General features: G+C 39.0%; 1 protein-coding gene across 1 annotated transcript; it reads right to left on the minus strand.

Moving 5' to 3' along the window:
• Window positions 1-3,163: 3,163 nt before the first annotated feature.
• On the minus strand, window positions 3,164-26,187 carry NCOA3 (nuclear receptor coactivator 3). The gene is made up of 22 exons (XM_010218453.2): window positions 26,070-26,187; window positions 21,345-21,452; window positions 19,657-19,829; window positions 18,741-18,841; window positions 17,905-18,079; window positions 17,188-17,376; window positions 16,820-16,921; window positions 16,320-16,460; window positions 14,978-15,125; window positions 13,816-14,204; window positions 12,700-13,580; window positions 11,042-11,177; window positions 10,776-10,964; window positions 10,034-10,273; window positions 9,466-9,592; window positions 8,766-8,937; window positions 7,746-8,042; window positions 6,400-6,504; window positions 5,720-5,945; window positions 5,332-5,506; window positions 4,782-4,923; window positions 3,164-4,139 (listed from the first exon to the last, which is right to left on the minus strand). The coding sequence occupies exons 2-22, from the start codon at window positions 21,431-21,433 to the stop codon at window positions 4,128-4,130; spliced, it is 4,209 nt and encodes a 1,402-aa protein (XP_010216755.2). The 5' UTR covers window positions 21,434-21,452; window positions 26,070-26,187; the 3' UTR covers window positions 3,164-4,127.
• Between the last annotated feature and the right edge of the window lie 45,902 nt (window positions 26,188-72,089).

The raw sequence follows: 72,089 nt of genomic DNA on the forward strand, positions 1-72,089 counted from the left end.
GAAACTCAAGTTGAATTACTTAACTGGGCATAGAGCTGTCCGATACCACATACCTATACATGAAAAATATAGCTGAATGTATGAACTGAGGAAAAAAAAAAACCTCTCAAAAAGTGGCAACTGGGTTCTTTTATTGTATGTGTTACAGTAAAACTAGGTTTGAGCTTGTATTTGTATCACACATAAATGCGTCAAATATACTTTCCAAAATTTTCCTGACAGTTATTTTTTTAATCACAGAAATAATATCTGACTGTGTTTCCGAATCTAACCATAGCTTCTGTTTATAACCTGTTACAGATTTAGTGGATGATCAGCAAAGAAATATCTGCTAGATGATGACAGCCTGGGTCAATATGAAGTAAAAAAATAAGTTATTCATATAGAAAACATACTTTTAGAAACACATTTTTAATGCTTTACAGAGAAAAGTATTAGCTGTCTACCACTACTTATCAGCATGCAGAAAGAATACCAGATTAGAGGTGTTTTGGTTTGGTTTGGTTTGGTTTTTTTTGACTTACCTTTCTCTATGTTCAGTCTAACGATTTTGCCAAGGGGAGGTGTGAATATTTGAATCCTGCAAGGCCACCACTGCTGCTCCTGTTGCACGACGACAAGTTCCTGTGCTCCTTGGTATGCAGGCCAAACACTGAGCTGCTGGGCTATTATGTTATACAGGGAGAAACTTATTTTCTGAAAGGTAGATGGTTATCAAGTGAAGATGGAAAAGCAACCACTCTTGCTGTTTAAGGTTGAAAAAAAAAGCCTATTAATTTGTTGTACACACAAATTTAGTTGTTAAATGTCTCACAGGCAGAAGGTTCAAGCCATTAAAACTTCCAGCTTTTACAGCCTGTCATAACTACAGCATTCTTTGTAATACAGGATTTTCTCCCAGCTTTCGAGATACTATTATCAGTATTAAAATACTAGATAGCTATTACACTATGTCACCAACTTCTGATTTTAAATAGAAACCTTTATTTACATTATTATTAACATCCAAACACAAAAATCAGAAGAGCAGTAATACCTTACAACCAGCTCTTAGAAAATCAGTCCCCATGGTTTTCTGTTTTGCAAAATAAAGATACAGATATTCCAAGCAAAATTTAATGTAAACTATGCTTAAATGCAGTTCTCAATACTGTATGCCTTCTCCTGAGATTTTTTTTTAAATATTGCTCTCAGAATTACATGATTTCATACTTGCTGTAGCATCTATCACCTGGTAGCCTGCACATAAAACTCTAAAATAAAATGTGTGCTAACTGGTAAAACATTCAAATAGTTTTGAATGAAACTATTATAACTGAAAAAATGTTCCCGATTGCCTAACTTTAAAAGCATAATTTTAGAACAAACATGGATAAAAACATTACATGTGGTTTTTTTTTTTTATAAAAAGATGTTTTCTGCCATAAAAAGAATAACAAAGATGTGTAGCAAAATCATGTTCTGTATGCAACCGTGATCAGAGGTGGTTGTAGTAACTAACTGGTCTTTGCTGAGAAACCCTGGAGCTGTTTTTTGTTGTTGTTTTTTTTCCTTTTTTTCTTTTTTAAAGAAACATTCAGAAAACTGTTGCTGTAGAATCAAAACAGAGTTTGTGGAGATACTAAATGCCAACAAATTTCAAGTAAAGTTTTATTTACTGCAATAGATAATCTTTTCAAACTAGATATAATAGAATCAGTGTTGCCAAGGAAAAATTCATCAATGCACTTTAAAAAGGCCTTTTGCTCCCCCTTAATCAAGTTTAAACTAAATTCTTTGGATTCAGCAAAAAAGTAGGTATTGGCAAGCTCAAACGTTCTAACCAGGGATGAGGCAGTGATGCTCCACTAGGACAGCAGCCAGCTGTACACAGATGTGTAAATAGAATCACTCCTGGAAAAAGGTTATAAGGGCACAATGGATAAGGTAGTATATAGGCAAAGAGGAAAGCACCTAAGGAAAGCAATCAGGATTTGCAGCTACCATCAACATAATGAACAGCTACAAACTAGATTGGTTGATTTAATGTAAAAAAACAAGGTATTGCTGCCTTTCAGCTTACTTGAGTAGACAGCACTCAACTACTAGGTGTGTTCTAAGACATAGAAAGGAGACGGAAGTTCCTTCTAAAAGTTCTGCATTTAAAAAAGTACACAGGCGTAGGACTGAAGGTCTCAAATAAATACTATCACCTAACCTATATACTCAGTATTAATTGCAAAGATGAGGTTGCATAAGGTAGATTGACTGAATCTATATTCCCTTTGGAACAAAATGGAAGATCATTGAATATGCTGAAAAGTGACGCCACCTCCTGCTTACAGTACTGGAAAAAGCAATAAAGAACAGAGGGTTTCTTTCTTTACTCAGTTGGGAGAGGTCAGTTTTTCATTACCCAGTGAAAAAGCAAACTAGAGCATTGCCCATCAGCACCATTTCTGGTCACCCCTCACAGAAGCACAACTTGCTGCAACTGCCTGAAACTGGAAAAAACTGCCATAGGATCTTCATTCAGGGAACCAAAACAGAGAAATAAAACATCTATCAGCAAGCAGTATGACTAATTTTGTAACCAAACTTAAATACTGATATGAGAGAAACCTGCTTAGAAAATACATTCATTACTTTAAGAACAATCCAATGAGGTGCAGACATTTGGTTGAAGTGTGACGTGATAACCTACATGATTTCTGCATGTCCTGTAACAACGAACACTTTGCAACAGACAGACCTCTTCTGCAGAACATTCAGAGTTCATTAACATTGACCAAAAAAGACATAATCCAGACGCATCAACTGGAAAGGCAACATATAGGCTATGACTGTCTTGACACGTCATAACATTTTACAATGCAGAGTCTTTTTGTAAAATTGCCTTATGTAAAAAGAAATGTAACAAAGTGCTCACAGGTGGAGAAAGCATTTAACAACTGGTCTTTTATAGTATGCTAAAGATGTAAAAATAAATGATGTGTCAAAGACCAAAGAAGAGGGAAAGATGTGGGCCAAAGTCACCCAGATTCAAAGACATTAAATTTAATTAAAAAAAAAAACTATTTAGACCTCAACTACACTTAGTTTACAGAAATCAACTTTGTTAAATATTTAGCTTCACAAACTCTGCAAAAATGAGTTAGTGATCTACAAAAGTCATAATATATAATACAATATCTTAAAGATCATATTTACAAAATTTATTCACAAAAAGACTGCAAAATTCTGATTCAGACAGCAGTGCCTGGCCTTGAGTTTTCTGAAGTTTATTTTTAAAAAGATGAAAGATTATTGCTCTAATTTCCAAACACAGAAAACATTACATTATGCAGTCTTTTCAAATAACTCTAAAGAGATTGTGTTCAAGAAGGAACATGAGTACACCCTACCTTCATATTAAGTCCTTATCAAAGATATTGCATTAATCCATTATATAGTCTTTTATAAAGTGCACTCAGCTGCACATCGATATGTAAATATTAGTCACAATTGTGTTTAAATAATTTAAATTTATTTTCCTCTCTTTTTTACCCCTTGACATCAATGAACAGGATTCTGGAATAGTATGTGCCAATTCATTTTGCACTGCTATTTTGCTAGGGAAATCCTGACTCTTGGGGATAAGAGATTAAAAGCAGCATTTATATTCAGGAATTCATATAAAAGAGTCAAGGCTAGGAACTACATTCTCTGTCAGATAGTCTTACTAGAGAAATCAGAAAATTTTTACTACCATGACTTCTCCAGGCACTTTTGTCTGCCTGTAGTTGAAGGGCTTTGGATAGCTACAGTAAATAGACATGGCATACAAGGAGTGCACCCATCATATTTACTAAAATGCTATTGCCAAATTCACATTTCTAGAGGCAGAGCGCCAAAAATATTTATGACTTTTTTTTGTACAACATAATATACAGTAATACAGAGACTGCGTCTATGAAAAAAGTTTTTTTTTTTTTTTTTTTTTCTTCTGAATGAAGTAACTTAGGACACATGGTGATTAGCTGGAAAAAAAAATCACTTATTTCCATAAGGCCAGTACTAGTTGCCATGGAGAATGCGCAGCTCTCCTTTGTAACACTAGTGCATCATTAATAGGGTGCATTCTTGTTTGGAGATCATGGGTTTAGGTGTCAGCAGTATTTCTGTTAAAGAAAAGAAGAAAGTGTCATCAGAGAAAATAAAAATCTTCGCTGAAAAGCTGTCCAATGTTGCTTTTTGAAGAGGAAAATACTGTCACGGTCTAATGAGGAAAAATAGCCGTCTAGTGCTCCTTCTTGAAGATGGATTTGTAGAAAAGAAATGCTACCCCAGAGCTGCTTAAAGAGGCTACTTGGTTTATCTTCACAGTATGAAATGTGCTCTTGGAAAAAATCTGACATTTCATCTTCCCTTATTCCCCTTTACAAGACTTGTATAATGTTTGCTTTCTTTGCACCCTCCATAACCTTGCTTGCCCCACCCCAGAGTGCCAAATTTGGTTTATCTGAATATTATTTTGCTCTTCTTTTGGTATTTTGTGGAAAAAATACATGTATAATCAGATTTTTAGCTTTCTTTGAAGTGGCTGTTAATAAATCACTTCCCCTTACACAGTAGGCCTAAACTTCCCATGGTTTCTAGCTATGCATCCACAGAGTAATTGAAAACAGGATTGCACCAGAACAGCCTGAAGCAAATTGCACAAAATGACTAAAGAGTCAACAGATGTTATTTTTTAAATCCAGACCTTGAAGGAACCTTTACAATTTTGTAAATGATGGAATTAATCATTATAGACAACTTACCTGGTCTGGACCCATAGGCATCCCTGACATGGGCATGGTATTCATGTTCATCTGTCCAATATGGCCACTGCTGCCGTTCATGTGCATCATACTGTAAGTTGCAGGATTACCTTGATGGCTAAACTGCTGCTGTGGAAAAGAACTGATGCACAAAAGGACACATAAAATTACCTCTAAGGCGGCTACTCAGTGATCAACTGCCTTCCCTGCACCAGCAGTGACAGACAGGAAAGAAAAATTACTTAATCCCCAGAAGCATAAAACTTATTTATTTCTATATAGTGTCTGTTCACTGCAAAAAAAAAAAAAAAAAAAATCCTCCAAAAGGGAATTTGGAACGCTCATCACACACATACAGAAATATGCATATGCATTTTCTATTGTAACCCTTTGGAGGCTTTGATTAATACTGTACTGCACATTGTAATATTTTTTTTTTCTTCTTCTTTGAAATACTTTTCTTTCTAGCGTGGCTTTTTCTTCTAGGCAAAATGAAAGAAAAATTTTCAGACACAGGTTATGTCAGACATATTTTCAGACATAGGTTTACCTGCTCCTGGCCATGCTTCCCGACGGCCAGCCTTTCATCTCAGGAGACTGGTACATTGCTGCTGTCTGAGGATGCTGCATCATAGGATTTTGGGAGGCTCCAATTCTTGATGACATCATTGGATTGGGAGGACTTGATACCCTACTAAAGGCAGGATCAGGTTGTTGGCTTAGTCCTTAAAGACAAAGACAGCAGTATACTTCGGTTAGCATCACCAAGCATTTTAAATTTACATTCTTGCAAAGAAAGGAGGTGGGAAAGGTTATCTTTTTCTACGCGTATCTTCCATGCTCACAATGATCAATATTTAGGTAGTTGGGATTGATAATAAACCAAGAAAGAGAAAAGAAGACAAAGGAGAAAAAAAGCTATGCGTTAGCACTAGTACCGTAATTAGGTGGATAGGGGAATTGCTGTGGAGGAACTTGAGCCATTGGAGGGCCTGTCAAAGCACCATCCATGCTTCCTGAGGCGGTCACATTTGGTGGCGGACTGAAAGCCTGAGGTTGCTGTTGCTGCTGCATCATCATTGCCATCCTCTGTTGTCTAAAATGATGACTTATTAGCTCCCTGTTACGCTGAGCCACCATTTGAGCATTAAGAAAACCTTGCTGCTATCCCCCAAAGGAAAAAAAAAATCGTATTAGAAGACATTTTTATAAATCAAGTCATGTCAGAATCAGGCAAATCTCAAATATTCCAACTCTTAGACCCACACAACCATTTCCAGAACAGAAAGTAAAGCCACGGGCAGTACAAAAACCATTAAACTATCAGACAAGGGTTTTCATTAAGTTGCCATAAGTGCTAATGATGTGCGGATGATGCAGCAGACTATCTAGCACAGCCTGCATGGAAAAGACCACTAGCACAAGAGCAGGACCTGACAAAGAGATTCCCTGGAAATCTCATGAATGGGAGAGATTTAAAATTTAGGAGGAGGAGGATGGGGGAAAAACATGGATATGCACTGTGGAAACTTAAAAGAAGGCCTAAATTCTAAGCAGACTTGCAAAACATGTCTCTATTTAGAAGTTACTGTTTCAGACAGGTGGTTATCCTACTTACCTGTGATCCCACCTGCTGCTGCATAACTGGTCTCATCACCGAGGTATTGCCACTGCCTGGATTCTCCATTTTCATTTCAAGCGCTTGACGGGTCTGATTCATAAACTTAGAAAAAGAGATTTTAGCATTGAAACTATCAGTATCTAAAAAAAGTAAAGGCAAGTCCTCAAAACCATTCTTTATAAACCTCTCAAATCTATTAAGTAAAATGACTCTTTTTCTTGTTTTGATGTATCTGAAGCACTCAACTATTTGTTAGCAAGCTCAAACTCATTCAAAAGAAAACTCCTCCAAATAGTCTAGTTCTAATTGGCTTTTTCTTGTCTCTTTTTTTTTCTAAACTTTTAATAGTAAACATATAGCAGACCAACTCTCATTCCAAATGATATTTGGAGCAGAGAGAAAACCACAAACAGCAGCTTTGTTTAAAATAATAAACTCCTGTCTCCTTCATTATCTGTCGTAATACCCCAAATCTACAGGTTGAATTAGTGTCCCTGAACAGCCAAGACAGAACGCACTATTTCTTAAGCATTAAACGTCACCATCCCATGTTACCCAGCATCATCCTAGTATTCTGAGTTCCACCTATGAATTTTCTATTATCAAAATCTTAGACATGTCCTAGGGTTTTTTAGAATGGCCATAGCACTTCCTTTCATTAGCTAGTATTTTCCATATTAAAATTGTATTCTGTATTCTCCACTGATATGATGACTCTTTTCTACTGGAACATACTTTCACCAAGGGCAATTAATTGAAATCATCCAGTAATACATAATTCTTTAATGTAGTGTTTTCAAGACAGTGTTAAAATCTTTATGGCTTTATGCACTGTATCCTTCCAATGAAAGTAAGTAGCTAAATATGCGATCAAATTAATACACTGAAAGCAAAGTAATATTTCAGTATATAAAAATGATTATTTAGCAAAGAAATATCAGAAGAATCAATTTGCAGGAAAAACACAACTGCATCATTAATGGTCCCATCTCAAGAGAGATTCAGAAAAAGGGCAAAATCTTAACAGAGATAACGAGACCTTCCAGAGCTGTATAGTACAGGATTATTTTAAAATGTCAGTAAAACCTTGTCCTGCAGGAACTAGTCCAGTTGGTAACTAAGGAGGCTGACAAAGGATCAACACTTGTTCTAATAAAGGTTCCTTCATTTCTACAGTAATAGACGGTCAATGTGAAAAGCACTATTAAAATGAATGGTCCATCCATCAGCTCATCAACTGTCATGTCTATTGCCATATTTGTCAACCAATAAAATTCACTGTGCACCGCTTTTTGTTCTGAAACTAGGCAAAAATGAGTGCAAAAGCAGGACCAAAAGATTACCTGCTGCCCCTGAAGCCTCTGCTGGAGCTGCATTCGGAGCTGCTTCGGTGTGTTGGTCCGAGGTCTCATCACATTTGCTCTAGGATGCATGCTCTGAAGTGGAAAATTGCTCTGTTGGCTCATCTGATTCATCACTGAATTAAAGGATGGCTGTTGTCCCTGAATGTTACTAAAACCTCCTGGCATTGCTGCCCCTTGCCCCTGATAGGGCTGCCCATACAGCGAAGACTTCTGGTCAATCATAACTGCAGATTCCTGACCTTGGAATGAATCTTGCTTCGGTTCCAGCGCCTGGCCCTTCAACAGACATAAAGAACATGCTGCTAGTGAAGACACAGGGTTTCACTACTGTGCAACAATAAAACTAACACACCACACCCAGACCAAGAGTTTCTCGAGCAGAAAATTGTACAGGTTAGCTACTAGCTTGCCTGTTCTGTCTCCAGAAAAAAAAAATGACAGGAGTGATGATAAAACACATTTAAGTCAGTTTTATTGCATCCTCCTTACATGAACAGATTAGTATCATTAAGTTCTTAGGCACTTTTAAACAGTTTTGAGTTTTCCAGAAAATTACAAATTATTGAAGGGAATTTCTTTTTCTTACTTGCTAGCCAAGCAAATTTGAGCTGGAATTGGAGGAGACAGTGGCGTCATCCTTGCTAACATATCACTGTCAGCAATAAATAAACTAGAGAAAAACAACTCATTCTCTGGTGATAAAACTACAATGATTTATGCTCCCCCTCCAAAAATTATAGACCAAGGCATTTTCTATAAATATAAGTAAGAAGATGTCATTTTATTTTTTCATAATGCACAAGAAGTTTAATCAGTACTGAACTTCTCTGATGAAAATGACTACTCAAAGCAGGTTCTTCCAAAGGCAGGTTTAGGAAAAAGGAAGCAACAAAGTGAGGAGATTCAAGTGCATGAGGAAGCTCTCTTCATTTTTCTTTCAAGTACCAAGATAATACAGGTCTCTGAAAAATAAAATGTCCAAAATCTCTAATTACTTACTTGGTTTACGAGGTCGGGAATTCCTAATGCTCTGTCAATTTCTTCCAGCCCGGTGACATCCGTGTTGCTCAGCAGAGTGTGCAGTTGATCTAAAAGTGCCCTTTCATCACTCTGCCCTTCCACATTCGGTCCTGGACATAAAAGGTCATCCAAAGAGCTTCTAACTAGTTGTCTATAAACAAAAACAAACAACAACAACAACAAAAAAACACCCATTACAAACTATAAAGACCGATATGTATTATGAAGTATATTGACGTGAAAGATTACAACACCCCAGGAGACCAAAGTAAGACTTCAAGACTTTAGATCCAAATTTAGGTCCTGAAATGTCCACTCAGCTACCTTGGGCAGTAGTTGACTCGACTTCAAGGCATCTAAAATTCTACTTTTCTCGTTTCTCATTAAACTTCTCCTGGCATCTAAAGTCCATTTTGTAGCCACATAAGAGAGAGATAATTTAAGGCTTTGCCACCTCCCCTTCCCTTCCAACTCAAGCACGGCTTGGTTTTGTTAGCAATGTGTTTTGTGGAGCTGGTTAAAAGATATGCAGTGTTCTCATGATGACAGAACAGCAACAGAAATGGAAACAGACTGACCCAATCCCTTGCAGCCGCTGTATACGCTATATTTATTTTTCCACATCTTAAACTGTGAACTTTTGTATTTAAAATTATCTTAACGCTACCCTCATTTCTACCTGTTTTGTGAACCCCGAGACGCTTGCTCCATGGACAGCATGTTATCAGGCCATGATCCTGGCTGGTTAGACGCTCCTGGCTGTCCATAAGGATTCCCACTCATACCAATGTTCATCTCGTTCGGCCCTGTGAAGTAAACACAAATTCACACTCAACTTACTTCAGAAATATTATAGATCCAGATTTTGAATACAATAGCAACCTAAAGTTGTTCCTTTACTATAACACAATTTCTATTGCTATTCTTTAAATCACTAAAGTAGAAACTTGACAACTGCAGTAACTTTACACCAACCAAAATGAGTTTTCTGGCCAATAAAATCTAGTTACTAGTGAATATGCATCATCATAGTGACGTTAACATTGTTTGGAATTTTATATTCTGAAGCAGAGTGAAAAATTAAAGGAAAGAAATTCTTAGGGGGTGTAACAGTCATTCCCTCTACGGACTAGTCTTTGGATGAAGAGCTGGAGTCCTACCAAAACAGAAGAGATTCTTGTACTGAATGCTCACTGAGGAGCAAACACGGCTGCATTAGGTGCTACCATCTGATATGGAGAACTTACTCATGTGAATCATCTGCTGTTGCAGCATGGGCCTCGTACCAGGGACACTACTGGAACGAATGGGCAACCCAGCCACAGAGCTGCCCATGGAGGCTCTGGGAAGGGAGGCATTGAACTCGGGTCCTGGTCTCAACATCGGAGCAGAGCTTGTTGCCTCCAGTCTGTTAAGCTTCGAGTTTGGCAGCCCCCAGTCTCCTGATGGATGCTGATTCATAGCTACATTTCTGTTGGGCCCACTGGCTATAATGAAGAGCAAAGAAGATAATGATTTCTCATATAGAATACAAAACAGATTTTGGTTTAAGAATTATTGTGGGGTTTTTTTTGTTTGTTTTGCCAACAACTGCAAATGACAGAGTAATTCACTGAATTCCCACAAAAGTAAGTAATGTCAAGTTTTATACCATCCAAAGAGTATATTAATCTAAATATATTTTAAAATATTAGTGAGAGCCACCTTTACGTGTTCTTATTCTTTGCAGGTTAAACTCAGAACTCACAACAGTCAAAGTTTAACTACTAAACAGAAGCAAAATCCTGGGAATACACACAGATGGCAAATGGCTCTTTTCTTATAATTTCAGTTGGTAATAATAATTAAAGTATTTAGGTTCTGATAACACTCTAAGATTTCTTCTGAGAAAAAATCACATTATAATCTTAAACATTTTTTTATGTCAAAGCATTTGATTTATGAGACCTGTTTCTACAAAAAAAAAAAAAGAAAAAAAAGAAAACTAACCCAGATTTGCTCCGAAATTTTCCTGGTTTTCGATCATTCTTGGACTTCCACCCATCAAGTTTTGCTTTTGTAACATGGAGAACGCATTGACATTCCTCACTGGAGGGCTTGAGCCCACAGGGCTGTCTAAAGACATGGCTCTGTTGACGGGCGGGTGAGCAGTCTGCACAGCCTGTGGACTTCTCATACCTGCTAAACAATTAAAAGATGCTCACAATTGCACACTTTAAACTTAAAAACAAGTGGTATTAAATGAAATTCCTTACTCAATGGGGCAGTTCCTTGAAATAATGCTTGTTTTGTTCCAAGGCTATTCCCATTTGCAGACATAGCATTATTGTAAAAATCTGAACTAGTCAAATCACCTAAAATTGCATCCAAATTATCCAAGTCTCCACTCATCTGAAAAAGAAATAATAAAATACCAAGGTTATTTATTATCATATTGCCATCTGTCAGCTTTCATTTAACTCCTCACTAATCTCACAGGATATAACCAAGAAATAAATTGATTAGTTCACTGGTATTATTTTAGGCTTTCTCCTGATTTCCAAAGAATTTTAGATACTATTTAGCTACCTTTAATAGAATATTTTGCCTGGCTGATTTTGAGAATGAAGAATTTAAGGAGAAATTGGAGGTACTATTCATAAATAAAGAAAATCTCCTTTCAATATTAACATTTCGGGCATCACAAATTACAAAGGTAAAACCATTAATGACAGCAAGCAACATCACAAATGTGTACTGTTTAGTAATAAACAGTATCTTAAATTGATCATTGCAAGACACTGCAACACAGGAAAAGTACTCACAGTCTTTCCTGGCCAACAAGATCCCTAGTTTTTGTTTAAAATTTGTCTTCAAATCAGATGCAGTTTTAACAAAATAAGACTTACATACATAATGGATTAATATTCTGCAAGCTAAGCTTCTCTGAATATGGTTCATAGTTCTCTGAAATAAGTAATGGAACGAGCACACCTGTACTACTGCCCCACTGTTAACAACTGATTTCCTCAATGGTATTTAAAAACTGCTGTGACATGTTTAGTTGTTAGATAATAAAAATATGTATATAGTAAACTCATTCATACAGAGCTATTAGCAATTTGGGAAATCCCAAATCTAAGCAATTAACATGTTCTCAGTACTCAGAATTCTGCTTGGTTCTACTGACCAGCATTATTTATGCTGAAGTTGCTCCAAATATGACATATTAGATATATTATCTACTCTTAGAAATATTATCTAACCATTACAATTTTAAGAACAGTTGTCCAAACAAGTGCGCCACTAGTAATTCATTTCCAGGGTCATGTAGTCTAATATCATGACATTTCTTGGAATTTCAACTCTAGAACCGATTTCAAATATTTTTCATATTTTTCTTATCATTCCAACTCATGGAATTGGAATCACCAGTTGAGTAATACATTTTTAACAAAGCACATAGGCCATATTTGGGACAACATCTTCCATCATTTAAAAAAACGCAGTACTAACACCAATGAATTTATAGCCATTTTAAATATTATACATACGGCTTTTATTTTTTTTTATGAAATTATGTAATCTCTGCCAGTTTTTTTTTGCTATTGCACTACCAATTAACTATGGAGGCAGCTAACAGCTCCATTTCCTAATAAGCCATAAAAGCAAACATGTGTGATGTGAAAAAATGTTAAAAGATTTGATTTTAAATAATAATATGTAACTCTACTTTAAACATTCCATATCTTAAAGCTAACATTACTCTGGGATTTCAGTACAGCACACTGGGTTATACATATCTTGTAGTCCTATTTGTTTGTGTTTTGTCATTTACAGTAAGACCTAAGCACATCGTTTCACACCATTTGAAGACTGCCCTAAAAAGAAAATACTGGCTTGTTCATTATCACCCTTTTACATTATACTCTACCTCTTCTGTTGGTTCTGCTTTTACTTTAACCTCTTTTTCTTGACTAGAAGTAGGAAGAGTAGAACTACTGCATTGTCCCATTTTATTATCCACACTTTCTACTTTAGGCTTTAACTCTTTGGAAAGCGGGTCCTTAACATCATCTTTATCTAGCAGGTATCTCAGTAAAGCGTTGTTTTCCTTCTTCTTTGGGCTCAGTTGTTCCTGTTTGACAGTGCCTTCTCCACAAGCAGCTGTATTACCAGCATCATGATATGTGTCTTTGCCAGTAGCTTCAGCTGTGATCTTGGCTACCTCTGCAGGAGAATTACCATTCTGCAATAATTTATGTAAAATCCTGTGCTTCTCTTGCAGGAGCGACCCATGCATGTTTGAGGAGGAAGACACCCCTCCAGACGTTGATGAGGAAACTCCAGAAGGGCTCGTAACATTGGTAGAAGATTCTTTACAGTTAGAGTCCAAAGGTGAGTTTGATGCTGTGGAATGTCCTCTTTCCTCTGAAGAGCATGTGAGTAGCTGAAGCAACTTTTTATGCCCTTTGCTTTCAGATGGTCCTCTCTGACTTTCAGAGGCCTCTAGATTTCCCTCTTTATTGTCCTTTTCACCAAGGAGCTCCCTGCTGTTTGACTGGCACACGGTACTTTCCACTTGGTTTTGCTCACAATACAAACCAGATGGGCTTTTTGAGTCCTGGGTGCTCATTTTACTTTGCTGAGCTATGCCCATGTTTGGAGAATTATCCAACTTTGGACCTGGTGAAGATAGCGTAGATAGAAGGGAAGTTCCAACCCCCTCACTAATGGCTTGAAGAGCACTAAGAGAACTGCTAGAGAAAGTGCTGCTGCTGGTGTTGCTGGCAGATCCCATTGGAGAGTGCATACCTGTAGAGAGATCAAAACTGAATTAGATTACTGTCTGTATCCACTTTTCCTTTTGGATTATGTATAACTGCAGCACTGAGTTAATTGCTTGTTAATTACTTTAAAATAAATTATTGCAATGAAATCACATATGCTATATTTAAGTAACACATACAAAGTCTTAGGGAAAAACAATGAAAAGAATCAGATAAAAGTGAGAAAGAGAACTTAAGAAAGCAAACATAAAATTAAATACCTGTAACTGGAGAATACTGGTGTGAACTCATTTTTGGACTCCCTCGATTTCTAGGGGATATCATTAGGTTCTGTTGGTTGGAAGTTAAGCCAGGACTCCCATGTGGTGGACTACTCATATTTAAACCATAATTGTTATTTTGGTAAGTGGAGGTCTGCATTCCTGGTCCAGAGTTTACTGGCCCCATACTACCAGGGCCTCCATATCTGGTGCTGCTCAGCTGCCCCACGGCACTGGGGTCTGCCATGCTGTAGTTCCTGGGCTGCATTGGCACACCTTGCCCGGGTGACATGCTCATCATCCCACTAACAGCATTCGTGCTCCCAGCCACGGGTGCTCTGATGTTCTGCCCAACTGAGCTAGGATTCGCTCGATATCCATTCTGTTCTCTGTAAATTCAACAGCATCCCCAGACACCCCAAGAAAATAAATTAAAATCTTTTTCAGGATCAAGTGTTACAAAGAGATAATAATATTATTAAATGATAATATAAAATGAGCTGTGAGATTTTGAGTATCTCCATAAAAGCAAAACTAAGCCATGCCACTCATTCATTCATTATAGAAGTGTTTAGTCCTTTAGGTCATTGGAGCTATAAGCACATACAGGATCATCCCTTTAAAATGCTTTTATCACCCGCCATTATTTAGATGTATCGGTTTAAATGTCTTCCTCCTTATACTCCCTACCTGAGCCAATGCATGACACTGTTCTACTGCACACACTACTGATGCCCTGAATCTCAGCTGATCCCCTGACCAGCATCTGGAGGCACTTTAATGCCAGAAGCAGGCAGATTCCCTCCGGAGTGGCATTTCAGATATTCTTGTAATCAACAAGAACAGGTCACAGGAAACACTATTTACAGTACATTCAGCTTTGGATCATCCATGATGCAGGTATAGAGGAAACATCTTACCTCTAACACTGACTAACATTCTGCTATATGGTTAAGTTGGGAGGGTACAGTGGGGACTGAAAACTCCTGGATTCATGCATTTATTTGCACATTAGGCAACTGTTTCCCAAGTTTTTCCTCTTCTATTCTAGTTTTAGCCAAATAAAATGCTTTGGTGTACTGTTTTGTCAGATTTTGCCAAAACCAGATCTATTTTTAGAAGCTGTGACACTTAAACAACAAACAGATGCTGCTCATTTCACCTTTGAAGAAAGTGGGTAGACACGAATCCATGGCGGTCGTTAGTTACGGGATTTCGAAATAGTTTGCTCTTTGTTTGCGCTGTCACGATGGTACCATCCGCCAACGAGAACCGATACAACGGTGTTTCAGCATGACCCTGTGTGTAAGCTGTAGAAGAAATACCAATATTTTTCATATTTGAAAGTCCAAAAAATGTTAATAAGTGCTGTATAGATTTTTACTAAATACCCATTTGCCCAAGATGAAAACTGAAAGACGTACCCAAGACAGATATTCTGAAAAAGGAAGTATCCCATATATTCTCCGTAATATAGGAGAGAGAGAAAAAAAGCAAGCATGATTAATTAGACATTGCAGTATTTTGTGCCAGTCATGCACACCTGGCAAAGCTCTAAGTTTGTTAATAGACTTGCTTGCTAGGTAAGTAGGTTTCCATGTCTTCTCCCTGAGGAGAACATGTAATCAACCCTTCAATTTCAACTGTACTAAAACATAGAGGTAATTAATATGGAATAGAAATGAAATTAGGAAGCCTTCAAATGTAGTATTTTTAATTTTAAAAATGTCTTTTTATCAAAAAAGTGGAAATTATTGCTTTTAGTCAAAATTTTCAGTGCAAATTAACTCATATAAATCATTTCAGTAAGGAGGAAATGGTTCATTTTAAAGTCAATGTTTTAAGTTTCATTGAAGTGTCTCAAAGTCAATACCAAATGATTTTGGAATGTATATCCTAAAAAATAATGAGCTCCAAATTCCTCATGCATTTAGGATTAAACAATCAGTTACATCCAAATGAATGGAAATTCCATTTGCCAGTACTAGTTTTCTTTTATTTAGTACTTTGAATTACTTTGAACCCTTGAAGACTGAAGTTAACACACACACAAAATTATATCTTTCTTAAGGGAAATTTGGCTCTACTTTATTTTACCTATCAGGGTGATCAAATTAATTAAAATAAAGTCAAGCTAAAGCTGAACAAGGGTAAGTGCTCACTGAAGAAATAATAGCGAAATTTGTCTCTGTCATTGCTATTTCCATTTGTGGAAAAATAAATTGCTTTGGACTCCTAGATCATTATTCTGGTATTTTCCATGAATATTATCAGAACAGACGTGCTACAGAACAAAATAAATTCTGTATCAGAATTACTGTTCCCCAAGAGATCATATCTGTTCAGCTTGTAAATATGAGTCACAGCATTAGCACTAACCAAAAGCACGAAAAAGAATGAACAGAGGTAGAGTTCAGCATTTTGAAATTCAAAAAAAAAAAAAAAAAAAAAAACAGTCTTAGAGAAGCTATATGACCAAATGCTGCAAACAGATTTATTTTTACCTTCATGATAGTGGCGTTTGTTTGACCATGACTGTCCATCATTATGGCATAAGAACCTCTGAATGCACCGACGAATTGTATCTTCAAAGCCAGGTCTCATGGAAGAGCGTAATGAGTTTGTATCGATGTTGACAAGCTTGCCTGTTATAAGAAACAAAATACATAAACTCATAATGATTACCCCAACACTTCTATACAATATATGAATACAGTGCAACACTTCAGAAGGCTAATCGCCATTTTAATCATCCAGCACCATAATGCCCAATTTTATGTATAAAAAAGTAACATTTATAAAGGATCTGTTATTGAATATGAAGCAGCTTGATAAAAGAGCAACACTCAAGTAGGTTTAGATGGTACACTGCAAAAGCACAGTTGGGAATTCTTGGTATCAGCTCCTCCAGTTACTACAGATAGGCAGTAGTCCTTCACTGATGCACATCAAAAGCACAAGGAAAAAAGAGATTTGAAATCTTAATCTCAGACACATTTCTCACCTGAAAGGTCATGTCTTGTAATAAAGCTCTCTGGATTTGTTGGAAATACTCTTTCTACAGTTGTGATACGACGTGCCACACAAATCATACAGGATTGCAAATCTGTATTTAAAAAAGAATGGTTTTGCTTTCAATTCTCTCCTATTGTATACTATAAAACCGTTTAAATAAAATAGCCTAATATCTTACAATATTAAAATGCAAGTATAAAGGATTTAAAGTTTGTGTATTGCGTTTCTACTCCACTCAAAAAATAGAGTTTCCATTTAGTTTCTATTCAGAAACTACTGATTTCATAATACATACCAAGTAATACAAAGTTTATTTCAACGTTTCTTTTCTGCACAGGATTGTACAGGATTTCCTACCTTCTCCCTCCTCCATCATAGCTCTTGGCTGAGATAAAGCAAAGCACTGCATTGTTTCATATCTCTGACGTGTATCCTGGTGGCTGCCAACATCTTCCAGAAGATCATGAGAGGCTTTCACCATCATTCGACAATTAAATGTATGACTCTTCTGTCTTGGTGTTTCATTGGTCCAAGCAACTCCATTAACTTAAAATAACAGAGTGAAAATTTATAAGGATTTTCAAACAAAAATCAATTCAGAAGCATCTTTTTCTTAAACTAGATGCCCTGTTACTTGATTACAGAGATTAAAGATCATTTTTTGCAATACACCTTAATTTCTATACCTTGTGAACAGTTGTATTGAGAATCAAATAAAATATTTTTGTCTTTTCCATGATAGCTTCAGCCTTACTTGATGGATTGTTGAATAGTTATTTCCATTCTAAAATGGGGGAAATCACCTCAGCTATGCAAGGAAGTCATATGAACCCCGTTCCTTTAGTATCCTTGTTTTAAGTTACAGGCAAACAAATTGCAAGGGTGAAAATAAGAGTACAATGATTTACAACGGCATGGGGTTTGAAAGAACAGACGGAGGCTTTTAAAATTTGCTTCTGAAGTCAAGTTTTCTTTGTAAAACTGTTTTTTAGTGGTTATCCATTACGAGTTTTTCTCTTCCCTGCCTGATTTTAAATAGGCTAGTAAAAGCGCAAGAAGTCAAACCTTCATTACCTGAAGATTTAGGTAAATTTTTAAGGAAGTCCTTCCGGTCTTCTTCGTGCAATATACCATAGACACTCGTATTAACTAAATCTTCTTGTTTATACTGCAGATACTGTGTGACATTTTCTGAAACGAATACTATGTTCCCATCTCGATTTACAACAAACAGGAAACCATCCAATGCCTAAATATGAACATGATGACATATCATATAAGACAAAATTCTGAATTTAATTTAGTTTAAAAAGCCAACAAATAATAAACGTCAAATGTCAAATAGCTGCATGTCCTGGCAAGGAAATACTGACCTTTTACATTTTTCAGTGAGAAAAATTGTTTCTATTATCAAATTATTTCAGTATCAAAAATCAATATATTCATTTGTTTTACAACTTAGCTATTTCATAGTGATAAGCAGCCTTCTTGTTTTTACTCTTGTTTCATCTGAGTGTGGACTAATTAATTTAATGTTACCGTTACATTGGCTTAAAATACTGAAATACAAACACCACCATATTTCTAAGACCTCTAGTCCCAAAAAACTTCATCAGTTGATTGCAATCAACTACAGCACAGGAAAAATATTCCTTGCATTGCAACACTGCAGTAACAACTGCTATAGGAAAAGAAAGAAAAGTACATTATTGGAAAACTCCAAATGCAATTCTTTTCTTCCCTTCTAAAGACTATTTAAGGAAAATTAACAAAATGTGACTTCTGACTCTTTAAAACATTGTTCTGTATAGTCCTTGCATATTACAAGATTGGTAGCTTTATTGTAGTAGTTTCATCTGAACTAAATACTTGTTTCAATGAAGATTTACTATGCCATAATTTTTACTTGCCTGTAATAAAAGGGGTCCCAACGAATCCTTATCAATAACTCCTTGACCCGTAGAGGATACATCAGCTTTCTGAACATCATCATCATTAGAAACTGCTTTTCCTGAAATGCAAAAGATATATTTCAAAAACAAAAAACAAACAAACAAACAAAAAAAAAAACAGACAATTGCATTTTAATATTATAAGCTAGATGCTGGGAAACCTGGGGATAGAAGAAAAATAGAAAATAAAATACTGATGAGACAGGAGTCTCCTATACTGTTGACTATACTTAAGACCAGAAAAACATATAATAAGTTACATAATGCCAATCCCTTTGCTCACATAAACTGACAGTTAAAGTAGAATCAAAATTACCACCATTCTTGTGAACAATGTTTCTTCTACATCTTTTAGGAGCACCTGTCTGATGAATCTTTCAACAGCCCTTACATGTTCCTTAAGCACATCGTTCTGTTTTTACTTTGATTACCTCATGCCTATAAGTCATGGTCTTCAGATGTCATTACCACCTTTTACCCTGTTGCCTTCCCATCTACAGGAGATGGGTGCATGAAACAGGAGATGTATCCTGTGGTACCTGCTGTCTGGCTAAGCAGACCCTCAGAGGGGTACAACATCCTCAGAAAAGACTATCATACATGAAAGTCTATCATGAAACAGAATTATCCCAATAGAATGCACTATATTAAACTAAAACGTTTTAAAACACTAATTAAGATGACATTTTAGAACTGCCTTGACATGCCTTCAAAAAATGTATCAATGATTTGATTCAACTCAAAGTCTGAAGTCTTTCTGAATTATGTGCTGCTGTGAAAAGGCACAGCTGAACTGTCCAAGTAACTATTGCTCTGGATAGATACCACAAGAAAAACAAAAGTATTCATTTTGTTTTAAGAGGGAAATCTGTACCTTGTTCTTTTATCTGCCGAATCTGTCTCACGGTTTCTTTTAAAATAGCACATTTGTCTGGTTTGACATTGAAATTGTCAATGTCACTGAGATTAGCAGATATCAGTTCAGCCAGCTCTTCAATGTATTTGCTTTCCTGCTCGCGCCGACGCTTCTCACCACTGCAGGTCAGACTGGGAACCAGAAACAGCATTTCATGTACACATACTCCAGCATGAACAAAAGCTGCACTCACACCCTGAGCCTCACTGCCCCATAGATTATGGGTTATAAAGCCTACACAGTAGATACTCTCCTAGTAAACAAAACAAAAGGGGTTGTGTATATGTGTGGTGGGGGGGCGTGGGGTTAGTCTGTTTGGATTCTTTGCTTGTTTTTTAAAGAATCTCAGGTATGAAATGGTTATTAATACAAAGAAATCCTCCAGTGATTTCTCTATTGCCAAACTCAATGAAAATGGGCATTGTCTGTTATAAATCTGTAACACTCTTACAAAAAGTATATTTTAAGCTGAAAAGTTCCTTTAGATCTATTTATAAATTTTAATATTCCATGAGATCTCTTTGGTTTGCTTGTGACAAGATGTACATGAAAGGTAAAACCCTAAAGAAATTTCTAGGTGTCAGGATGAAAATACCATCTCAACATTCAAGAAAACCAGAATCCCAAACAACCTCATGCTGTAGGATAAAGCATCCCCCATAAAATCTTCTTCCTACATAGATTACTGTGCTGAGTAAACTCCCTGTCCATAGTCCAAAATCAACAGAAGGAATAGCATCATATACAGAGAATGCCAAGAGGAGAACAAGAGTCTCAGAAGGAAGGGCAAGAGTGGACATATAAAGGGAATCAAAAAAGCACAAATAGTCTTTGAGAAGAATCCAAGTGAAAGAGTGAGGAAAGAAAGCGTGGGCCAGTACTAGGAGGAGGAAAAAGCAAATATATGACAGAACAGGGACCTATAAGGTAAAGAGAGTTAATCAATGGTGTGAAGAAAGAAGCAGAATCCTGAATGGATAGACAGACATCAGAGAAGAGAAAGAGAAAAAGGAATGAGGGATAAACACACAGACAAATACTGGGATATGGTAGAAAAATGTGGGGATCTCATATACAGTCTCCTACATTGTGGGAAACTTCATATAGAATGGTGCAGAAGCATACAAAATGGAGAAATATGAATATACTTGTAACTCTAGTGTTTTGGTAAAACTGGAGACAAATTTAAGAGGACATTACTGTCTGAGAACAAGAACATGGAAGGACAGAACAGAAGCCTTAACACATGGGATAAGAAAATGAGGTAGGAAGGGGACAGAAAACACAGTCCCCTGGAGAGCAGAAACTAACAGAGTTGGGTGAAGGGCAGGGGGACAGCACGGAACATGGGGCTTTGCGATTCGCAGGCAGAGAACTAGTCTGGAGATAAGCAAATCAAAAAAAGGTTCAATCACTTGCAGAATTCTGCACTTGATCCTTAACGGCCTGCCTAATGAACTACCTGAAATAAGATACTGCCTTTATAATTTGGGGGAAGCAAAAAACATTATTTCTTTTGTCTTCCAATCAGAGTTTCAAAATGTTTCACAGTTTCAAAGCTAGAACTTATTTTGAATTGTAACTAAAGTTTGAAACATTAAAAAAATACACATAATGTACAACACGGTAAAGCCTGTAGAACCTACCTTGCACCTGGAATATCACAGGGCAATGGCTTGCGCTTCCTTGACTCATTGGTCAAGCTATCCAAGGAGTTTTCTCCCAATCCACTCATCTTGATCACACATCAGCAACTAAAAACAATGAAATTATGAACTAACTCTTCAATAGTAATTCAAAATGCACAAACCCCACTATTTGCTTTTTAGTGTTAATGTTTGCTTTTAACTTAGGTACCATTAATGAAATGGCTAGTGATGGGCTAACACAATGCAGGAGCACTGGGGATATGGAAGCATTGAATAAAATTTCCTTCCTTTTATGCTCCTTTCTTGTCTTCATGTAAGCTAAGGACCTAAGGATCACAAATAACTGTCATCTACAGAAGCAGATCAGTGGGCTTACATCCAAGCTTTTTACTTAGCTTAGTATATAATCAAGAGATTATTATTATTTCAACTCAGCATGTTCCTATTGCCTTAACTTTGTATCATTTGCTAAAACCTTGGACACACAGTTTTTCTAAGACTGCAGAGAGGAGGCAAGCCAAAATTTCAACACTCTTCCAGCTTCAGTTCTTCTGAAGCAAAGGTTCACACAAACCAGTACAATACTAGGTTGCTTTTGTTAAATTCTAGTTACATTTAGCAGACACGGTAGATTACACATCCGCAACTCTTGTTCCTTACTTCCCTGAGGAAAAAGGAAGATAATCAGAAAGACTGTATCTGGCCATGTTACAACCAACAATATTCTGAGGGAAGAATAAAACCTTTTTAATGAAGTATGTTACCTATCAAACCAGGTATTTCTAACATTTGGATTTGGTTTTACGTAATATAAAAATAAGACAGCAAGCAAAAGCACCACAACCAAAACTGCACTGTTACTATATTATTATAAAACCTGTCCCACGCTAACCAAATTTCTAGGAGTTGGTTATCATATATCACAAGGGCTGACATATATGCTTTCAACTGAAGGAAGTTTATGTTAAGGTATCATATATCCAGGAAGTTCTTCATCTCTGAAATCCTTGCAACTGTAGAATTTTCTATTGGTGTTTTCTTCTTGCTTTCCACACTATACCCCTGTCCCTACTTACTGTATCATTCACACTCATTCATTTAGAGGAAAACAGAGTTAAGGATCACCCAAGGCATCAGACACACACAAGTCCTTGGGACAGAATACATCCACAGGTGCTGAAGGAGGTTTAGATGTCATCATGAGACCACCCCCTATTATCTTGGACAAAAATTCTGGTTAGATACAAGAATTGTTTTTTTTTTAAACCATGAGAGTAGTCAAAGAGGTTGCCCAAAGAGGTTGGCGAATCTCCTCCTTTGCAAATTTATACAGCCAAATCACGATTGGACTATAAGGAGATCAAGACTCACCTGAACATATCCTGAGCAACCCGGCCTCGCTTTGAGCAGGCAGCTAGACTAAATGTCCTCCCGAGGTCCCTACCAACCTCCTGTTCTGTGATTCTGTGATTTGCAGCTGGATTTCTTCTGTGCACTTCAGGCAATGCAGGAACTAAAATGGAGTATAGCCTTGAAACAGCACCCTGAGTCAGCTAATGCTTCCAGGACAAGATGTCAAAAGAGAAAAGAGTGAAGTGTGTGCACTGTCTCTACTGTATTAACCTTGGCTGACTTTTTTTTATTATTATTTTTTGCTTACTTGCTTTCTGCAGCAAAAAGTAACACTGCTCACTGCCTTCCAAGGCTGAGTCAATCGAGGCAAAGGGCAGAGACCTACAAGAACGTATTTGTGTGAAGCAGCACTTGTTATGTTAGCAAGGGGGTTGCTTGCAATAGCTGATACTGTTATCATAGGATGTTAGCTATGGGTGGAGAATTCAAAAGGACATCTCCATGCAGCAGAACAAACTCTCAAAGGCTTGGCAGGACAGAGAACTGCTGGGCTGCAATAAGCAGCAATCGCTGGGTCACTCTAGGAGGTGTGCAAAGTTCAGGAGCAAAAGGGCATTGTTTTGAAGCAAAGATTCTCTTTGCTGCTAAATGAATGTTACAGTGCTTAACATAAAATTACATATTTAAATAACCTTCAACCTAGTGATACGCATTACAAAAACATGGCAATATACACTTTAAATCACACAAAAAAAAGTGGTAAAATATAGTGTTGGATTTTAAATAAACAATTATAAAAGATACTTAACTGCACAGCTATGGTCAGAGACACCACAGATATTGGTACTATCATACCAAGAAGGTATTATATCTAACCATTTTTGTGAAAACAGTATGGGTAAGACAAAGCCCAATGTACAGACAGCCTGGACAGCAAGCCTGAAGACTTTTATCCAGCCAGATATTCCTCCAGGGCAAAACTCTCAAGTACAATACATTTCAAGTCGCGGCACGCCTTATTAGAGCTGAAGAAAAATAAACTGTTAAGGGCATAAAAGCCACTAGATGGCTGTATATCACCAAAAGTTCCTGGGAAGATAGTTGGTGGCCAAAGCACTGGAAAGAAAACCTACTCATCTGAACAAATAGGCAATTTCAAAAACAAATTATATAAACAGACCACGAATATGCAAAAAGCAGTTGATTATCTGCAGCTGACTCTCAACAGCACGTATCACTCACAAGGTCTTATGTAGACAGACCTCTTAGCTAAGGCTCAGTCCTAAGAGTCAGTCTGTAGGCGACACGTGCAAAATCCAACATTGGTGCTTGGCCCCAAAACTGCATTCCCAGGCACCGTATAATGCTGCAGTGCTCGAGCTATTGTGGAAAGAGAAAGGAAGAGCTTAAAACGCGATAAGACTTGAGGACAGCTCAGGAAGGGTGTGGGCACAGCAAGAATGTCAGAAGCCAAGAGTAAAATCTTGTATTGAAGAAGAGATCTCCAAATAGATATAACCTCATTAAACACTACAGCATTTCAGCTAGGATGCAATTTTTGACATAATGTAATTTTTGCAGGTAACAAGGTTGCATTAAACTATTCAGAATGGAAATGTCATTTCTGGTTTAGCATTTGCCTATACTGACTGATACCACAAAATATGATTAAGTAGAAGACCAAAACTGTTCTTACATGTTCTCTGAGAGACATAATGAATATTCGAGAATAACACACTACTTCCATTTAAGAAAACCTTTTAGTGCCTGAATATAGAAGTTTAGAAAAGGAAGGAAAGCCAGGTAATGTGGATAGGCTGTTTCCTTGAAATTACACACGAGTGGTTTGTGGCAGTTTTTCAGGATGCTGAGGGTCCTGCACATGTATCTTTCTTTTTCTAAGAATATTATTACAAGCTGGGAGAGCATAAGAAGCCTGCAACAACTCTAACTGCCTGGCTAAGGAAATTAGAGGAGCTGCTTTCCAATATGCACGACTGACTACTAACAATTTGAACTGTATAAACTAATATTCCTAATACAGGAAAGAGTAGCAGCAGAAGCTGTTATTCAGTGGGATAACAGGGAAAAGAACAATCAGTTTATGAAACACACAGTATTATTTTTATTTAGAAGAACTGACAACGATAACAAGAACCACCCTTATGAAAAATCTGACTGTTCTGCTAGTTTTCTTCAAAGTTGCATGCACAAATTCAAAATGAAGGTAGCCAGGCTACTGCATAAAAGGAGAGCTAACATTAGTCTTTGAATTATGAATCTGAGCTATCAGTATATTAATATAACACACTTTGTAATTAAACTTGAATGCAAGCATTGCTTGAAAGTGCAAGATGCTACTACTGGCTAGATGTAAGGATGAAAGAGAATGCAGAATGTAACTTCTATCTAAAACAAACAATATTTTTCTTAAACTTATCTCTTCCTAGTTTACATAATTTATGGAGATGATTTCTAGAGATTAACAAATTTTTAAATCAAGTACTTAATGAAAGATATTTCCTATGTATATAATAATATTCTAATGCTTGCTAGTCTGATGCCAACAGAGGCAATAACTAATTTTAAGTTCTAATTTTAAAGTACCTGTTAATTCATTATATTGGAATACATTGTCATTTACATCAAACAATTTATAAAAAAAAAAAAGCGTTATACTCTATTTACCTTTTCAAAACAGATGGAAATAAACCACTGTCTTGTTCTGTCCAATGTGATTTTCAAACATTTAGAATTTTTGAATCATTCTGAGTGAAGGAAAAGATACTTAGAAAACCACAGCCCTAGCACTCACCAGGTAATTTAGAAAGATGTATTTGCATCCGCAGAAGACAGAAGATGTTTAAGCTGAATGGAAGGAAGCGTGACCAGAGCTCCCCAAAACATTAAATATAATCCTCCTTCTAAGATTATATTGAGGCATAGTTCAGATGGTTTTTTAAGACACAAACTGAAATATACTAAACTGGTTCTTGCTAAAAAACAATGAAAATGTGTTATTTTTGTATATAATGTATATTATATTTCCCTCAAAAAGTATATAAACAGCATGGTAGATAGATTTCCAGTGAAACTTCTGATTCAAAATATTATGTAAACTATGCAAAGTTTCCTTTGTTCCAGGAGGGACCACAGAAACAACCAATATTCCCATTTATCTAGACAGAAATCCACACAAAAACAAACCTAGAAAACTCACTTTCTGGCACTGGTGAAGTGGACTTTTGTCTGTCTGTTTAAAGAACTTGACGCTGCTTCTATATTTACATACACCATTTCTAGCTTTAAAAATTATACAGGAATAACTTCTTGGACATATAGAGTCTAAGAATGAAATCAGTTACTTACTTGTCCTCAGCAAACATTCAAGCACAACTTATTTTTCAGAGGCCCCTCAGAATCAGAAGTCATTTTAAGTCACATCCTGAAAAAAAAAAAAAAAAAAAAAAAGCTGTATATGGGGAAAAAAAAACAAAGCTTGCTCTTTCCTTTTTCTTTTTTTTTAAACCTGACATTTATAATGTTACAAACAAGTAAAGAAAACACTCAACATTCAGTGTGTATTTTAATGAGTCAAAGGAGTTTAAACCTCATTTACAGTAAATATAAGTAGTAAATATGGAAGTGTCTCGATACTATGCTACACTTGTACAGTATTTGCCAGCTTCTGCCCTAGTCCTACCCAATCTCTCCCCTGCAGAAGGGCAGGAAGTCGTTGGTGACAGTGATGTGGTTCCATTCACTATTTTTCAACACTTCTATGTGCTTGACACTTCAAAAGCCTCAATTGTAACGTTGCAAACACCATCAGAAGCCAAATTTTCCTTCACGTGAGACCTAAGTATATAGTTGAAAGCTATACTTGAATATTTTCTTTCCCTTTGCAGAAATCTCAAGACTACAAACAAGGGATGTGTGTTCTTGGAAACTTCAGGGAGGCACTCTGAAATCGGAATATAAAAAGCTGTGGCCCCAAATTAGACGTTTTGTAAAGTTATGATCTGGAAGCAAAAACCGAGCACAGAGCCAAGCTCTGCCAGCACTCGGCTTTCTGCACCGCCACGATAGCAAACTGCTTCCAGAGCTATAAACATTCTCGGGTTTCTCTTACCCTGTTTTTCTACAAAATTCTGGGAATGATTAATAAGTATTATCATGCATCTTATACAAGGTATGATTAAGTGTACTAATTAGTGAGATTCTGGGTCTCTACAGAGAATTACAGTAACTTAAGAAAAGTTTCAAACAACAGCTGTGTGATTGAATTGATTTGCTAAAAACTGCTTGAAGCACTATGTAAAGCAGAAGCTGTTCGAGCTAATTAGAAAAATAAATTGCTCCTGGGAAATATTTATGAGCCATTCACATGTAAGCACACACCACAGCCCTATCCAAAATCAAGAGTTTCAAAATTGATACTTCTGCACAGACCACTTAATAGATACTCATCAGCAGTCAGGTGAAGGAGTTTTATTTGAGTAGCTCATTTCTTAAGAAATTAAACCAAAACTTTTTGTATCAGCTGGTCGCCTATACAGTCACTCCGGTTTTAACTGTGCCTTTGACAATACTGATTGCAGCTTTATTTATGTGAACTAGACTTACCAATTAGAAGGGTGATTGACAATGTGGTCACGTAAGAATAAGCATCAAAAGTAAATTGTCTCCTAATTAAAGACTTCTATAACACCATTTTATGCTAAATCAATCACTGCCAATACTGAAAACCAGGACAAGGGCACAACAAGAACAAAATAAAGAAATCTTAGGATGCAGTATCGAGATGTTTGTTTGGACATTATGGAAAACCAAATCTTTTGGCTATTATCGGATGTAAAAATGCTAAAACAACCCAATATTACACTTAGTTATAGCCTGCCATCTATCTTCACTGGGATCTTATTCCCATAAGTGCTTTGAAAACTCATGCCTCGCATCTCTGCTGGACAGAATTTTTGATTTTTACAATTCAACCCTCTTACCCATGCTCTAAAGCTACTTGCTTCCTCTTCTGACCACAGAAATAACACGGAAGTTCTTAAGATTTTAACTATATACACGTATTTTTCAACACTGTTTTTTCCTTGACTTTACCTGAATTAGCTCGGGCTATCAGGGCGCCTGCATTAAGCACAGTCATCCCCCAAGCATTTCTCAGTCGTTAAAGGCATTAGGATTTGGCGCCCCATGGCCCCTGTGCCTCTGCAGCAAGCCTCTCAGCAGCTCTCACCACACCATGGCCGCTGGCATCACGTGGGCACCCGTGTTTCCTGCCTAGAAGCTGCTCGACCAAAAGCACGAGCCTGCTACCCCAAACCTTCATTCTAGCACTTTGGGTCTCAGTGAGCTCAACAGGCTGCCGCTGGTCTCCCCATCTCAGGAGGGGCTACAGGCATATTCAGTCTACACCCTCGTCGGAGCTCACATTATGAAAGAAAAAGCAAAATATATCGCTAATTGTACTGCTACATCCCTATCCTAATTTAGCACTTCCTTCAGTACAGTATAAATGCTAACAAAAACACTGTTCCAAAATACATTTAATCATTCTTCATTTCCCTTCCTTCTCTCCCACTTGCCATTCTCACTATTGTAAAAGTTATTTTCTAGATAATAAATAACCAACTCAGCCACAGATTTCCCTGAATTGGGGCTGTCAGCTTTAAAAAAAAAAAAAAAAAAAAAAAAAAAAAACTATGCAACTATCTCCAATCCAGGAGAGCATGAAGCACACCTTGTTGCAACATGCTAAATAATTTTAACTCGGCACACATCCTTTCTGTGTTTTACATTCCGTCTTAGGCAGGCTGCAATTTTTCAGGCCTCGTCAGGTTTCATTTAGCACCAACCCGCAGTGCCGAGGTGGCACTGTGCACAAGGCTGCCATTTTTCAGCTATGACAATTAATGTGAGCCGGGCTCCCTTTGCACACATTCAAATGACAGGACACTTTAGTTATAGGCTGGGACGCATCCCGAGCACCTCCCCTGCCCCTCAAGGAGCCAAAGCCCCCACTCCTGGTTTTGGACAGTCATCAGGTGTTTCCCCATACATCCTTACTCGCAGCCCCAGCAATAGCTACAAGGCCCTGTTATAATAAATAAAGAGGCTCTAGTGAAGTTTCTGCCACAAGAAAGGCCTTTTGCGAGAGCTTCTCCTGCCTGCTTTGCACAAAGCAATGCAGGAAGGTGGTGAATGTGTCTCCATCTGGATCTGAGACTGCTCAGTGACGGTCGAGACTGAGAACCAGTGCTGCCCCCGCAAGCCAGCAGCAGCAGGGATCTGAGTCCGTCTGTCGGGACACAGCTCTCGTGAGTGAAAAGCACCTGGATGTGATACAGACACCACCACCTACTTACATGACACCAGCAACAAGAACTGGCAGAGCAGGGGGCTGCAGATACCCAAGGAGGCCTTTAGCCTTGGCCGATGTCCCGGCTGCTCGACTGCAGGGATGACCTCGGGCACTGAGGACAGGTGCTGGCGGCGCTCACGTTTCTAGACCACGTTCACAAGGCTTCTAGCATAGGCACGTCTTTAGAGACTTGAATCTGGAATATAAATAAACAAATAAACAAACATTTATTTTAAAAAAAATTCAAGATATAGTAAGTATATTTAAAGAAAAAAAATCCCTAATTCAGACACCACAAAGAAACAGGATGTGATATCTGGGCTACTATAAGAGAACTTGTTAAACCAAATGAGCTGGTAAGAAACCACAGCCCCCAGCAGGCTCTTCTGCACATGCTTCAGCAGCAGAAGAAACTGAGGAGCTGGTACTGTCTGCTTAGCTCTGCTACTAACATTTAATCAAGCTTTAAAAGTGCAAAATACTTCCTCCTTTCATCCTAGACAGAGAGAGCAATCAGTTTGTGCAGCACCCTATCCACGCTAAATAAAAAGTTCCCAAAAGCAAAACAATTCTTAAGTAGGAATTTTTCCAGAATCACATTATTGCATACAGGACAAAACGTATTTCTTGGAGCTTATAAAGGAAGCACCGAAAGGACAGTTTGAAAAGGGAATTGTCTTCCAATTACAGCTATGCTGAATTCCACAGTGACACCAGTTACATGATGCCCAGAGCAGTGAGACGGACATGAGCTGCCCAATGCACCTCTCCAGCATATAGGAGTAGGAATCAATGTTGGGCTAATTCACGCAATTTGCTAAGATGGAAGTATGTATTCCTAAACAATATTTAAATCAAGATTATTAATCCAAGCTACAAGATTTGTCAAAACTGGAAGTGGACATTACCTAGAAAAGAACCTTAGAACGTGACTTCAAATTATTAGTTTGATGATTTAAGTCAGAAAGCATTAATCATTTATTAGTTACTTTAACTTTTTACATTTTTGACAGACACATTATCTCATGCAATGAAAGCTTATTTTATGCCTTGGTAATATATGACTTTTTTGCACGGCCTTGACCGCTGCACTTTACAAGAATGTGACATCCTTTTCAGCAGAACCTTAATCTCTGCAGTTACACAGAACAGATCCAGTACAGGAGGAGGATGCACAGAAAACAGGTAACAACTATTGGAGGTAAACACAAAGTGCTAACTAGATAATAGATGAGATTCCTGCCGCACATTACAAAATTGGGAGCATTTTATTTTATGGGAAATATATATAATGTATATATAATTATCACAGTAATGTGCAGGTTCAAAATGAAAATCTTTGAAAATTTAAATCTTGTAAGATTATGGAACTTGATATTATTAGCAATACTGAAGAGTAACACTGTCTACAAGGTACTTGTAAGGGAGGGGAAAAGGGAAAATAGTAACTGACCTCAGGATTTAAAGAACCATAAAATGCAGACATAATAATATGGATTAAGATGGACTGACATTCCTCCTTGATTACTATACAGAAGCATAAAAAGATGAATCACTTAGTATTTGCATTAAAAAAATGAGGTTATTATGAAAAAAATAACATCTACTTGGTTTCAATTACTTTTTATACATTAAAGCAGAAAGTGTTTGCAAATCTTCCAGAACTCAAGGTTAAGGGCCATCAACTGGCAAAAGTTCTAGTTGTGCAAGTATAGTCAGCGGTGAGTTGTTGGCATTGCACACAACAGCCCACTTCCATTAATTCAGGCACGCTCTGCAAAATATGCTTTTTAGTATAGTTACTATAAGAAAAACACCAAAATCCTTTGTATCACTACACTGACTAAAGCTTTGGTAAATTAAGCTACTACTGTTTTTTTCTTATTCCAGAATACAGCAGCTTCTGCAAGATCCTACAGTGACAGAGACATTTTCTTACACGAGCAGTCAAATACACAAGATCTCTTACTTTAATTTACCCAGGACTAGGGAATTATCTTTCCCTTAAAAGGGAGGAAGCAGCTTTCCAAACACAGAGTTTGAGGGTAGTCAGAAGTCAGTCTGCAAGTTTTCAGTAGCAACGGTTCTCATTTTTTTGGAGGTAGCTACTCACTATCTGATGCTTTAGAAACAGAAAGGGCTTGTAAATTTCTTAGTGAAAACAGGAAATGCAATCAACTAAATTCAGTTTGTTTCACTAATACATGTGAACTCTCCCCAAGTCATTAACAAGTCCCCCCTCCTTCCTAAGGCAGAATGAGTGTGTCCAAATACACTGTTATATATGATATACAAGCATTATTTTTGTTCTGCAACTCCATTTTATCCACGTCTCAAGGAAGCAAACGTTGCCTTTCGGATTTCCAGACAAAGGCAGATCGAAGATGACTGTAGTACTACCATCAGTATAAACTCATTCCAGCTCTATGCCACTGCTGTAATTGAATCAGACTCGTTCATGCCAGATTCTCAACTTATTTACAGAGAAGGTAGTTTTATACAGTAGGTGTTTAGAATGAGAGCAGTTTTAAATGAGAGTTTTCCAGAGCAGCAACTAAAAATGGGGAAAAACATCAGCAATAGCCTTGTGCAAGTTTGCCCACTGCAAGCTTAAATTTCAGGACAGAAGAAGTCATTTTACAGCTGCAAAGTAACATTTGCATCCGAAACTAATGAAACCAAAACCTACCTCCAACCAAAGAGAAAAACTGACTTGTTGTTTGTCAGAATGAAACGTTTACTGTACCCACTATCAGTTTCTAACATGCGATCTCTGCCAAGTAGACAGCGACTTTAATGTCAGCTTTTGAACTTCTCAACCAAAAAATACTCGGAAAAACATTCAGAGTAGATGAATATGTTACATTTTCTACAGCTATTATTTGTAATGGATGTTCCCTCCCAGTATTTCCAATTTAATCTTTGAATTTTGTATGTGAACCATGAGTACTCATCAAATCATCAGGTACGGAGGTTAGAGCTTAAGAAACTTGTTTACTTGAAGAAGTAAATACTTTTAAGTGTCCGGTTGCAGACCCGAATATTTTCAATTAACAATTGCATTAATAAAACAAAACCTAACTATTCTTTTAAAATCTGCTTGCTTACAAAGCAAGCCTCTTAATTAAAAGCTATAAGTAAACTGGGCTTTCTATAATCATCTTTGAGTTTTAGTGAGTTTTGTTTCCTCTCTCCTACCTCCGGCACCAGCGCCCCTTTGGAGCTGCGATGTGATCTGGTTGATGCTGTGCGCCTCGAGCAGGACGGTCATCAATCCCCCCACCACACACTTAGTTTATCAGCGTCTTCACTTCATCTGCCATTTCCTAGCGCCTGAAGAACCACAAATTATTAACGGGCACAGAAGTTCATCCACAGCTGGAAACTGTGCCAAATCCTGGGAGAGCTGCCCTTGCACTTGTGCATATTCCTGTAAGGCTCTGGTCTTAAGTTTGCCTTTGTGGAGGTACTGGTGAACAGTAAAATATAATAGTTTCTATCCCTGTACACAGTCTGCTGGGAGATGCTGCAAACTTCTACTAGACCGAATCTTTTGTCAGTCTGATACAAAAAATACTCTCACTCTGACTGACTGAGGCAAGTTCTCATACCCAGCATAGAGACCTCGGAAGTCACAACTCTGGAACATTAACTAGATCAGATCAACCTCCAAGTTTAATGGATTTATACACAAAATTCAGTGTACAAGCTACCCACCAGATGCTGCAGTTTCAAGAATCTTCTGTTTTAATGCACAGACAAGCCTGGTATTCTGTGTGGCATTTGTAAGAATGCAAATTGTTACACAATTCATAGGTCCTGATAGCAGCCTTGGAAAAACTGCAGTCTCTCCGGACTTCTACAGCTGTCTACCAGGAACACAAGATCATAATGAAAGAATTTGGTTTCAGTCGCATCAAAGACAGATTTTGGTATTAGCAGCAAAGTTATGCACAAAGAAGTTAGCGGGAAGAACTAAGCCTTGCCAGTGGTGCTCTAGGTTCACAGTAGATGAGCTGGAACCTAAGCCACCCCAAAATGCTCACTGTCCTTTCTGGGATGCCTTCTAAATACTCAAAGCCACCTAGAGATCTAGTGCCGGACAGCCAGAAACTCTGATTAACCCCTTAAAAATAAAGCAAAACAAAATCCTTTTTTCAGGGTGCAACGTTTCATAAGCTGTGTGGCCTGCTGCCATGAGTTTGCAGCCAGTTGAAATAAGCAGCACTTCCAAGGGCACGAATATTTGAGGGAATAGTATTCCGTTGTTACAACACAGCAACAAAAAAGACAAACAATAATGAGAAACAGCTTAAATAGCTTAGCTATCATGTTTAGATTTAATCACTGTATCCTGTAAAACAATGAGAAAGCATGCCATATCAGTGGCATTTTTACCTTTTGAGTACTATTTTAACTTAAAAAGTAGGACCAGACAACATGCAAAACTCAGCATGCAGAAGTGACGAAGAGCACGACCTGATAGTGTACTTTAAACACAACCCTAATTTTAGCTGGAAAATCAAGCAGTCAACCATAAAAGGCATGTTGGTATGAGACACTGCAGAGATGCAAAGCAAAACACAAAATAGCTTCCTGTTTTTGCAAATGCTGCTTTTGCTACACATAAATGGCAGGTCTGAGGAGCATGTAAAGGAGGGCAGCAGGCTTCTCTCCAATGAAACAAATGTATCATGATCCTTTTCAAATGGAACTAGATAAAAAAAGTTTTGTTTAAAATTAGTCCTTTTTAATATGCCCAGGTGTTTTAGCAGCATAGATGCACATGAACGCAGCAAACGAGGTTATAGACTCTAGAGGAAAAAAAAAAAAAAAACCTAAATATAGCTTTAACACTCTTTCAACTGCCTGTTTTTTCTTCAGACTAAAACTGTGCACTCCTTTACCTACAGTATCTGAGATGGGAAATTCAAGACTTGTTGAATCAGGCTAATTTTGCCATATTTTGCCAAACACTTACAGTACAGACAAGTGCACTGAACTAACTCTTCCCCCTCCCTCAAGCAGAATAACGTAGAGATATTTGTGACCTAAATTTCTCTTTGTATAGCCCAGGCCAATTTGCCTGAGAAAGGAATCAAAGGAGCAGCGGTCATTAGAGCTGGAGAGAGAAAAGAGCCCGGAGGAGCCCACACATCTGCAGGCTGCGGCCCCACGAGGGGCTCCTCGCAGGCCCCTTTGGGGGACGGGGCGGGAAGGCTGCAGGTCGTCTTCCTTGTGACAGGAAAACGTGAATAATCCGGGAAAATGCCGTTGGGAAGCATTATGGGGCATAACTCAGTTAATTTTAACTAAATTCCGTTTTTAAAAAAATATATATAAATGTCATGAAGCAGACTAAAGCACAGAAGTTTGCAGGAGGAGGAGGAAAGTAATTAGCTAGGTGTGATGGCCACATTTTTAAAAGCAGTCAAAGGACAGGGCCTATCCATGAAACAAAGTCTCACATTTGCATGAACCTCAAAAAACATCATTGTCTGGGCAGCAAGGAAACCAGATTAGAATGGTAAAGAAATGCTAAAAGAGATAGCAGAAAACAACAGAGACTCTTAATTGCGCTCACCAGATGTTGTTGACAGATAAAAACAGAGACAACTTTAATTTTAATTCCAAATTTCTAGTAGTACTTAGGAGATCTCTGTAAGACTTGCAGCACTACTACTTAAAATTGAATTAATTGGGTTTAAATATATTCAAATGTAAGCATTTCAAATCTGTAAACTTAATTCTTATTATGACTTTTTTTTCCCTCTGGAAAACTCATAGGTACTCTAAAAATACTCATTATTACAGCCACTGCCAATTCTCAAGTTATTTAAAACTTACAAATTAGGGATTTAAGTATGGAATCAAGTCTATGAATTGAATCAAGGTTTAACTTTCAAAAGTCCTTACAATGCTGCCAAAAACACTTTTCCACATTAAGCAAAGACACACCGACACTCTACAGCTTCTAACGCTTTACAATATTGTATTTATTTTTTCAATATTTCACATCCTTTGTAGCTCCGGTCCAAAGTCTAAATGCCAAATATTTAAAACAGTCTTCAACAGAAAAAAAAAAAAAAAAAAAAAAAAAAAAAAAAAAGGAGAAGGAAACCAGCACATTAATCAGAGAATGTGTGTGCACACAAATCAAATTCTCAAAGACAATGTTATTCTCCTATAAAATTAATCGTGTTTAAAGAACAATATGCGGCTTAGTAGCAGCATGGAACAGGAAACTCCATGTCTCCAGTGCTATGTGAGGACAGCACCACATACTCCCAGCACTTGTGATGGAAAAGTGATTACATTGTCACTCTGTGCCTCGATTATGGTGACAAGAGAGAGGAAGAGAGGAAAAAAAAGACATCAGCTCTTAAATGAATTTCTGACAATAGCTGCTACACCTACACAGATTCTGGAGGAGAGAATAAAGACATCAAAAAACAACTACGTGGTTCTGTAAGCCACTTGGGAAGGCTACCCCAGGGAAAAGGGCAGCATTTAAAAAGTAGGAGCTTGTCCACGTGGGAAGAAGAGAAAAGCTCAGAAAGGCTGTTGGCAAATTGAATGTAAACAGGAAACAGAGGGCTAAATGTGCGGAGGGCCTTGCCCAGCACTCCCTAAGTGAGGGTAAAAAGATGTTTCTGCACAACAAAGCAGGAAGACACTGGACCTCTTGATGACAATGGCACAAAAGGGGCACTGAGAGGGTAAAGCTGTAGCTCAGAGAGCCTCTTTGTGTTAGTCTTCACTGTTGAAGATACTTGGAGATTCCCATACCCAGCATGGTCTCTTTGGAGAGAAATCTCTAAAGATTTCCCAACCAGTGCATCCTCCACGCAGGAGCAGGATGCTAATCAGGCCCCGGGATACTATTGATCCCAGAGGAACTCAAACGTGACTCTTCAGAACTGCTGCTCAAACTGTATAATCCATCACTACAAACCGCTGCTCTGCTGGAGACTAGCAGGTGATGAGCACAACGCCTGCTTATGAGAAGAAATCTGGAAGGAATCCGGGGACTATGGAATCTGACGTTTATTCCTCGTCTGATTTCCATCCAAGTTATATGGTGAAGCTGTGCTAAAGAGTAAGATCCTTAAACACATGTATAAAAGAGTGAACACAGCATGACTTCTGAAAAGGGAAAGCCTTCATGGACTGCAAGGGGTCCTGGGAGGGACCTAAACCCTGACTCAGTTCCAAACTTGCACTTACAACCCAGGAGAGACATTTTGCTGCTATCAGCAGCAACTCCTTGCAATCATCAGTTCAGTGCTTAACAGCAGGGAAAAAAAAAAAAAAAAAAAAAAGGCCAGAAAAGGGGTTTGGCACCATCAGGAAGAATCCCAAAATTAAACTTTGATTTGTCATTCTGTAAAACCCTGGCATGGTCACAGTTTGCAGCACAGTTCTGCTTTCTGCATCTAAAGAGAGAGGCCGTGGAGCTCCAAGGAGAGCTCCAGAGAGCGACAGGTCATGGAGCAGCCACTTATGAGGAGAGGGCCAAGACTCCAGAACTCGGGAGTGTGGGAAGCTGAGATGGAGCTGACTGAATTTTCCAAAACCAGGGAGACGGGGGATAAACCACCTATGGAACTGGTGTTTACGCAGTCTCAATACTAGGGGGCACTAGGTGACACTAGCAGGTTTAAATGACGAAGCTTGTAGATCAAACCATATTACAACAAAAACAAACAAATAGAAGTGAACATAAAGTTTGCAGCAATACTAAAAAAAAAAAAAAAAAAAATCTTTCAGTAAAATTGCAATGACTGTAAGAATGGAAGTTAGTATGGAAAAGAGAGATAAAGCACACTGAGGCTGCCTTCTCCTTACAGATTTTTGGAAGAGTAAATATGATTGAATGGAACTAAGGTGGCTTTTTCAGGCCTTAATGCGGAAAACAGCTAAGCAACTGAATATAAAAATTTTAAAAATATTTACTCACCAAACATAAAACTCTGCTCTTTTGCTCTATAAACTTATTTGAGGGGAAAAATAGCCCTGAAAAAGAGAATGAAAGTTGCACAGAATCTATGGATTCTATGATCCTTGGATTGGTCACTGTAACATTATTTGACATGCTGAAAGAATTTTGTTTGAATTGCATGAGTACAGTGGCAAAAACACATTTACCTATAGTCTATGTTATTCAGATAACTTGTATAGAGTTCAACTTAGTTTGAAGTGTGATTTTACTAAGCAGTTTGTTGTTACAGAGTTTTCAGGAACTTTCCTTAGTAGAGATTAAGCTTGCGAAAAACTACTAGTTTTTGTGCTAGAATTCTGAACTTCTAGTATTTTCTAAAAGACAGAGGATAAAGAACAGTTTCAGTTAAAAACTGAATTGCGCTATTCTTTGACTGAAATCCACTGCAGAACCCCTGAATTCCCAGATTAATAGCCTTATCTTAGCAATGGGAATCAGAATATTTTATAATATTATGACCCATATGATGTCCTCCTATGAAAAGGCCACAGGGTCCTTTCTGTTTCTACCATTTCTGTAATTTCATTTAAAAGCAAAAGAGATCTTCTTTGCTTTCCCCTTCCCTTCAGCCAGACTTCAAGGTAAACTCTCAATATTTTCAAATTCTCTTTTTACGGTATTGGGGGAATGGAAATCCTTTTGCTTTTTAAATTAAAAACGAGATGCCTTACTAGTTATATCTTGTCACAGTTGGGGTTTGAAGAGAAATAGGAAATATAATGAGATTTGAACAAAAAATAGTAGTACCGCACTCTGCAACGGAGACATATACTAATGTGAACAAAAAGCTATTGTATTTGTCTTCTTTGATAAATATTTTGTTATGAAAAAATATAAATACTACAGTGTTAGCTGCAACTTCTAATTATCTTTCAAAATCCTCTAATGCATTACAATAATTTAGGTCATAAACAAACAAAAATAAGCAAATGAACCTAGTTAAAAAATATTTCACAGAATGAATCAAGAGGTGTCTGGCCATCAATGCACCATGAGAAACTATACATGGGAAACTATGCAGTAATGGTAGAAGACACATCAATATCAAGAGACCAGTGGGAAACTGAATACAATATAGAAAATTTAGGAAAATAAGAATGTAGTAGTATGAAATCAGAAGTAGTTTAATTACTTCAGCATCTCCATTCAGTGATATGGTCTCACTGATTCTTATCATTAGTCCTTACAAGCTGCAGTAGGATCTGGTTAGACCTTAAAAAAGATCTTAAAAAGTACTTATTTACATACATTCTTAACTTTTCTTCCAACACCCTGATTAGTACAGCCCTCCAATAAAGTTTAACTCATCTTTTGACGTTAGCAATGTGAGTATTTGCTAACAAAAAACAAAATCATTTTGTGGGTCACCTGCAATGACTTTCATCTGTAAATGATAAACTTATTTGGTATGTTAGTAAGATATTAAGGATAAAAAATGTACCTTGTATCGTTGATCAGAAATTAAAAGGAAGAGGATCACCACCTACTCTTGCGTTTTATCTTTAGGAGTCACCCACCATTTCAAGTTACCTGGCAGCAGACCAGTGCTATCTGTTTATCAATATACAGAGTTACTGCAGTAACAGGAAACTATGAGACTAAAATAGCCCGGTGCACTATTTAGACTAGCATTTATTTTTTTTAATGAAAATAATTATTACTTCTAGTTAACTTCAAGAGGACTATTAGACAAGAATAATTACATAGCTTTGAACATTTTAAGACAACCACATCATTCTTTAAGGCAAGCAAAACAAGGTTTTCGCTACTTAGCAAATGCATAGCTACTGTTTACAAAGATATCAAAATGGCTATTTGATCTATTTGTTCATCACTGAAAGAAAATGTCTCAGTTTTTTAAAAGTTTTTAAACAGAAGCTGAAGCATTTTATTCCAATAAGAGCAAGCACTTTTACTGTATGTAATTCCATGCTTTCTAGGAACTATGGTTATGAAACTGTATGGCACATTCAAAACAACCCAACGTATTGAAAGTATAAATACTTTGCTGCTCTACTTCTGGAGCTCAATAAAACATTTGCTAGGAAAAAGATATTTTTCAGTTTTAAATATTTAATTTTATTCCTACAGGGGTTACATTATAGTGATAGCTTACATAATGCTAATGTCACTAAATTCAATATTCAAAACGTCATCACAGGTTTATAGTTTGGATTCATCTTAATCAGAGTTAACATTTTCCAAACAAGATGTTCAAAGCTGCAAGACATATGCTGAACGTGTGTCTACATGTAAAACTTTCAAAGCTGCTTCAAAATGTGTTTACTCATGTAAAGCTCCCGTTTCCCTTGATAAGTATCACTTGTCAGGTGATGCAGCCCAATACACACTATTTTTTCCACAAATCAGAGCTCCCAAAATGCTTTTTTTAGTTCACTTTCACATCATTTTGTGCATATGGAAAGAGACAGAGAGGGGCGACCACTTAGTTATAGTTGCCAGTAATCTAAATTATCTTTCACTAGTCACACTGAACTACTCACACTGAACTCCACTGTTGAAAAATCAAACCAATTACAGAGAATTCTCAACTAGATTGCTAAAGTTGCAGTATCTGTAGCAATAGGAATACCAAAATTACATCCCTTGCTCAAGGAGGTCATTACAAGCACTGATCAAAGCAAATGCTACAGATTTGGCTGTTGTATACAAAGGCTCCTCAGATTTTCATAGCATAAGGAACACCAAAGCATAGAAGAAAATCCCCTTCTGCTCAGTTTTGCTTTGGTTCAACTTTGCTTTTGCAGCCAAGCAAGGCAGCATCTTTCTAACTTTCTAAGTTTCTCAAAAGCTACCCCCGCACCTCCGTGACCCCCTCCAAGTGTGCTAGGAAGGTATCATGAATGATGCAGTAGCAAAACCATCCCCAAAACAATCCTCATTGCGCTCTGACAGCCAGTAAAAACAGGCCACAAAGAAAACTGCAACTCTGAGCACTTTACTTTTAGGAAGACTAGAAAGGTCTTCTAAAGACACCCAATTAACATTTAAAATTCCAAGACCATAAAGTAACAGAAAAGAGAAGGGGTATTTCCTTAATGTAAAGACAGTTTTTACCACTAGTGTGATGATTATCAACAGCTGTTTGCCATAAGGCCACGGGATTATCAGGCCATGGGCCATCCAAGGCTCAGCACTCTTCAGTACCAAAAAAGGGTGAGGAAAAAGGGAGGGGAAAACAAGTCCACCAAAGGGAGGTTTAGCTTCTAGGAATTTGTAGCAAACTAATATACACCATAAAATATCCTTAATGTAAGTTCTACTAACAACAGCTATAAATATTTTCTTGTCCAAAAATTTTAAAATACTTAAGATACTAATAATTTGTCTAATATAAGGTGCTTAAGTTTATACGGACAATAAATCAATTGTTCAACTGTAAATGCTCCCTGCAAATATAAGACTCCAATTTTTATTCCTCTCACATGTCACATCCTGTTATTTAGCTTCCCAAAACCTCAGTCTTAATCTTTTACTCTCTCTCAATATTTTTTCTGCCTCTTGCAACAAATTTAAGGACATTCCATGCTGATCTGAAGTTTCTTCACTTTCCATTTGAAGATATTGCAAAGAAGATTCCTCACAGATTGAAATGCTCAATTAAAATCCTATCATAGCCATGAGCTAGCAAAGTTGCCCCAGGACCCAGCAAAACAACATTATCTAGGTTGTAAAGAGGCAAAATGCAAAGAAGAAAAAAAATCCAAAATAAAGTAACTGAACTACCTTTCCCATTTGAGCAGCAGTGGAGCGAGAACAGGAGTGACAGCTTTTGAAATCACAAATCACCTAATGAATAACAGAAGCTGGAAAAGTGGAAAGGAAGCACAACATTATCAATATATTTCCATATACCATATAAATTTAATATAGAATTCTTATAATACCAATTATAAACAATTATAATTAAAACAATGACAATCGGAGAAAAATTTAAAAAGATACTGAGGCCAACACAGAGTTTGCAGTTCTCCTCCTTCTTCTTCCATCCATTTGCATAGCCAAGATAATTCAGTTCTGCCCTCTTCATTTATAACTATGCTAATAGCCACCGAATGGAAAACAAAATTCTTTCTCCTACCGTGAGGCACAAGAAATCCATCTTGAAAATAAAACAAACTTCATAAATTTCCATCTTCAGTACACATGGCCCTTTTTTCTCCCTAGAACAGACAGGGCCTACACCTAGAAAAAATGTAACTAAGCAAAGCGGATTTTCCTACTCTTACATCGCAGCCTTGAGACTTATCATCAAGGAATGATTATAGTTCTGTTCCACTGCCTGAAACAGGAGTATGTTTAATAAGCAACATCCAAAAGGAAAAACACTCATCCTCTATTTTTGCAGCATCATCACCAAACGGCTGCAATACCCCGCTGGAGCGGGTGAGACCAAAGGCCTATCGTTTTTGCCAGCCTATTGTTTTTGCCATGACTGTAGTTGTCTTCATCAGAATCCTGACTTAGCAGGACATTCCCTAATTTCACTTTGAGAATTAAAGCTGACTAGGGTAAAGACTATTTATTTTATTCTGCTTTTATTTTACTTATATTAGAAAAAAACCTATGCATTTTCACATTCATCTGTTTGGGCATGATGTAGTGATATGTCATGGAGAAATTTTTATTCCACAAACTGTAAAATCGATTCCTTTTATTGTCTCAGCTTTTCCACTCTAGACTTTCACAGACTGTTGCAAGAAAGCTCCATTGCTCCCTCCACAAAGGGGCAAATGCAACAATTCTGGGGCATTTCAGCCATTTTTCTCTTTTCCATCTGGCATCTGCTCATGGATGCAATCTCTCTGTTAATTAAAATTCACGCACTGCTTTGAGAAAGAGCCAGATGGGTTATGCTGATAATCAACCTACAAGACAATTGCTGTTTACTCACTGAGCATCAGAAGGGAAGCTTGGAGAAATGAGTCACTGGTCACTTAGGGAAGGTAAGAGCAGCTTGCAGGAGAGAAAAATAAATCAAAAACCCGAAAAAGCACAAAAACAACCAACCAAAACAACACACCCTGGAGGTTAATGACAAGGACAGCTCTACATTAGCTGGTGGGATTTCTTTGAGCAATTCTATGCAGTCTCTACTCTTGCCCCAAAACTCCCCCACAAACAAAAACCTGGAAAATAGATCTTAAAGCTATACTAGGAATAAAGCACATTTCTAAAAACACTGCAGAATAAATGACCTGGTCTGCTCCTTCAGCAAAAGTCATCAGCAAAGCTGCAATTTACCCTCCTTATGGCTTGTGAGGCTGAGAAGATCTCTACCTAAAACAACCTATTAGGGCACATTAACCCAAAGACATGTAGGAACAACAACCCTGCAGATAATACCACCTACAGAGATTAGAAAAGCGTAAAATCCTTTCAGCTATAGCAACCCTTACACTTATCACATTTTTCAAGCAAGTCCAGAAGGCTACACACAGCGCACAGAGAGAAGAGCTCTTTCACCAGGATCACGCCACTCTGCTCTGCAGATGCACTCGTATACACTCATATGCACAAATACATATATGCATATATACATACCAACACAGATTCCTGAGCTCCAGAGCTAGAGAAACAATATAATAGGTATGCACACATACATTAAAGAAATCAACACATCCACAGCTTAAAAAGTTTTTAATCTATCCATTTTGCTGCATTTTGACAGCATGCAAGAAAACTTAACAAAAATTAAGACAATACTAGCAAGGAAGGTGAGAGAATACGCATGGGGATTTTATTTGCTGTCCTTTAGGAAGCTACTATCATAAACCTGCTCCAGCGATAGTGCAAAACTGGATTTGAAAGCTGGTTTAAAGTGCTTTTAAGACCTTTCATCCTGATCATTAGATGTGCTATAAAAGATATCTAACAGCCCTTTAAAGAGGGCTTTGCATCTCCCAAGCTCTTGCCAGCACTGCTGCAGAGGATCCATGGGGACAAGAGGTCACTCCCTCTTCACTGGAGGTCCCCAACAGGATGACCACAGAGCTGCCTGGGGACAGGGCTGGTGACAGCTGGGGACAGCTCTGGTGAGGGAGCAGCAGGAGGGAGGCTGCTCCTTGAATTCTGTGACAGGAGCAGCACCTGGATGGTGGATAGGAAGTTTCACCTCCACCCGAAAAAGGAAATAAGAGAACACCCTAATACACAGGCAGTGTTTTAGGAAAATAAACAAAAAAGACTGGAGGCTGCTGCAGCCCTGCATTTTGAAGAACCTGATTTATACCAGAACTGACACCTAGAAACTCATTCTGGGGAGGCAGAGCTGCAAGGTGACTAGCTTCAACACCAGATCTCAGAAGCTGCCTCAACTACCTGACCAGGACACCCTGAGGAATAAACCTGCACAAGCTTGGAGACTACAGCAGCAAAGCATCAAAAATGATCTTTGGAACATAAAGCCACATGCTCAGCTGACAGGCTGTGCTATTTCTTTGGGGAAACAGGACAGTAGGAACTGCTCACCCTAGTCAACAGCTAGAGTAGATGAGAATACTTCCCCATGAACTCGCCCCTTTTCAAATTTTTCACCATTTGCAGTTCTTGATGGGGGGAAAAAAAATTCTAAAGGACATTTTACTGCCTGCAAAGCAGCTGGTAATTCGCATGGGGAAACTGAAGAGATGCAGCCAACCTCAAAGTCTACCCTGAAGAAACAGAGTGGAACTGCACAGAGCTCAGTTTATTTCCCAGTTGTGACTGCTCACTCTGTGCTTAGTGAAGGTTGTATTTCTCTAGTGTTGGGCTCAGGTTCACTTTTTGCCAGTTTCCTAACCTAATGCTGGCACATCAATAATGGGTTAAGAAATTGTTCATTTCTAGCATCTGCAATTAGTAGAAGAGTAATACACAAAAATTAATACCAAAAATGTACATGCTTCCACAAGGCAAACTGCAACTGTACAAGAGAAGCCTTTGACCTTTGAGATAGGGATGTTTAAAAGACCCCTCAGTAACAGAGTTTGCGAGAGATTCTTTGTTCCTAATAGTTGCTACTGGACCGCTCTGCTGTAGAAAAACCTTTATCCCACCTCACTGTGGTGTACAACACGATTTGCTGCTTCGGTGCGGCTCTGCGGGATGGCCGAGGAGCTGCCCTGCAAGGGACAGAGCAGGGCGCACAATCCGCACAGCACAAAGAATGACGCAGAGCGGGGAAAAATAAACTGGATAATAACTGCTGCTTGGGAACACTAACTGGAACAAACAGGGAGGCCACCAACTATCATTACAAGCGCCTGTTTCTTTGGCTGCTGCAAGGAGGAGCGCGCGCGGAGGGGGCAGGGGCTCTGCTATTAATCATATTCTGCTCATTGTTCCCTGCTGCCGCTGGCAGGGCCTCGGGAGGCTCCTCCGCAGCGCCCAGATAAAGCCCGAGCAGAAGCAGGGCCTTCCGCACCACAGGCCAGCACCAAACCTTTGCCATCCCGTCCTGCAGGGCCAGCAGGGCTGTGAATAAAATGCCTTTTTACCGGTAAAGAGCTGCTCATTGAAGCGCATTTTTAAAAATTCAAACCCTGGCAGTGGAGGGCTCCTCCCTGCCCTAATCTCATTAGGAAAATGAGCAGGCTGTATAAATCTGACAGAGCTATTTGCAAGAACAAGCTGCTAGAGAGGTGAAAACAGCAGCCTGAAGTAGGCAAGAATCAAGTCCCTCTGTCAAGAAAGACTTTTGAATGTTATCTCCAGGCAGAGACTCCTTGATGAAGTGGCACTCAGCGAGCAGGCCCGTACCTGCGCTCCAGCAGGAGCGAGCGGCCACCATGGCAGGGAAGCGACCAAGTCAGCTCTTCTTTTGTCAGGGAAAAGACAGACATGTTTGAGGGGCAAGAAACATGAATTAACTAAACCTTCTATTCATACTTCCCTGCGAACGTAATGCTGCTTTAATTCGTCTGGCTTGGCACAGCTACAGAGGGAAGGTAAATGTGCTCGACCACAGATATTTGGCTTTTTTTTTTTTTTTTTTTAGGGCCAGCGTCGGTGTAGCTGGAGCTGAACTGCGCTGCAGTGAACTCCAGAATTTTTTGTAATCACCCTGCCCAAATTAAAAATAAATAAATATACATATATAAAATCACACAGTAATACAGCTACTAGTGGTCTTCTACCCTAGTGGGTAGAAGTGGACTGCAAGTAGTGGACTGAGTTGAGCTGGTGCACAAACACATTCCTTTATTTAAAGCACAGCTCCCGAAAAAAACAGTAGGAAAAAGGTAAGTCTGAGAGGTAAAGGCACATTTAAACACCGACTTGTGAACTAGGTGGTAATAGAGAGCACATTTTGAGGCCGGGCGTTCGCAAGGAGCCATCTCGCCGTGAGGCGCGGGCAGGAGGCCGAGCCGCCTCAGCAGCGGCCGCGGGGCCGGTGACTCACCCGCCCTCCCTCCTCCTCATTAGCCGCGAGAGGCAGCGGCAGTTGGGCCTTTTTTTTTTTTAAAAACCACACAGAAACCATCTTGGGAGATGAAAAACGGATTCCTGCTTGTTTACTGATGGCAGCAGAGCTGGAAAAGGGCTCGCTGCGAGCGCCAGCTCCGCCGCTAGCGGGACATGCGAACGACCTGCTGGTGCTTGTCGCCTCCTGCCCCCCTCCCCCGGCGAGGCCGCATGCGGCACGGCACGATCCCGGGAATAAATACAGGAAGGGGGGAGCGCTGCTCTTGGCACGGGGAAGGCGTTCCACAAGAACTGCCACAGGGTCAAAAGTTTAGCGTGGTTTCAATTTCACCTCTCCGCAGCCAATGGGAGCGGCGAGGCTGCAAGCGGCCGCGGGCGCCGTTAACTCCTTGCGGGCCGGCGAGCAGCGCCCCGGCGCCACCAGCCACGGAGAAGGAGGGCGCGGGGAGCGCCGCGATGGGGCCGGGCGTGGAGGACTGCACCAGTGGGGTCCCCTGTCCCTGTTCGCTGGGGAGCGGGGCAAATCCGGGGCGGCATCAAAGCTGCTCCGCACCAGGGAGCTCTAAGGGACTCCAGGGAGCTCGTCCTGGCAAACAGGAAAGACTGACCTTGGCGGAGGGGCGGGGAGCGCTGCGGCACTGAATTGGCGGAAAGGATTCCCAGCGCGCCGTCCACAGCGACCATTTACCATCCTTCTTGTCCAGAAAGGGATGGGTATTGCCCTGGCACAAGACCGGGCAGCCCAAAGAGCCCAGAAGAGCAGGGCACTGTCTAGAGTGCCCGTAACATCCGTGACACTCTGATGGTTTGAGGCACTGGCTTCATAAAAAAGCACAGACACCCTTACATGCGCCCTGAGAAGAACCACTGGTTCTTCGGTTCTTCCCCATGAAAATCTTAAGGTCTTCACGTTCTCACAACAGAGGAAGTAGCAGCACTTACAAGGCTCCAGCAGACACTAGTCACCTATACAGCTGCCTACACCAGACACCGTCCCATGCTGGGACAGGAGAGGGGACAGGAGTGAGGGGCCTCAGGTGCCTTTGGTTAATGGGTTCCACTGTTCCCTTGAAATGCCACATAGCCACATACAGTGTCCAATGTGGATGTCTTGTCGCAGGTTTACAAAACATGTAATATTGACAGAGTAATAATGTGCAACCCAAAGGAAATGCCTCCCACCCAGATCAAGTGTGTCCAGATACTTGATGACTGGCAATACTGTGAGCGCACTGTGGCCATTTAGATACCTTGGTAGCTTGACCATTAAAAGCACAAGGCTACAGGAATACAGTGATATGATGACACTGCAAATCATGACCCAAATCATAGGGGAACTCTCAAAGGCCATGCACATGCCCTCCACATTTAAAAAATTGCAATATGAAGCTCGTAGCTGGTTTAGATGGAAATTTAGAAATCAGTTTCAGGTAAGATACCAGGAGAAAAAAAAAAGTTTACAAAATTCCACGGTGAACGTGAAGTTCACGTCATCTACTTTGCAGGGCCTATGGGTACACTCCGACAAGCACAGGATCACTAAATCAAGACCATAGGTCACAGGATCACTAAATCAAGACCAAAGGTAGCACAGAGTTATTTGACCATCTACTCAGCAGAAATTTCATTCTAAGGAACTCTGGGCAGTGAAGAGAACTTTGTTAAAAGGCAACTTGGCATCCGCACGGAAGTGTGGGTAACAGAATACTGCCTGTGTATCAGCACCACACTCTGCTGCCCAGGTTCATAGTGTCTCCTAGGAGTCCAAGCTCCAATTTGCTTAAACACAGAGAAACAGCTTTCCTGCAGCAGAGATGCCGTTAAGCACAGAAATTCTCATCTTTTAAGCAAACATCTAGCCACAGAAGTAAGAGTCTGAACGGACAGAAAAATTAGCAGACTTTTTTTCTTTTTTTTTTTTTTTTTATATAGATCCTGTCTTCCTTATTTTGGTATGCAAAAAACATCTTAATCTCCACTGATTTCAGGAAGGAAGAATGCAGAAAGGTCTGGGTTCCTCTGAATGCCTCCATTCTGTATGAGTGGTTCTGGGTTCTGTCTTTTAATCAGTACTTCTGGTTTCAAGTTATCATAACATGCAAAATTATAACAAAAGATTTCCACAGTTCACATATCATCACTCTGGCAATGTAATTTCATCACAGGGTCTACTATGCGAGTCAATCATGCTGTGGGGTCCCCCAAAATCAGGACTGGGACTAGCTTTATTCTCTAAAGGGTTGATGAAAATGTTTAAGGCAGCAAGTGCCGAGTAACAGGGGAGTAACAATCTATGTCTATTCTATTATGTTTTGGCATCCACTTGATCTTGGAAACCAGGCTTTAGCTTTATAGTTAAGCTTGCACAGCAACAGACTTGATCATCCTTCACTGGCCTTGCAGACTATGGAAGAGGCATAAAAGCAACTGAAGGGAAGATGTGGATGAAGAGTTCTGCAATAGTAAATAGAATGTAATACAAGACAGCATGAAGTGTATAAAAAAATGAAAGCAAAAACAGTAGGTAAAGGAATGTAAGAGTATATGCAATGCACCAGAAAGGGGAAGAGTTTTGTAGAAAGCTAGGAGTGGGTGACTAGCAGCTTTGACATAATCCCAAGTAGAATGAAAGTCACTGCATACATTTGCAGGAGAGACACCATGGAATTAAGCATTTAAGAAACAGACAGCTGGTAGCAGTTAAGTCTGAAATGTTTCAGAACATGTATGTTAAACTCAGAATTCCAACACAGGTAGAAAGACTGACAGAATCTGAATACAGTTGTGAGGAAATAAAAATCAGTAAATATGCCACCAAAAGGCAGAAGAGGCTTACGCTGAAGGTACCACATCAGATAGAAGTCAATTTTGCATACCCTGAAGCCAGCCAGATGTTAGACTGTTTACGATAATACACACAACTTAACCTACAGGGAAAAACCTATTAGTCAGGTGCTAGGTATTAGTAATTCTCCAGAAATTTACCACAAAACTGGTAAATTCTCTTACCCCAAAGCCTTAGAGGCTTTCACAGCACCTTGTAGTGATGCAAGATAATCCGGTCCCAGCCCTCTGCGTCAGTCCTGAGGACGACTGGAGCTGTAGAGAGACCCTCTTACAATCAACTGTGCCAGCTGCGGACATTGTCAACAACCTTCCACTTTTATAACCCAATTCACAGAAGAGTTTGGGGCAAGATGAAGGAAACCATGCAAGTACTCCCCTAAATTGCTAGAGATAGTCATCCACTCAATTTAAGAGCAGCCAATAAAAAACATTATCCAGCTGGTGGGCAAGGTCAAACAACAGTGATTCCTTGCACTGGCACAGGTATATTCTTCTCTTAATCTATGCAAATAGGTAAAATAGCTTAACATAGCAACCGTGAGGTACGTGATTAAAATGCACCAAGCCAGGGGTGGCATAAAGACCGCAGCTGATTAAGATCATGCCTCATTACCAAGCTTTTCTACTCCATTTTAAGAAGGTAAAACACCAACAAAAAAAGTTAGCAAATGACACTGAATTTCCATAGTCTAGCTAGGTTAGCCAGTTTGCCAAGAGTAACTTAAGGCTTAATTATATATCTCAAAGGATATTTTCCTCTCAACAACAGCAGTCTATTTTTACTATTTTACCTTCTTTAAATACCATGTCATTCTAGGAAAAAAAATCTGTTAAATGGAGATATCATAAATATATTCCCATTTTATAAGATGGCCTCATTTTAAAAGAAAATGGATGCTATAAAATTTTACATCCAGTCAGCATGTTACCAAGAAGCTTTTCTGTGTGTTCTGAATTTGATTAATACAAGGCAAGGTCACTTCCTGAAAGATGCCTACTGCTGCAGCTGCCGAGCTGGGGGAGGGGGAGACACTAGCAATTTCTACCACCAAGTCTCCAAAAATACGCTAATTACAAAGCTTGCATCATATTTAGCAGTGTTTACTAGATCTCCACATAATAACCTATTAACTAAGTCGGTATAATCCCATGTTTTCAAGCAAAAACAATTTATAATGATGCACTGGCATGCTTGTAACAAATGAATAATTCTGAGGGCTCTTTACTAAACTTCATGTAATTCCCTTGAAAATGTCTATTTTTTTTAAAGCCATGTATGTTTTATTATGCAGCTCATGGAGCTAATAAGCGACTGCCCTTGAATTAACAGCATGTCTCAATCCTACTGAGACTCCGAGGCTCCACCCCATCTCTGCTGTGCCCTGTTCTGAAGCCACTTAGGAAAAACACATTGGAGGGAAGCATGCTAGCTTTTTTTCCAGAAGTCTACAGCATGTGTTTTTCCAGTTTCTGAAGGCTATACATGGTGTTTACGAAACCTGTTTAAAGACACAGGTGGAACATAGCTGACTTCTAAGATATTTTAAAAGTTATTTTAGAAACATGCCACATTTGCATTATGCATGAGGCCAAACAGATGCAGTTCCTTCCATTCCCGGACACAATTAAAGCTTACAGGTCATGAAAATATGGTCTCTACCAGACAAAATAAAGCGTAATTTTTGCTTTCTTTATGTACAAGTAAAACTCCTCACTTTGGAGTGGCACACAGGGAATTACAGGGATTGCAGAGACATACGCTGGCAGGCATTTTCACAAGGGCAACCATTTGCCTAGCAAAGGGACCCCAGCATCTTCGTTATGAACATACCCAATTTAATATATTTCATCCTTAGAACAGTTTCATACTAGGCTAGTTTCATACTAGCCTAAAATTAGGAGGATGTGCCGAAAGAGTTAATTTTTACAAACTTGTTCATTAGAAAAAGAATATTCTTAGTTTAGGGTGGGCATCTTTGTCTGAAACAGAAAACACTCCCAAGCCTATCATTACCTACGCGGCACAGCTCCATCTGCGGTTATGGGTGCCTAACATTTTCCATCGTGGAACCCGGCTCATTCCTCACCGATTGTCTCACCCCCCAACCCCGAGGACTTTTGGCGGGGGGACTTTGAATAAAGTCGGTGCAGCCACATTTGAAAACAGCGGAGAATTTTGTTGCCTTTAGAACCTTTTCTGCAATCTGAGAACTTAAAGCTTTAGAAAACTCTCCAGTCCTACAGCAAGCTAAACTTTATCCCGCTGCTCCAACCAAGAGCTCTGCGCAGATGGCGAGTGCCTTTAAAGTCTCTGCACATGCTCAGTTTTGCTTCCAACCACTTGCCAAAACCCTCAAGTATTTTACCTCACCGAGTAGCTTTGTCCCTGCACAGCTCCTCCGCGCTGACAGGACAGAACATGTTTTATCACAGCGCTGTAAAGACCAAGCGCGGCCTCTCTGCGAGCTGCCAGCTCCGAAGCAGTTAAAGTGCCCGGCGGCACCGTGGCCAGTAAACAGGGACATTTTTCTAGGTTACGCCGCCCCACCCTCCCACAGCATCCACCGCACAGGAGGCGGCAGCGGGATCAAGGGATTAGCCGTGGCGACCCCCTCCTCCGAGCGGAGGCCGCTGGGCAAACGGCAGCCTGGGCGCTCGGCCGCTGCAGCCCCTCGAGCTGCGCGGCCCCGGGGGGGAAACCTGGTCCTGCAGCCAAAGGGGTATCAGGTCCTGGGATAAGGCGGCCCTGATCCCGAAACAAAGGGGCAGCAAGTCCCTGGATAAGGCAGCCCCCGGTCCCGCAGCCAAAGGGGCGATCTGCAGCGTGGAGCCTGAGTGACAACCTTGCTTGCCATCACAGCAGAAATGTCACTATGGCAAAGTGTACGCTTTGGTAGGGTTTAAAAAAAAAAAAAAACACATGGGAAGTTGCATTCAAAATACTCAGCTCAGTCAAAAGCTCACAGTAGTGGGGTGAGTGCTGTGGCTGTCGCCCCTTCCTTCAGCCCTCCACGTGCGTGCGCAGCCCCGCGCAGGGCCACGTCCCTGTTAGCGGTACGAGGGGCACAGCCTGCTCTAGGCTGAGCCGGGTCTGCTGTGGAGGCTCCAAGGCGCGTTACTGCCTCAGCAAAGCAACCCCGCTTCCTTATCTATACAGTGATAGTCTTGGGCCTAATAAACAACTGAGCTCCATGAGAGACCCGTATCCACACTAGGTCTTTGCCCAACTTGGGCAGATAGGGCATTTGAGTGATGCTCAACATAGGATTTTCTTTTTAATAAAAATAAAAAAGATTAATGCAAAATAAACAACCTTAATTAGGACTTCTCCCAACTTCTGATACAGGACATTCATTCAGAGCACATTTTTAAACTGGCATTTAAATCATCAGCTTAACAGTAGGGAATATTTACACCAGCCAGTAAGGGTTGGAGGCAGGTTTGGAGGGCACACAAGCTGGAAGGAAATATAATCTATAAATCATGTTGACTCGCCTTAGGCGCATTTCGCTAGTCAGGAGATGCAATAGATACAGGCATTTATTCAGGTGTTTGCACAAGAACTAAGTTATACAATTAGCGTCAGTCAATATATTATTCAACACTCTAAAGCAGATCATTTTAGCCAAAATTCTAGATACATTTCAATTCTAAAATATGAACTTCTCAGTTTGCTTAAAGAAAATATGGAACTGTAGTCAGCAAATCTACAAAAAAGAAAAAACCCTAGATTCATATTTGGATTTTTGCGGGTGCTGCAGGCAGAAGGCAGCTATCTTGTAGGGGTTTGCAGATCACACAGGCAGGCAGACAAACTGACCGTGAGGGCAGTTAGACGCCTGATGCATTAGAGGGCTTTCAGGAATCCTCCTTAGTACTTCTCTTTATCAGGGTACTAAAATAGCTTTAAAAAAATATTGTCCTTGCTTTTGAAATTAGACCTTACTATCCTCCAACTGAGTAACAATAAAAAACATGTTAACAAAGTGATCTCACTTTTTGGCCCATAACTAAGCTCTGAAACTTGAAGAGGGAGCACAAGATTAGAGAATAAAAGCAAAGGAAGTTACTGAAGAAATGAAACCAAAATAGTTAAGTTTTCCATGCACGCTATCAGTGCTCACATATTTGTTCCACTATAAAGAATGGAAAGTAGAGCTACTTAATGCAAAACATGACATTTCTAAAACATGATTTGACCTTGAAATATGGAGATGTTCCTAGCTCAATGCTGTAATCAAAATATCCTTATGATTAAATTTCAGTGTGCACAGACACAGTACATTTATGGTAGAGGCCTTTGTACAGTTGAATGCTGACACCTAATATTCAAAATCTGAATTTCGGCAATTAAAAAAAAAAAAAAAAAAAAAGACCACCCTTCCTCTTTTCCTTTACTTCTTTCTGCATGTTTTACTGAATGCATTTTTGGAATTACTAGAGTTTACCAGTCTATATTCAATTAAACTGAAAATTAATGCAAAACCAGGGTAATTCTCAAATTAGAATAATTATTTGCTGCTCCACACTACACTCAGGCTATCTTGCAATACTTCAAACATTCCTCATCCTTTGCACACCCATGGTTATTACAGAGCATCTGCTAAAAGTTACTGAGCAAAACTCAAAGCTGTAACATTGTTTTACACATCATTGCTACAGTGAAATCTTTAGTTTTTTAAGAATTGATCCCTGAAATGTTAGCTGAAAAAATAAGAGGAAGAAACAAAAGTTGGTGTCTTTGTTCAGTGCTATACAAACTATGGAAAACTGCACGTAAAGAGGATATGTTATAGGGCAGGGAGCCACAGCCTCTCCTCCGAGGGCTACAAGAAAACGACAAGAGGCAGCAGCGCTCACAACCAGCAACAAGTGAAATTTCCATTTTCAAGAGTGGTCAAGTAGTGGAACTGCTTCCAGAAAGCCTGGGCAATCTCCCTCCTCAGGGACTTTCTAAATTGGACTGAACAAAGCCTTGAGCAACCTGCTCTAAATGTTAGCAGGGTTTGGATTGATGCTAGAATCATTTCCTGTGACTTTCGGTATAAGATTAGAATAAGCACAAAACCATCAGAAAATTATGTGCTGCAGCCTGATGATAAACTCCTCCCATTAGTCAATGAGTTTAAGGTAATGGGCCATGTTATAAATAACATTACTCTCCTTTTCAAGATTGCGTCATCACATTGTTTTTGTAATTGCTTTAAGCAGGGTATGTTTTATTAATCTTATGGATTTTTTTTTTCTTTACATTTTGCATGCATTCATCAACTCCCATCTTTACTGCACAAAGCAGATATTCCTTACCCAACATGAATGCTTATCACCAAGGATTTTTTTTTTAATTTAAGAGATAAAGCAATCTGCTTTTGAATGAAGCCCACAGTATATCATAGATATTTATGTTCAAGGCTTTCTGCTGTTTACCAGGAACTCCTATTGCCCAAAACCTTATGCTTCTAGTTTTCCTCATGTTCCACTGTAAAGATAAAACCTTCTCTTTCATTAACGAAACTTTACAAGTCCGACACTAATCTCCCTAAAATTCCTACAGCAGAATATGTAATAGCCAGTCACCCATTAGAAAAAACATTTTGCTCATGAAAGGTTTTATACAAACAGCATTTTTCACACAGTGATCCTTATCTGAAGAATTCTCCAAAAAGAAAATAATATCCTTATTTGCATAGAAATTCCAAATAATTTTAGGAGATGGGCAGCCATACTGGAAGTCAGTACAAGAGGCCACTGACTGCCAAAAACGGAAGAATGGATCACATCCTTCCCCTTCAAGTGCCAGACCCATTTGTAATGTGTTGTTCCAGATCCAGTTGCTTCCTTGTTTGTAGATAAATGGCTAAATAGTTGTGTAGTTTCACAACATTAGGAAGCAATTTTATGTATTTTTATAAACTGCCCTGGAGGAAAAGCCTGGATGGAGCTGTTATATATATATATATATATATATATATATATATAAAATTTTAAATTCACTGTCTCTAGTTCCCATACAAGTGATCCAACTGAACTGTATCTTCTGTTCACTAAAACCCTGAGCTGGAGACCCCTGTTTCAGCATTTGCTTGCTGACAACACAGCCAACATGCACCCACCATAATTTAAACAAATTATGTTATCTTTTGCGAGGCTTTCCAGACACTTTGCAGTTTAATTCAAAGTCTAACTTGATGTTAAGCTTTAAAGCCAGTGTCCAGCCACCCGCTGTTCCTGACAGATGCATATAAGCAGCTGGTAAGCATATCAAACGTGGCAATTAATGAATTAGCAGGCATTTATGCCATATAACAGGAACATACCACCTATACAATGCAGTTGACTCTGTGTGTTACCTTGTCAGTGAAGATCATAACACACATGTCCAGATAAGTAACCCTCTAGCACAGTACACCATTCCTACAAGGAACTCTTAAAGGAGGGTCTGTTGAGGTACACTGCTGTCAGAATCCTATATTCTCGGGCTCTGTCCGAACTAAATACAGCAGAAAAGTTGCTAATGCTGTCTCTATGCAATGCATAGCTTTAATATCATCTTTTTAAAGCCCTTTTAGTATTACAAGCCTTAAAAATTAAGAAAGCTGCAAAACCTTAGCTACACTTCTGTTCCCACTGGTAGGGGGCTTACTTTGTTAAGCCTCCACATTGAATAAGCCTATGAAAAACAGCATACATGGAATAACAGGATATACACACTATAGCATGGAGAAATACACAAAAAGCAAAAAATTAAGACTGATCTCATTTATTTTTCAGACTATAAACACTGCAATTTAGTGTTTTTTCATTGCAGGTAGATTTATGACTAGCATGCTTAGTCATGTGCCTCCATCCAGTCAAGAGCAGAAGTTATTATTTCTCTCCATGACATATTACTTTACCTCAGTGTGGCATGTGGCTGCAAATCGTTGTTTAGGAACATTTAACGTTAGGCTAGCAGAACTACCTGAAACAAAACACTTCAAGCAAACTTTTCTGTGCTTAGAAGAGATCGTTCTGCAAAGCTTTTTCTTGTACTTCTTCCTTTGCTTTCCCCATTTTGCCTTAGCTATCCCTTCTTCTGGATAGGACAGCTCACTTCATTATTTTTTTTTCCAGAGGCCAAAATCCCACTGAAAGGGAGGTCTAAATAAGCAGTAGATGTATAGCCTGATGTATTAATCTAGCTCAATACTGAAGGCTAAATTATCAAAACTAAAAACTGATCATAACCACTCTGGGCTCTGAACAGCTTTATTTAAGAAATTCTTATTCTTTACTACTTTTTCAAAGGGACTATTCTGCACAAAGCACTTGCCTCACTGGTTACCTAAGGAATAGGAAAACTCCGTATCAGTGATATGGAGGGTTAAGAACCAAAGGCAAATATATACATAAAAAGATGCTACCACTCCTTCCCAAAAAGTAGCATATTTTAAAGATACTATATAGATACCTATATTTAAAGATACTTATCTCCAAATGCCTGTTAGTGTTAGATTATTATGATACATACAGAAGTCAGGTCATACCATGGATTTCCTCAAAATTTTTGGAGTCTCTGGATCACATCTTAAAAGTCAAAGTAGTGCTGGACAAACAAGTCAAACGGAAGACTTACCTAGCCCAGTATCCTCCCTCTCCAACGACAGCCAGTAGGAATGCCTAGGAAGAACAAGGTATGTGCATGATTCTCTTCCAACGCACTCTAAAAACTTCACAGGCTACAAGCTCAGACATTTCCTATTTCAGAAGCACCAGCTTTTGCAGCAGTTAAGATTTCTCTTCTATAAAACTGTATAAAATACTTTCTGAGCCCGTGGAAATTAGTGGCATCTGCAATATCCTGTGGCAGTAATGTCTGTAGTTGAGCTCTGTACCCTGAAAAAGCACCAGTTTATTTTTAACTCTGGCATCTGATAATAAAGATTGGGAGGGAAATAAATGAAATGACTGAAGAGCAAAACACTTTCTTCCTGTTGATTTCCGTGACACTCAAGATTTCACATAGATCTGTCTGGTCCTCTGAAGTCAAAAAAAAAAAGATGGCAGAAAAGTGTTGGGTTTATTGTCTCCTATTGTACAGAAATTGTTCCCCAGCTTTGATCTTTGTTACCTTTCTCTGCATCTTTCTTTCAGGGCTACTACGCTCCTTCAGATGTGGCACAGACCAGAACTACCCATTTTGTAAGAGGAAAGCATAACACAAACGTGTGTAAGGCATTTCTAATTTTGTATTCTGTTTCTTTGCTAACAATCCACAGTTCAGCACTACTAAGCACTGATCCGTCATTGATGCAGAATAATCCGTAATTAAGATTCTGTTCTATTTGTTATTTTATTCAGACACATGCAGGCAGGCCCAGACGTATCTTGAGCTACATAGACAGGTGGATCTAGAACCAACTTCCAGAGCCAGCCACCGAGCTGCTCCTGAAGCTGCTTCTAAAGCCACCTTGGCAGCTGGATCCAGAGTCTGCTGCAGGTCAGGCAGCAAAACCACCCTTAGAGCCACTTCCAGAAGGGAGTCATTTTGTGGCATCACAGAACAGAAGCCTGGAACAGCTTCCAGAGCCGGCACCACCTCTGAACACTAAGCACTCCATAATTTGCAACACAATCCTTTTAAAACCTGGAAAAGATATTAAGGTTCATATCAAGTTCAATGTGTTCTATTTTTAACTTTAGTCAAGTCCCTTCTCATTAGCAGTAACTTAACATTTGAGAAGTGATTAGGGGCAGCTAACCAGTTCATTTGATGGAGAAACTTTGTTAGGTTATATTTACAAAAGGAATCTTTAGCCAAATAAATAACTAGTTCACTTGGACATAACCAAATTACAAAATCTCCCATTGTCACAGGATGCCAAATCAAAGCTTACATATTGCTTTAGAAAGTAGTAATTAAATATTTGCCATTATTTTTCATAATGATCGGGTCTTCACTTCAAAGCCTCTAAAACAAACTCTGGATGCCCCTTTGTTCTGGCTGGAGGGGAGAAAATACCTTCACATTCAAATAGTTTGACCATAATGGAACACCTTCATTAACATAACTTAAATACTGAAATTTAGGGCCCTGCTGTAGACCTGCAAAAGCTCCTGAAAGCATCTCACAAGGCCAAACCAGCCCAGACAATCTCCTAATTGACTTATTAGGAGAGAGTTTACACAAGAACAATATGAGAGAAAGACAAAGCCTGCGAAAACAAGCCTATTCTTTAAGACACTTCTGCATTGCAAGGATGTTAAAAAATAGGAAAGAAGTGTGAGCATCTGTTTATGTTTAGAAGATAACATTAACTGATTTGTAACACTCCAGTATGTGCAAGAGTCTGTATTTTATTATATACACCTTGGAGGTCAGGACCCACTTAAAAATTTGCATGCATAACAAGCAAAAAAAAGAAGAAAAAAATCATTTGATTATTTGTCTTCTCCAAATTATTTCACTGACACATAAACTCACTTTCTGTTAAACTAACTTCTGCAGGTTCTGCTCTATAGCAGTAAGGCATAACTAATATAGACTTGAATGTTTCTAACATGACAGTGACATCTTTGTAGGTGGAGCAGTAGAATAACACTGCAGGGAGCTTTTGCCTGAAAATAGATTAATCCCATCCGAGTACAGGGTAGCAAAACCAAGGTAGGTAAGTTATACCAACTTGAGGCAAACAGCACAGAAGCTGTACATTGTTGTTTTGGTTTTTTTTTTTTTTTTGGAAAATTTGCTGTCTAAAGTCTAACTGATGAAACCTCTCATGAAAGGTAATCAAGTTTTGATCACAAAGCTACGTCATCTGTTCTGCAAAACATATTTTTAATACAGTAAAATAAACCTTAGTGCAAGTTCCTCCACTATACAGTATCAGCTAAAAATGAGGAAGAATACTGAAATGCAAGGACTTTCTACGCAAGGATAGAGAGAAAACTCAGACCAGTTGTGATCCTTGGTTTGGCGGGTGAGGCCTTTAGTTTAGCAAATTTTTGAAAATACTACCTTAATTTTGAAAACGCTAACAAATGCCTGTTAGAACAAACCACTTGGACTTTATGGGGACTGCTGGGGGGACTCTGCTGTCCCCCACTCCGCTGCCACCACCACCGCAACCAGTAGCCCGAGTCCTAATGATCGGGCTAAACTACAGGGTTGTTTACTTCATTCCACTATTGACCCTATAGAGCCAGTATAGCTATAGGAGAGAAACAGTCATTTCACACAAGTAACAAACTCACAGCGATTTTGGTGGTGGTGTTTTTTTTTTTTTGGTTTATGTTTTTACATTAAACAGGGTACATTAAAACCTTCCCTCCCATCCCCACTCCCCAAATGGGCATGTGATTTTAGTGAAACTCCGAGCTAACTTTATTTGGGGAGAGAAAAAAGCCTGGAAGATTTGCAAGTCTTTTTTATTATTATTATTATTCCAGAAAAAACAAGTCTAGACTGGAGTGGAATTACTAAATAGCAAGACTCCATAACAGAAAAACTTGTAAGGGAGTATGACTATAGGAAAGCATCCAATCTTTTGTTTCAAGTATTGCATTAGGAAGTTGAAACAGCTTTGCTACTGCAAAGAGAAAAAAAAGAAAAAAGAAAAACTTCTTGAGTGGCTGAGGCAATTAGTGTGGCTAAACATCTGGGTCTGACATCAGTATGTATACTCACAATAAAAGAGAGCTGCTGTAGGACTCACCTGCTCTGGTCAAGAGGTATCACTGTCTCAAAGTATGTAAAAGCTGGGGAAGATCAGACTCTTCCAGGAACTCCTGGAGTGCTGTTAAACAGCGATGCTATAGGAAATGGAGGTGGAAGGCTGACCTTCAAGTGTAACCTAGTCCCTCGAACGCACACAAAAATATAATTTTGATTTTTCTGTAAATACCTTCCTCTGTGTAGTTTCTAAGTTCCCTGTGAAAAACTCCTCCTTTGTAGACCAGGAAGTCCTTGTATATCCTCCTGCCTCGTATTATGTGGATGTGACTTAAATATCACATCCTGAAAATCTCTGCTCTGTGACACGGGTGAAAGTTATTCTTCTCCTGCTATGGCCTCGCACTATGGATACACTAGCATTTCTCATTTTATAATGTGTGTTAATGTTGAATAGATTCCTTGCTTTGGAGAATGAAGTCTAGACCAGCTTTAAGGAACAGACATTGGATATTCTACCTTTAATAGAGAGAGGGGGGAAGGAAGAGAGAGAAAAAAAAAAAGAGTTTGGAATGAACAACTTTCCTTCTTACTAAGGTCTAGGCATGTTTTATTGAGGGATAAGGTACAGTTTGTACTACTAGCTTTATATCTTTAGCTTTTTAAGTGCCTTCATTCCCTCCTTTGATACACATACAACCTACTAATAAGGCAACAGAAGTATTAACTCACCTGCTATGTCTGTGCAGTTCTAGTAGTACTCTATGGATGGTTACTTGGCTTCTGCCAAGCACGACTATTAAACTGACTTGTATAAAAATTTCAAACAAATATTCAGGACCTTTAAGCACTTGAATTATGAGACTTAGAGACGGCTCTCACCTTAGTTCTGATGAATGGCACTAGATCCATTTCAGATTCCATCCTAGAGCAGGCTCTAGGACCTGACTCTTGGTCTACAGCTCCAGTTTTACTTACAGATACAATTCCAGGAGCAGCTCTAGAAGGATATTCCTTAGTACAAGATAAAAACATCATGCTCTGAGGAAATAACAAGCCAGAAACTAATCTGATGTTAAATATATACACACACACACACACACACACAGAGTGAAAGCAATTGAAAGTGAGCGTGCAACAGCAAGAGCACAGCTAGCACATGTTCTTGTCAGGACATCACAGGACCTGGCTCTGTCTAAGCAGGGAAAAAAAGAAAAAAGAAAAAAAAAAAAAAGATTAAGCTTCTGTCACACTCCATTATGAGAATGGGCACTAGGAAGAGAAAGGAGCTCAAGAGTACAGCGACATAACAGATGGGCAGATGGACATAGGTTCTCGAGAAAAAAGAGAGCATAACCACTTTGCAAAAGAGGTCTGAAGCCTAGAGAGCCATAATGTCAACTGCTGAGTCCAATGGCAGCTTGTGTTGCTACCAAGCAGCTATTTTAGTTCAAACTATGAGGCAAAACAAAACCGAGTTTAAAAGCAAAAAGGAAAAAGCTAAAATACAGTTAGCATTTTACTGCTCAGTTGTAACATTTGAAACAACAAAATACCACTTTTTCATTCAAATCAGGTTCTAATTTGTTATATATACATTTATATATGTTATGTCCTACAATATAACCTCTTATAACCTCAGATATAAGATCAACTTGATGAACATTTTCTTCTCTAGCCTTGTCTCTGAATCAGTGTGTATTAGACTGAAAATACTGCTAGAATGTTTGACATTCTTTAACTGCAGCCACATTGATTTAGATGCAAGGATGCACCTGGATGTCTCATACAAGAAGACCTTAAATATGAGAACCACTAAATTCCAGCATTACGGTTTTCACTATCTTGTCTAAATTTTCATCAGTGTAGACAGTTGTTTTGGTACCTTAAGCTTCTGGCTTGGTCACTAATTTCTCTCCAAAGCCACCAATTTCTCTCCAAAACCACCTTCGGCACCTACAGGTTAAAATTTCTTACCCCTGCTTGAGGGGGAGGGAGGGAGACAGTGCATTTTTTAAGGACAAACAATTTCTACGTCATTACTACTAGATTACTTATGGATTACATTTAGACAAAAATCCCCCCATGATTCTGAGAGTCCTCAAATAGCTGCTGGATGAATATACAGAAAGCAATTAAGGAGAATCTCCTTTCCCTCATCCCAGAAATAAAATACTGCTTTGCATTCCTATTGTTGCTTTTTCAATGCAAAGTGCTCATTTTCCGAATTATCTGTTTGGTGTAGATATTTTGCTTAAGAAACAAGCACTCCAGGCTACAACTGATGAGTGACCTTGAGACAGCTCTTAGAAGGCAGTTGCCATGGTAACACCACCACAAATGTGGTGCATCCTCAGCTGACACCACCAATCTGGTACAACAGATCTATAATAAGTACATCTATCCTGTATTAGTGCCTCAATATTTAAGGAGGAAGTTACTAGGGTTTTTTTAGAGTTATTTCAAAACCTCTTATGCTGTGGTAGACAACAATAAATTCAGTACGAGTATGAGTAGCCAAGGCTTTGAGTCCCGCACAGTGTATGATTAACTGTAGTACCCTTAAACACCCACCCACACACACACACACACACACCTGCTGGTTGAAGCTGCTCAAACTGTGCTAAGGAAACGAGTCTACTGAAACAGACTTGCAATATCACCTGGTTTTGAGAAAGTTTGTTGTCTTTTCCCTAATTCTCCGCTAAAAATAAAACTTTTGGAGCCTTACCATGGCAAACTCGTGCATTCATTTTGCATAACAGATGATTCTTGTATGCCAGAAGGCCATTTCATCTGTGCAACCTCAACCACGTGAATCAAGTTGCAAACTAACTTAGTACTAACTGGAATAGCCATACCCAAAGAGTGTTTTTCCCTATATAGGATACTATCTGCTCTCATGGGACCTGGGAGAGGAAGAAAAGGTGAATGACAGCTAAAGTATGAACAAATGAAATCCCTAGAATTGAAGAGTGCAGGCTAAAAAAAATGTTCACTAGAACCATTTTTGTTTAAGACACAAAGGATTAATGAACAAATTTGACAATTGTAGCAACTTAGGACTTTGAATTTGAGAAAACAGCAAATTTTGCAACTACAGTGTAGTTTTAAACTGGAAGGTTCAGTCAGATAAGTTTCACAGTTTTGATTCCTAAGAGATTCCAGCATAGGTAAAACATTTGTGTGTTGCAGTTAGACACCAGAGCCAGGACTGCTTTACCTCTGGAAAAGTCAGCCCACTTCAAAGGCTGCCCATGCCATAAAGGGCAGCGCACGGGGAGCCTCCACACCGACGCAGATTGCTGCATCAGCTAAGAGTTAATTCCAGTTGGAAGCAAAGCTGCAAGCTTCTGAACAAGCCTTTGAACACTCCAAAGAGACTGGCCCACACTCAGTTCAGGCAGTCTGCTACCTGAGCCCCTCCATCCGTCAGCTCTGCCGTAAAGGAGTTGGGCTGTAGGCTGCAGTTACCTTTGGTGTCTCTCTTCATCTTCGCTCCGGAGGAGAAGAAAAGAGATAGAAGGAGACATCAATAAAGCCTGAAATACTATCTGCAATAAAATCCCAAAAGGGAACTTAGCCTGCAGAGTTTTTAAGTAGTGTTAGCCAGGTTAGCAATTCAAGGAAAGCATAAAATGGAAGATATCAATATTAGGCTGTCCGTATACAAATCAGCAATGTCATGCACCACATTACCACACCTAACCTCCTAGAGCACTACAGTTTTAAAGAAAGTTAATAAAGCTGAAGAAATACATATTTTGTCAAAAAAGGCCTAGTAAGAATTAACATGCACCTGAAAAAAAGACCAGGCAGGCAGACAGACAGCAAGTAAGTTTCCAGACAATACTAAGCAGACATTCAACAAGGGCCTAAATCCAAGAACTCATCATTATCTTGGCAACCGCCTATTGTAGCGCAATTACTTAACGCCAATTAAAAGAGTTCAGCTGTGTGGCTTTTAGAGGCCTGAAGACTGCCATCTTGGCTCAAAAAAGTACCTTTAGAGAGTGATGGGAGGCAGTCACTACCGTGATGGGCCATTTTTCCCCACGTCTTACCGCATCTGCGAAGGTGCAGGCAAGGCGGCCATACACCGAATTGCCATGTGTCCTCTCAATCTGTGTACAGGCAGTGGCAGATGTCCTTTTGAACAAGTGTCCATATAAACACTGAATATGTTTCTATTTAGCAATAGCTTCCTAGGGTAAACATACTATCAGAGTACAATAATTTGTCTTCTGCTTTGCACGTGGCTGTTTATTTTGGCCTAGCTGCACAGGTTAACTTTGGAAGCAATGTAGCCCTAGACAGAAAAGACACTCCTGGTATAAAATAAGATACAGCTGTATATGAAAGTTGTTCTGTACTGCCATCCTCACCTCTGTTTTTTGCTTCTGTCTACATAAGTCTTTGCAGAAAAAAAGTTTCAATTTTGATGCCTTGGAAGTATCAGCTTAAGGTAAAGGTTAAATACCATGCATGCTGCACAGTATAACTTGCCTACTCTGCAAGTTCACTAAGAAACATACATCACCAAATACTTGGGATCTTCATTCTGTTCTTAGTCCTTAAACTGAGCCTGGAAGCCACGATGTCCATTGGCAGTAGCCTACAGAAGATCCCTGTCTCGTGACAACAGCAGAGGAGAAAAACAAGAAACAGGGAGTTCTTTCACAACAAGGAGCAACAGATACCCTATTCCCGCAGTCCAGTGGAAAAAAAAAAAAAAAAAAAAAAAGAAGTTTCAACACTAGACCCAGTGCCACCAGGCTGCTGATTTCCTGAGCCTCTACAGAAGCCATCCATTTGGTAGCTTAACTCCAGCCCAAATTAGCATTACTGCTGTACCTACTCCCGTCAGTAGGTTATTCTGCTCAGCAATACCTGAGAGTTACAGTAGGAACAAACTCCTATTAAACACTTGCCAATTTCTTAATACCAGTTTTCAGAATAGCACTAAATACACCTACTTACTCCCTGCTGACTTGAATGAAGTTAATTTTCCAATGCAGATACAACAGATAAGAAACTACCAGCAATAATATGTAATTGTTAACTCCATCGCCTCTTCTAGGTTTCAAGTCCCAGTAAAGACAAAAGGTGCTGAATTTCTCCTGCACCCATGTCCTGCTTGAGGCTCTCTTCCATAACCTACCCATTCCAGAAACAGTTTTGCAAGAGCTTCATGCAGCTGAAACGTTTATAACCCGTGGATGCTCCGGTCCCACCCTGTCCCCTCCCTTGCACTAATGCTGGTGTTTGTGCAACCAGGTGGCAAGAGGAGCTGGCAAGACACTGCCTGGGCGGCTTTGCTGGGGCTAGGGCAATTTTCAGCTGAACCAGTTTGAGGACTGCAGGGCCCCAGCTGCAGAGCACGGGAGGGAGGCAAAAGGGAGGGAGCCCAACAAGGTGACTTGGCAGGAGCTGCTGGGGAAGGGCAGGTAGGGGACTCCATTACTGTATTTTTCCACTAATACTAGGAGTCAGTTTGCTGTGATGCTGTTTGCTTTTGCCCAAGATACCACCTGAGCTCCCACTCCAGCGTTTCAGCAATGCAGGAAAACCTAATAGAAAGGATTCTTTAGGGTTTGACCCAAAAGAGCACAAGGCAACAATGAATATCTGTAGTGACAGAAAGACAAGGTACATTCGAAGTACAGAGTCCTCTAGATCTTGAAGAAAGGTCAGAGCACCTCATGGTAAACAAGGAGAATTTAGCTGAAAGGAGCTTGGAGGTACACAAATGGGCAGGAGCTTGTAGAGCTCTTCAGTTTTATTTTCACTGGTATACTTGAAACTACAAGGAAATCTATGAAAAAAATGTTTTAAGGTTAGTTAATTTACAGAAGAATATGATTAGCACAGGATGTGTTTCCTAATGTCTATCTTTGATATTATATAAAAATGAAAATTAAGATTTCCAGTTTAGTGTCATATAGTCCTCATTGGAAATATTAGTCCAGATTATCAGAAGAAACACAATACCACTTGAGCAGATCATCTTATACACTATAGAAAAGAGTCAATGCAAAAGCAACAGTCAATGCAAACTGTAATACCAGAAATGGGAGGCAAGATTAATATAATAGGTCATATTCAACAATTGATTTATACAAGTTCTTACAAATGAGATGCATTTTTCCTAACAACTCATTTACAGGGAGCATTTGCTCACCGAGCAGCTTGGAGTTTCAGTCAGAATGAGACCTCTAACTGAAATTCCAGCAATATAAGCATGCCTGCATGTTATTAAAGGAAATAGTGGAAAATTTCACAGGCTGACATCCAGAACGTCTGCGGTTCCCTTTCATATTTCTCTCTTCTTGCAAAGCAGTTATTAGACCAGATTTCATATGTCTTTTTTTTTTTTTTTTTGGTGAAGCCTGGAAATTTCCACTGCTTTAAAAGGTTATTTTTTAAAGTTTGCTCAAATGCATAGCCCAAACAGAATTCTGTCTAGCCCTTCTGCTAGACAGAATTCTTAAATTAAGTAAAAGTTTCACTGCCAAACAGAGCATAGCTAAGATTTAAAACAAAACACTCACATCATTCAGATAGCAGAAGTATTGCTTGGCCAAACTGAAAGATTACAATGCTGTGTGTTAATCTTTTGGGGGTGATGTGAGGTCCTGCTACAGAGGGCATAACTAAAGGAAAGAGATGAAACAGTTAAAGAAAAACTACAAGAAAAACTACCTTGTATTTTCTGCTCAAGTGCAAATTATAGAGTGGATGACTCAATCAAATGAAGGCTGCTCTTGAATTTTCTTCAAATATTCACTCATTTCACATCTCACTAGGCCCTGCTCCTTGCTTGCCACAACCACGTTTTAATAGTCGCTAACCCATCTGATACAAACCTAGCAGATTTGCCACACTAGTTCCACGCCTCATCTCTACGAGTCTTATTTATGAGCTACAAACATGCATCACCCAGACACCGAGGCGTTTCAGCAACACAACTCACTACTGCAATACAAAACATCTTCAGAAGCCATCCCAGTCACTGCAGATGTTCTCTCTTCCCCATGTTCTCTACACTGATCAAAATAAAAACCCTCCTCTTACAGGTGTGTGCGTGCAGGCACGTGTGCGTCAAATGGATCTTCTAAGTCAGAGGCATTGCTGTTGTATACAATCAAGAGAACAATTTGCAGAAAAAGCATTTGTGGATTATGTTGCCTTTAACAGGAAACTAAAACTTTTAAATATACACACAAGTCATTTACAAAATGAGAGGATAATGCATATGACAACACATGCCATTAAACAGGCAAGCAACCAAAATAAGATACCTTTTAAGTGTTTTCAATCCATTTGTTTTTTACATTCTCTTGTTTAAAAAGCTGCTACACAATTATGTCGAAATGAAAGATACAGCAGAATATGGCTTCAAAGAAATATTTTCAAACTTCCTTCTTTAGTTAACTGTAAAGATCCTCTTTTACAACACTTAATAATTGTAACTGAGACAAGTAAATGGTATTTTATGTACACTGGCTAAAGCAATTTTTAAAACTCCCTATGTACCTAACTGCATTACTTAGAACACAGCCCTCTCGTAGGCCCCACACTGAGGTCTGTCCATTGAGCCAGACACCCCAATTCTAAATGCTAAAATGCATCCAGAACGAGCAGGAAAGCCAGGGAAATGCCGCACTGCACTAAAGATGCTGCTATCTCCACTTTAGCTCATTCCAGCAAAGATGAAAAGAACAAATAAGGCAGAGGAGCAGGAATCATAATTCTCTGTTTTTGACCACCCTCTTTAGTACAGCCTTGGGCATGGGGTGAGGGAACTACAGTGGAGGAGAAAAAGTCTGAAGGAAAACTGAGTCACTAGCAAAAAGATGTGACAAACTGAGATCAGTCCCTTAAGATGCAAGAAAAATGGATAATCAATTTAAAGACACCACTGTGAATAAGAGAAGTGATCACTTTAATTGTCACTTCCTTGTCCAAGAAACAAGAAATCCAGAGCTTGCACAAGGTAAGGTTTTATGTGCACACTCCCAACCGTTGTCTACAAAGATGCTTCAGAAAAGTTTGTCCAAATAGACCATGTTACCTGCAACCCGCTCACACACATATTAGTCGCTGGAAGCAAACAGCACAGACATTTCCATATTCTAGGGACTCGTTAGTTTACGGTGAATTTGATAGAAATGCCCATGAAATATTTGGCAACAGCAGCAATAAGCTGCTAATAGGCTCCATGGGATGACCAGTACAGTTAGAGTGCAAGAAAAACTCAGGGAAATGCTACCTTGGCTTTAGGTTTTAGTTCTTCAGACCGGTGCAAAAAGAATACAGCTCTCCAGACTGATTCCTCTGAACCAGGAAGAAAAAGTTTACTCAAAATACTGGAGTACAGAATAATACAAACGTCACATCAGGGGGTTTTTTGGCAACTGAATTGTTGAATTTTCTTCTGCCTTACACTTAACTCCTTTACCACACAACTGCCACGATCAGTCACACAAGAGTTAAGCAAGAGTCCAGTGATGAAGTCTGCAAGACAACTTGTCACCGAGCTTTTCATGCTGAGTCAGCACTGGGAGTTGCATTAGACTTCACACCATTATCTATTACCTCACTATCACAGCACTTCTTACCTCATGATGCGGTTAGAGCTCAGAGCAGTGACAAACTGCATCCTGCTTAGGAGAGGGGGGAAAAAAGCTTTCAGGTGAGCAAAAAGAAAAAACCTCTACATTGCTACTTGCAAACTTCCACTGCTAAGTCATCCTTTGGCTTAGTGAGCCATCAAAAACACTCCAACTATTTTCAGACTACTTCCCAACATCATCCTCCTGTTCTTCTAAGCTATTACTAGAGCCTCCAAAATGGCTTTTAAAAAGACTACAACCACAAACGGTAACTCACCGGCAACAAAAAGATTTACCTACTCCACACTCTTACAAAAAAAGATGCCCAACTTGTCCAGTTCAGAAGAACACAGGATAAGAAAGTCTGTGTCATTTAACCATGCAAACTGCTGCATCATCTGCCGGTCTTTGAGGAAGACATCTGGGAGCATTACCTGTAGGTTACATTTAAATCAATTTTCAGATTTGACAGAAAAGTTGTCTTGTTTGACTAGAGACCTTAATTTTCACAGTTTCTTATAAACTCCTAACTGGTACACATTTTAAAATAAAGATTTAGCAAGCTAAGTTGAGAGTACTGTTAACCAGCAGACAATACACTTCATAATTGCTTCCTTTGCCCTGCACACATGAGCATCACTGAGTGATTGAAAGATATCAAAATAGCAAGCCCTGTCAGTAAAGAAAAATCCTAGAATTTGGAAAAGCAGCTAGTTTACAAGAAAAAAAGGCAAGTTGGGTTGCTAAAATAAAAAGAGAGCTCACTTAGATGAACTCATTCACCTGCAGAAAGTCATTTTTACACTTCTGGTTTTACACTTGCAAAAAGTTTCTTCCAGACTGCAGAGAGAGGTAGAAATTATGCAGTAGTTTCTGTCTAATCAAGAGAATAAGCTAAAACAGCAGTGCCAGATGACAAGCAGGTGGTATTTAAGAGGGAATAATTCAGAGTTTACAAAATGAGACACATACCAACTTGATGAAGTATCCAATAGACCAACTAAATAATGTTCCCAGGGCTCGCCACTTCCTAAAGGAACTCTGCAGGACTAAGGAGTCCTTAATTGCATTCTGTTAGAAGATAAGCAACAGCAGGAAGTTCAAAAGGTTTTACCATAACCCATGCCATAAAGTTTCAGCACTACATGCTAGAGATTCTACTACTGCAAGCCAATTCTTTGGTCATACTATTGATTTGCCTCCTCAAAATGTGGTAAATCTTCCCTTTTAAGAGCTTTCTGTTCTGTTTTCCATGGATGAAAGGGAAGCATTCCCTTCCCACAAATACAGTTCTTCCCCCATTTTGGCTGCATTTACATATTCACTGGTTTTAACCCCCAATTTGATAGGGAAGACAAGTTGGTTTAGGGCTTATTTCACTAGTGCAAGCAAATCTTCTCTGTCTGAACTTGATTCATACCTGAAGGATGTATTTGAATCAAATTTTTATCCAAGTTATCACCTTGTGTGATTCCTATGTTTGGATGCACTAGAAAATGACAAACCTTAACTCTCGGAGCACAAGAACATCTTGATCAGAGCATTTGCATAGTCTGTATCAACCCAGTTAAACACTGTAGCCCTCTCTGATAGGCAGCAGACACTGAGATTTAGTTTCCACAACCAGGGGACTAACAAGTCCCAAGGAACCCATAGCTCAAAGAAAAGCCCATTTTAAAGGTTCAAGAATCCAGGTCCCTACTACCTCTTTCAGAAAAAAGAGTTTGCACCAACTCCTCAGGGATTTAATGTCAGATTATCAACATTATTAAAGCCTAGAATAGGTAGCACAGTTTGCATTTTAACACACAACCTGAAAGCATTAAACTAAAGTTATGATACAGCCAATATATTTAATATAAAGCTTTCCATGTGAAGCAAAGCTACTAATAACCACTGTAATTAGAGTCTTGCATTAAGCATTATGACAAATCCTTTGCCTTAAAGCTCCTATTCTCCTTCTTCATTAAGGAGGAAAAAAGACACGATTCCATACCATTAAATTTGTTTATGAAAGATACTATATGGTCTGGAAGTAAACTTTTTTTCCCTTTAAAGCTTAAAAATACCTGTTGATGAGTATAGAAAAAGACAGACATTTGACATTTAAGGTCAGCTACAGGTGATCTCTTCTTGCCTTGAAGGAAACATTCCTTTAATAGAGCATCGCACAGTACCACCCTCGCTGTACCTACAACTTGGCTCAGAAACAGGAAGAAATGGGTGTTTTCCTAGACACGGCATGATAGTAGCACAGTCTTTTGTCTAGTTTGTGATCAACTATCAATTTAAACAAATACATGTTTAAGGCTTGTGGAAGGGGTGTTAATACCAGATTGGTATTAATGGTTTTGTTACTATTTCCCTTCTCCCCCTCTCCAAAACAAAATAATGCATTACAGTTTTGTTGTGCACCTGTCCCAGAGAAACACTGGCATTTGAAAATTACAGCTTAATTTCAAATGATCTGCTACAATAACGTACTCAAAAGTGGCAGGAAACACCAAATCTGCCATTTTCTTCAGCAAGGACAACAGGCGAATAGTCTTAGCCAAAAGTTGTCAACTTGCTTCCTTTTCCTAGTTTAGGTGGGTTTCCTGAGATTCATTTTATTTCTCTCCTTCCCACATTCACTAACTCCTCTCCTTATGTGTAAGTATAGCAAAACCTAGGCTGAATAGGAAACAGAAAGCATGAAAATTGGATTTGCTGAAGGAAACACTAGCTATACTTAATATTTCAATATTTGTAGGACCATTCATAAATATATTTGAGTGGCTTAGTGATAAAACATGCAATGACATTTCATTTTGACCAGTTTGGTTTGCTGATGGAAAGCTATCGGAACCACAACCAAAGTTACCATATCCAGTTCTGTTTCATTTTACCTAAAACCTCATGAAAAAGGAGCTACACAGCCCTGTGAAGCTCTTTCAGGCCAATAGAGCACACCCAGGTGAGCAAGCTCCATCCGTGCATGCAGCAGCACCACGGTCCCTGAGACAAGGGGCATTCCAGGGACTTCTGTTTCTCTTTAGCATTCAGTCCCCTCTCCACCATTGGCAAGCAAAAAACAGTGTTAAATCTAGAACTACACAAGAGACAGGTGAAAGGTATTATCTTGTTAACATTGTTAGCCTTGCAAACCATTTCACTGCTGCTTTTGAAAAAGCAGACAAGTAATTTTCTCTCTTCCATGCAGTGGACAACTAGAGGAAAAAGAAAATCCTTGGAGTCACACCGAATATTCCATGCAACTGTACACAGAAACCCCAAGAAATGTCACTAAAAGGCTTCCTGGATATACCTTAGGTACCAGATTACCTCATTCTGTGGATCTGATACATCGTGACATGCACAGAAGGGTGGTAGCAGTAAAGAAAATAGGCTTTGTGACAAAAAGACTCATGTTCAGCCTACACAAACACAGGTGCTGGTCATTGTGGCTGGCAATATAACACAGCTGTACTGCTCTGCACCGTTCCTCCCCTCCCTGCTGCATCTCCAGGTGCACCTGATGAGTCAGGGCAAGACTTCTGTGTAGTTCAGCCACATGTGCAACAACTTGGATGAAAAAGTTGCTTGGCACGACCTAATGATCACTACATTTCTAGACATGTTTTAAGGTTTCCAGAACAGTCTGGTTCATAAAACACAGTTCTGGTGTTCTTAGGTTTGAAGTCATGGCACAGTCCATGCTCACAGCATTCAAAGAAGAAATAAAATGATGATTAAAAAACAAAAAAAATCTTTAAAGAAGGTTTCCAAGATGGCAATGATGCATAACCTAACACAGAATGTCCGGCAAACAGTTTGAGTGTCCCTGATCAGGGCTGGCTCCCTGGGAAGGTGACAAGTGTGGGAGGGGATTTAAGTAAAAAGGAGAACATGGAACCCCAAAAGTTAGATTGGTAACTGTAGAGCTGCCCTCACTTTCCCCATTCCCCTTGTCTGTTGCAAAAGCAGTGACTGCTGCTGCAGAAATACCCTTTTCAACCTCAAAAGTAGCTGTCTTTCAGCATATCCTAAGCTGTTTAGCAGCAGCAAACCTGACTTTTCAGGTTATAAGCAAAATGGGTAGTAAAATTTCTGGTGGCCCCATTGCCCTCTCTCCCCTCTCATTTGGGCAGCATGCTGTCCCAAGCAGCTGCTGCCCCCACCTCCTTTTTTTAAAAAATAAAAAAATCTGTCCAACACAAGAAACAGGGCTGGCTCTAGACAACATGAAGAAAAACATGTACGTGCATAGAACCTCAACAGTAATTTCACATAATACATATGAAGGACTCAAAATTGTTCATGAGATTCAGTTTGGAGCCAAGTTAATTTTGTTCTGCTTCGAAGACAATCAGGCTATTGATAACCGTCAATTTTAAAATAAAAATTACCTACTGCGTTAAATGTATTTTTTAAAGCAGTATTCCTCTCATTTACATTGGTGAAAAAGGATTTAATGTACCTTTGCTTAACT

The sequence above is a fragment of the Tinamus guttatus genome, unplaced genomic scaffold, assembly GCF_059628265.1.
Source record: "Tinamus guttatus ecotype Peru unplaced genomic scaffold, ASM5962826v1 Tinamus_guttatus_pri_ptg000027l, whole genome shotgun sequence".
In the NCBI taxonomy this organism is placed as follows: Eukaryota; Metazoa; Chordata; class Aves; order Tinamiformes; family Tinamidae; genus Tinamus; species Tinamus guttatus.

Coding starts and splice junctions, on each gene's coding strand:
- NCOA3 (XM_010218453.2), bottom strand. CDS start 21,433: ATGAGTGGATTGGGAGAAAACTCCTTGGATAGCTTGACCAATGAGTCA. Junction 13,581..13,815: donor CCAGTATTCTCCAGTTACAG/GTATTTAATTTT, acceptor ATCTCTCTACAG/GTATGCACTCTCCAATGGGA. Junction 5,946..6,399: donor AGCAGCAGGTGGGATCACAG/GTAAGTAGGATA, acceptor TTTGGGGGATAG/CAGCAAGGTTTTCTTAATGC.